Source organism: Xenopus laevis, chromosome 1S, assembly GCF_017654675.1.
Source record: "Xenopus laevis strain J_2021 chromosome 1S, Xenopus_laevis_v10.1, whole genome shotgun sequence".
Classification (NCBI taxonomy): domain Eukaryota; kingdom Metazoa; phylum Chordata; class Amphibia; order Anura; family Pipidae; genus Xenopus; species Xenopus laevis.
This window is the reverse complement of record NC_054372.1, coordinates 199,663,304-199,729,178: the sequence shown is the minus strand read 5'-3', so window position 1 is coordinate 199,729,178 and position 65,875 is coordinate 199,663,304. Positions and strand designations below refer to the sequence as shown.

General features: G+C 43.6%; 1 protein-coding gene across 1 annotated transcript; it reads right to left on the bottom strand.

Annotated features, from left to right (window-relative positions):
* Positions 1-26,353: 26,353 nt before the first annotated feature.
* Positions 26,354-55,089, bottom strand: vwa5a.S (von Willebrand factor A domain containing 5A S homeolog; the record flags this gene model as incomplete). Its single annotated transcript, NM_001086493.1, is given in 19 exon segments — positions 26,354-27,547; positions 28,043-28,169; positions 29,749-29,901; positions 34,255-34,271; positions 35,072-35,122; positions 36,740-36,948; positions 37,527-37,630; positions 40,141-40,299; positions 41,543-41,657; positions 41,909-41,988; positions 42,115-42,259; positions 42,394-42,482; positions 42,735-42,904; positions 43,528-43,642; positions 44,562-44,731; positions 45,889-46,111; positions 51,159-51,361; positions 52,039-52,097; positions 55,000-55,089. Coding segments are annotated over 18 exon segments (2,259 nt in total), but the record flags the coding sequence as incomplete, so codon positions are not given.
* Between the last annotated feature and the right edge of the window lie 10,786 nt (positions 55,090-65,875).

Here is a 65,875-nt window from a genome sequence, read left to right as displayed (position 1 = left end):
TAGACATAACATCAGGGATATCAGCAACAATTTGAGCTGAGGGAGGTGTGTATTTATTCAACATCCTCAGATCAATTGTTAATCTCCATGACCCATCTTGTTTTTTCACAGGCCATAAAGGATTATTGCATTTTGAATTTCCTTTCCTTATGACACCTGCTGCTTCCAGATCAGAAATGACCTTGGCAATTGAATCAAATGATTCAGGAGGGAGTCTGTACTGCCTCTGTGGTGGAGGGTCTGGGCCTTTAATATCAACCAGAACCCCTTTCAAATTGCCACAATCATTTTTGCCCTGGGCCCACAATTTTGGAAATCTTTTCACCAATTCTTTAAGTTTAGGATTTTCCCCAGTGTTGGGCCACATGAATTCCTCTGGGGAAACATTCACTGGACAAATTGCTTTCACATGTTCTAATCAGTAGGATCTATTACAACAGGATTTTTACCTTTTGCATCTTTCCAGATGGCTTTATTTCCTAGATCCACAATCCAACCACGTTTTTCCATAATGTCTGTTCCAAGTATGCTGTCCACTCCCTTACAATACCAGATGTCAATCTTAGTTTTAAGCCATCCTGGTATTGTTAATGGAATGTCAGACACCATGGTTGCTATGGACCTTCCCCCACCATTGAAACCTACAATGGTACAACAAGGTGAACCTGTCTGTAAAGGAATTTTCTTGCTAGTAACACTTAATTGTGCTCCTGTGTCAATCAAAAATTCAGTTTCAAATTCCCCTAATACAGCTTTAACAAAAGGCCTACCACAATCATCAAGATATACTGGTGCTAGGTATTCAAGGGGACGAGATTTAGGCGTTTCTAGTCATTGGTTATTTGGCATTTTGTGATGTTCAGTAGATGTTTTAACAGAATTATAACCTGCTTCAGTTACTAATTCCCTAATTTGTCTCAACAGAGGTGCATATGGTGACTCATGTGTTGGATTTTGTGCCTCTGCAGGAGGTGCTGTGGCCTGCCTCACAAATCCATTTTCCTTTCCTAAATCTTTGTGATTTATCTCATTCTCAGGAGTCCTACAGTTCCTTTTCAAATGTCCCCTTCTATGACATCTAAAACACTTCAGGTTCTGTAGGCCTGAGAATGGTCTGTTCTCCCCCTTCCCATTCTTATATGTGTTATTATAGGAGGATCTATTTGCTGGTTTTACAATTTCTGCTATTTTAGCTTTTGGAGTGCTTGCCTTTAAATGTCTCCTAAATTTGTCAATATATGCAGCAGCATCTTCAAGATTATCAAGGGCACATGCAAATACAATGGCACCTGTATCTAGATATTTAAACTTTTTAACAAAGGCATGTATCATCTGTTGAGGAACTTGATCATCTTCAATTCCCATAACCAGTCTATAAGCTGGTTCAAACATTACTAAAAATGCAAATGGGTCTTCATTTATAGAAGTTTTCAAATTATCAAGAACCTCATTAGTTGGTACACTCTCCCCTGTGGTGATTTGTATTAACTGTTTAAGTCTATCCCTACTTGTGCCGTGTACTTCTTGGCCATTTTGATCAATTTCTGGGGCATTAATAGGAATTACAAGTTTTCTAGCCATATGAGTAGGAATCCAAAATTTAAAAATTTTATTGATTTGTTCATCAGACAAATCATATCTGGATACATGTGCTTGAAACACATCATGGTTAAAAAATGCATCCTTAGCAACATTGTATGAAGGTAAATCCTTAACTATCTTCATCAACTGTTCATGTATTTTAATTTTAATTTTGGCTGCTCTTGTTAATAATTCTTTCTTCCTTTTCTGTTTGCCTCTTTCTTCCTCAGCCCCCCCTACTGCTTCATCCTCCTCCTCCTCTTCTTCTATTTCTGGGATATCTAAGGGTCCTTTAACTTTTTTCCCTGCACATATCTCCCTTGTATTTTTCCTGAGCTGGCATACCATCTCAGTCCTTACTTGTATCTGATCTTCTAACTCTTGTACATGTTGCATTAATATGTCACAGTTAGGGCAATCAGATACATTATCCTGAACTCCAGGACTTCCTCCCATATCTGTGATGGCAACATCTGATTCATTATTTATGACTTCTGTTTTTGTGGCCATGCAAACAACTTGTGTGGATTCTTTTTTACAAATCATGGTATTAAAAATATGTATCATTTTAAGAATATTTGTTAATTTTTTCTTATCTCGATTTATGCATAACAATTTCTTATCCAATAGTTGGTTTGCATGATCACATTGTTCATATAAACTATGCCATAAATCAGCATCTGCTCTAGTACAACCATTAAATTCAAACATTACATTACTGTTTTTTGCATGCTTAGTAATTAACTCCATACTCACCTGATATGAAGTTTCGTAGTCCCTTTGCTTTTAAAATGTGCACTCTTTTAAGGAAGGATACTACGCCTCTTGAATCTCTCCGTGGATCCAAGAAAAAATATGAAGATACAACGCGTCTTCCCGCTTTACACAGTGGCCACTGTTTTTCTTCTCCCCTTCCTTTCTTTGCCCAATGGACTGCTGACTCTAGGTTCTTTTACTTTGCAAAAAATCCTCTTCTCTTGAATAACTCTCTGTGGTTATTTAGATAACTCTCTGTGGTTATCGAACTCCCCCCTTTTTTAAGATTTAAACCTGAAAGTTTTAATCTTAAACCTCCTGCTGAACAGGAAAAAATATGGGGTTTGCTCCCAAGATTGGGGAAATAGCAAAAACTGGCTGGGTTGCCAAATCTGTTAGAAATTTTATCCGTCTAACAACAATTCAGTCCAATTTAGGCTTAGCAATGGAAGGATTTATTCAAGCAATGCAAGACAGAAAGTATGACTTGTATATAACAGTTCTTAAAAACTACAAACAAAAATGCTTTAAAAGACAATCTATTTCTTTCCCCAGTAGTGGTAATTTAATACCTTTCCTTTTCCTCTGGTGAATAGTTGTTTTCCCGGCGTTTATATGTGAGCTCTGGATGTTCAGGTTCTTGATGGTATCAGAAGTCAAGATGAGCTGAACTGCTGTTTGAGAGCAGTCCATTTATACAAATTTCCCTGAAGAATTCCTTTGATAAACTTTGAACCAATGAGAAAAGAGTTCTTTGTCTTTAAGGCAAAAGTCCTTTTGTGTAACCACCAGAAGATGGCACTGTCGTATTACTTATGTTACAAAGTCCACATTTCCCCATTTTGCAAGTCCTTTCAAGGATCCCGAAATCTTACTATTATAACAGGAAACCATTTAAAGAAAAACATATACACATCAAACTAACTAGTATAAATATTAAGAACCTAAAATCCATACAAAATACAAAACATACAATGAATATGTAATAAAAACCTAGAGATAGATGTATGTATAAATATATTTCCTTCTTAAAAAGGATTGGAATCTTGACCAGTTGTCTTTGAATTCACAGTTGTTCGACCCCTTTGACCCCAGGCATCAGATATATCTTTTAGTATAGGTTCTCATACCCTTAAATGTCAACTAAATATACCTTTGTTTTTACATCTGTTTCTCCAAGATACAATTTCTGTCATTCTCAGACACCCAGTCTACATCAGATCCTTAAATAACCTCAGGCCTGTTCCCAGTTTATAACTAATATACCCAATTTTCTTCATGTCCGTAGAACTGAACTCGTAGCTTCGGGTCTTTAGCTTTGGCTCCTTTAGCGGCTTCGGGTTTTTTCGTGGCTTCAGGACTTCAACTTGGGGTCTTTTCGTGGCTTCGGCTCCGTTTGCGTCTTCGGGACTTCTGCTCTTCAGAACTTGAGAGGTTCGGCTCTGTCAAGGGGGTTATTTTGAAAAATGGAGCACAGCCGGGCCCCCCTTTCGGCCCGGTACAACAGTACCCCCTCTGATAGTGGCCCTGCTTGGTGGTATCAGTAACATGGAGAAACGATTGTGAGACCAGATTTGTACGGCAGTTTATTACTGATCTGGCAGTTCATGCGCACAATGGCTTCTTGCTACCATCACTGATGTTTCTTCCTGGGTCCATGAGGTGCCATGTTGCTTTTGTGCAGACTGAGCGTTTTGGGGCTCCAGGCAAAGTTGTAGTGATGTTTGGTCTGGCCCAAAACCCACAGGTACAACTGACTTCCCCCCCAACTGACACAACTTATGCCCCACTTCCGCCTCTAGTGATGTTTTTTTTTATAGTTTTGCTCCTGCGCTCCCCATCCCTTTTGTGACATCAGAGAGGGGTAGGTTGGGCATGGATGTATAAATACTAGCACTCAATGGGTTAGGGTCAGATGTGGGTGCTGAAGGGTGGGTTACGGATTTAGTTTGTCGACCCGCACATCACTACCAAGTAATATTGCAGTGGGCAAAGATAATACTTGCCCCAGTTCTGACAGGGAAAAAACCATTCAAAAACCCTATGTCTGCCGCCCAGCCATGAGTAGCAGTGGCAAGTGCCAACATATACCACCGCAGCCTACAATGTATTGCACAAACAGTATGACAGACAGAATAGCAAAGAAGCCCAGCAATTGGACGGGCATATATTTCAGACATGAGCTCAGAGGGCCGTACCAATGACAACTCACAATCCAGGGGTCTTACCTTATTAATATCATACAAATTGGTGGGTAGTCTGTGTGCTTCTACCTTGGTGACATATGTTCCATCAGCGATGCATCAAGTCCTGGATTTGCCCAAATACAAATCTTTTGGCTGAATTGAACCAAAACCCTTGGAACTTGATTTCCCTTCCTGGTGAGTAAGAACCCAAAACAGACAAGATCAAGTCCAAGACAGAGAAGAGCCAGTGCTAGAGGACACAACACTAGGGATGCACCGAATCCAAGATTCTGCCTTTTTCAGCAGGATTTGGAATCGGCCGAATCCTTCTGCCCGGCTGAACCAAATCCCAATTTGCATATTCAAATTAGGGGTGGGGAGGGAAATTGCGTGACTGTGTCACAAAACAAGGAAGTAAAAAATCTTTCCCCCTTCCCCCCCCTAATTTGCATATTCGGTTCGGTAATCAGCCCAATCTTTTGTCAAGAATTCGGGGGTTTGGCCGAATCCAAAATAGTGGATTTGGTGCATCCCTACACAAAACAGTCAAGATAAAGGTAGACAAGACCGAGACAAAGTCACAAATTTGTCTTCACAGAAGAACAGATATGGAGTGTTATGCTCAGCATATGAATTACATCTGTGCCCACCCAGTGTCACCCACCACATTACCATAACAATCGTGTCAGGAGCCACCCATTTCCCAAATATGGTAGCGGCCATTGCAGGGTGATGTCAGTGGCACGTGACTAAATTGCTCCAAAATATGAAAATAAAAAGACATCATGAACCCGGGTTTAATTGAAGCATGATTGCTGCCTGTCCTTGACTCTGGGCCTGGAAATCGACCCCTTTGGTACCGCAAACTGGACTTTTATCTGGTAAATCTGCACAGCAGCTGTTGCCTTGGTTTTTACTTCAACCATCGACAGCCACTAGGCGTTGACAGTGAGAAGTTCCTTGTTGCTTTTCTCAGGTCTTATTTAATCCGATTTATTTTACAGACTCAGGACGACAAGGGAACATTGAACTGCAAAATAAATGTAAATCTATTACTTCAAATTGCCATTAGTTATATCCTTCGAGCTCAATCTCTTGTCTAAATAAACCAAACCCAAGGACCAGTCTCTGGATAAGCAGAATAATGATGGCTTGTGCCTGATGCCCATCCATGTGAGACTGCACCGTAGCCTTTAATTTCTAGTCTTCTGCTGTCAGTCTTTAGGCTGCTCCTCTGGAGCTGGAACTCAGTTTCATCTTTCTTTAAAGAGATAACAGACTTTAGTCAACTAGAGCAGCTGGATCTTCATGGAAAGACCAACCTGAAGGAACACAGTGGGACTAGAGCTTCTTGGCACTTCCAAGGCTTTGGAAAGGAGAAGCCGTTCCTCAGGCACCAGAGTGTAGCAGTTACCAACTACTCTCACATCTACAGTATGTCATCTTCATAAAGAGTGGCTGTGGCACAAAGCTGGCTGGTCTTCTCATGCCTCTATTTTTCCGACAAGGTCTGAAGGGGTTTATGTGTGATGGCAGCTGTTTTCCAGCATTGGTGAAATTGATTCTGCTGAAACTTATTTCTTCCTCCTCCTAATTTCTCCTGAGCTCTTCTCAAACCACTGCTGGCAATGAGACATCCCCTGTACTAAGCACAATCCTTTCCATACAAGGGGCAGACCTCTGCATCGCAGTCAGACAAGGTCTTCTCTTTGACACACTGTGAGTCTCTTTCTACACACTTGGTGCCTACCTCCCACACTCCCCACTACCATTCACCTTTCTTTTTACTTTTCTCTTTTATACCGTAATCGCCTGTGTAAAAGCTGCCAACGTGTTTCCAAGGTGACCGGCAAGAGCTTCTGGGTACATACGGTCCTCAGTCTCGAATGCCGGAATCTTACCTTCTTCCAGAAGATATAAGAAATGAAGATTAAGAGACGCAAGTCACAACAATGTGCTTGGTTCCAAAATGCCCAGCTGGCCACTGCTATTAATGCCAAAATTGTGGATTATGAGGAAAATCAGAATAGTTACCGGCATCTGTTCAGTAGCATTTTATTGTGAGTACAAACCGGAAGTATAAATGGGCAGAACCACTTGCATCGTACTCAGGTCACTCTATATCATGGAATATTCTCCTCCTCTCTCCATCTTGCCCTACAGTCTTCATTTTATCCTACTGTCTCCATCTTATCCTAATGACTCCATCTTGTCCTACTGTCTCCCTCTTGCCCTACTGTCTCCATCTTCCCCTGCTGTCTCCATCTTGTCCTACTGTCTCCATCTTGTCCTACTGTCTCACTCTTGCACTACTGTCTCCATCTTGTCCTACTGTCTCACTCTTGTCCTACTGTCTCCATCTTGTCCTACTGTCTCTATCTTTCCCTATTATGCTAATTTTATCCTGTTTTTTCCATCTGTCCTCCCATTGTCGTCTCTTCCCAGCAGGACCGCCATCAGAAATCGCAGGGCCCCATACGACAAAATTTTCTGGGCCCCCTGGACTGCGCCCACCGCAAGCCCCACCTACAGGTCCACCCTCCCCACTACACACTAAAAAAACAACAAAAACATTGGTGGCTAGGGTTCCCACATGTTAATAAAAAATAGAAAGATATTGGTGGTCAGGGCCCCCCATAAAAAAAAACATTTGTTGCCAGGGACCCAATATTAAAAAATATTGGTGGCTAGGACCCCACATGAGAAAAAAAATGGTGGCCAGGCCCCCCCAGGTTATAAGAAAATTGGTGGCCAGAGCCCCTTAACGTCCATGCCTTCCTGAAGTCAGCAGCTCTCAGAAAGATGGGGGCGCCCGGCTAATCAAGTAAGTATGGAGTGGCCGGGCCCCCTTACCCTCGGGCCCCCTACAACTGTCCCCCCTGATGGCGGCCCTACTTCCCAGTAACAACTCGTGCTTAATGTGGCCCTGCTATAAGCAGGGCCCAAAACAGTGGCCCCATTTTCACAAAAGATACTCCTGAAAAATAGATAATATGCCAAGAAATGGCAATATATCCCAACATGGTATAGGATTAGCATGACATTCTCTTTCTATATATATATACAGTATATTCCAGCACTGAAAGTCTTTCTATGTGAAACAGAGGCTTCTCATTCCCTCTCCATAAAATTTCCCCCTCTCGATATAATTAACCTGCTAATTACCTGACACATGATGTACCACGTGGTTAGAGACAGAAAGTGTCTGGGGCAGAAGTGACGTTCCAATAATAAGATGTAACTGGGGGCTGAGATCATGATAATGACACATGGGGGTGTAAGGAATACACAACAATATAACACACCATGTAATTACTGCCACTGACTGGATCATATGACCAATAACACAGCACAGAGAGCGTTACACCACTGTAGTTACACTAGCACCCAGTGCACCCATGCCCAGCACCTATTTGTTGTCTCCCTGGCACAGGGGCCGCGGGAAGCACTGTGGGCACAACAGACCCCGGTACTTTGGATCAGCCTTTGACCAGGTAATAAGTCCTGGGTTATATCACAGAATTTGGCTGGGATTCTATAGAATTGCTGCCTGTGGCTGAGGGTGGATGCTGGGAATTCTAGTCCATGCACTGCTGGCAGGTGCCTTGGGATATCCCCATTTGCTTTTATCTTGTGTCCCTTCTGTGTTTTTTTTCAATTCACTTTTCATTCTCATCGTCAGGACTGGAACTTCATGTGTATTTGTCTGTTCTGCCTCCTCTGTACCCTGTGCCCCCTGGTACCTGAGCGTCACACCGGCTGCCCACCCACCTCCCCAGTCACTGTACAGAGAAGCCTTATATGGTAGTGGGTGCCTGGGAATTCAGCCAGATGATTATTCCATTCCCTAGTGACACAGAATTCTTGCCAGTGGGCGGGAGACAGACGGAAATAATCTGCGTGTTGCATCCGGTGCTGAAGCATCTCCTGTAACACAGACACTTTCTATACATGTCAGAGTGTGTATATACAGTATATATATATATATATATCGGGTCTGGGGGTGGCAGTGCCAGGCTGTGGGGGTACATTTGGCTCTTCAGTCAATAAATACTAATCTGAATGCCAGAAATTCATCCCTTGCACATAATCACCCCCCCAAAAATGGAAACACAAAATCTTCAGCAAAGGCAGTCGGGTACCATGGAAGGAAAGCCATAGATTTTATCATCTACAGCAGAGAAGAGGTTAAAGGTGATGCTCCAATGATAGGATATTTGTTGATAAGCGATTCATTCTGTTCCTGGCATGAGATATAATGTACACCTATAATGCTAACAGTGAGTTAATGAGCGTTTAGTGATTATTTGTAATTTACCTACTGCTCCGGGTAATAATAATTCTCATTACTGAGACACAGACTGGCTGAGACGGCTCCATTCCCAGAAACCAAAGTAACTGTAACTTGTAACATACTCTGTATTCCCGAAAATAACCACTGCCCCCCCAACAATGTCTCACTGCCAAACCAAGGTCACCCATATGCATTTGCCCCTCCCATTGCTGCTATAACCACCCCTTCATTTTTGGAAAGGTTCCCACTAGGTGTTGGGACATTGTTGCTGGGAGTTATTCCCATTCAGACACAAGAGCATTTGTAAGGTTGGGCACTGATGTTGGGGATCAGGCTTACAGTCGGGGTTCCAATTCATCCCATAGGGGTTCAGTTGGGTTAAGGTCAGGGTTCTGTTCATGGGGACATTGTGCTGATATGAAGAATGCAGGCTACTGGCAGATGTTTTATTGTCTATAAATAATAACGGCACAGTGAATATACAGGGTGAGTTCCCCTTTAATCAGCGCGGGTGTCAGAGCCGTACCATTGAGACCCATCAGGCTCAGTAATTATAACGTCCCTCCAGTTAACTGATGTGACTGCCGCCTCCTCTCATTAACCCTCTCCTACACTGTTTGGGTGGCTGCTGAGGCTTCTGTTTGTTATTGGGTGAATTCTGCCTGAACCCACACAATTCTGTCTCTGCCAATCAGAGAGTCCAGGCAGCATCAGCACCAGCCCACTCAGCCATTAGCTTTCACTTTCTGCAATCCCACTGCCCAACAACAAATCCCAAATATTCCAACAAGGGCAAAATGATCTATTCGGATCATCATCTATCAGTCTTATGTCTAGCTATCAAACAATCTCTCTTTCTGTGTGTCTGTCTCAGTGTCTATCTACATAGCAATCATGTTATTAACAGACATTTATCTGGGGGAAGCTCCATTACCCAGGACAGGGGGCTGTTCAGGATAGAGATTGTCTGTACTACACAATTGTTTCCATTCACATACAGACAATTCTGTTAGTTGTCGCATTACAGATTGGCCTCCTTTGTTTGCAGCTTGTGTTTCTAGAACAAAGAGTCCTGTAAATATAATGATGGGAGATGTGGGTGGGGAGGTAATACTTTACATATAATGGGAGAGGAGGGAAAGAGAAGAGGGACACAGAGAAGGAATGGGGAGAGATGTAATGGTACAAAAGGGCACACAAGTTATAGAAAACACACAGATATATATGGCACCAGTTAACCAGAGAGAGATAGAATGAGGTCATGGAACAAAATAGAACCGAGTTATTAGACATATGGAACCCAGTAATGGGATAAAGATTAAACCTGGTAGTCGGAACAAATGCAACCAGGTAAAGATGAAACTAGGTCATATGAGACAACAAGCCAAATAATGAAATAAAGATGGAACCAAGACATGAGAGAAAGATGGAACCAATTCCTGGAAGAAAGATGGAACCAAGTCATGAGAGAAAGATAGAACCAAGTCATGAGAGAAAGATAGAACCAAGTCATTAGAGAAAGATAGAACCAAGTCATGAGGGAAAGATAGAACCAAGTCATGAGAGAAAGATGGAACCAAGTCATGAGAGAAAGATGGAACCAAGTCATGAGAGAAAGATAGAACCAAGTCATGAGGGAAAGATAGAACCAAGTCATTAGAGAAAGATAGAACCAAGTCATGAGAGAAAGATAGAACCAAGTCATGAGGGAAAGATAGAACCAAATCATGAGAAAAAGATGGAACCAAGTCATGAGAGAAAGATGGAACCAAGTCATGAGAAAAAGATGGAACCAAGTCATGAGAGAAAGATAGAACCAAGTCATGAGAGAAAGATAGAAACAAATCCTAAGAAAAAGATGGAGCCAGGTAATCGAAGAGAGATGGAACTAGGTCATGAGAAAAATATGAAAAAAAGTGATGGGAGAGAGGTGGAACCAGGTTATGGGAGAAAGCTAAAACCAGGTCATCAGAGAGAGAAGGAATGGGAGAAAGATTGAACTATGTCATGAGAAAAAAGGTTGGAACAAGGTCATGAGAGACAAGGAACTGAGTAATGGGAAAGATATGGAACTATCCCGTGAAAGAAAGATGACACCAGGTAATGGGAGATCAATGAAATGAGGTTATGGGAGAGATATGGAACAAGTTAATGGGAGAGAGATAAAACCTAGTCATTGGGGAAAAAGCTGAAACCAGGTAATCAGAAACAAATCGAACCAGGTAAAGGAAGAGAACCAGATCACAAGAGCAAAGGAACCAAGTAATAGGAGAGAGATAGAACCAGGTCATGGAAGAGAGCTGGAACCATGTAATAGGAGAGAGATCAAATCAAGTCATTCAAAAAAGATGGAAACAGGTACAAATATGGGACATGGTGAATCTATTTGGTCCTGCCAATAAAGCTTATTTGAATTGAGATGGAAACATGACATGGGAGAGAGAGAAATGGTACCAGTTAATGCAAGAGAGAGTGATCCAGATAATAGCGAATGAGTAAGCTGGAGAGAAGGAGCCAGGTACACAAAGAGGGAAGGAACTAGGTAATGGGAAGGAGGGTGAAAGACAATGGAAATGGAAGAGAAATAGAACTACATGAGTGGTTGTCAGTGGTTCTGGGTTTTATTTCCAGCCTACATGGAGGGGGTGGAGCACCTGGCATTGTGGTGTTAGAAGAACTGCCTCCAGCAGACAATAGGGCAACCTGAGGTAGTAGGACAATATGCAGATATAGTGCAAGATGGAACAGTAAGATCAAATGAAATCAGTAGGGCAAGATGGAGATAGTAGGACAATATGGTGAAGCAGGGCAAGATGCAAACAGTAGACCAAGACAGAGACAATAGGACAATAAGCAGAAGTAGTGCATGATGGGACAGTAGTATAAGATGGACATAGTAGGTCAAGATGGAGATACACCAAGATGGAGACAGTAGGGTAGGATGAAGACAGTAGGGTAGGATGAAGAAAGTAGGACAATATGGTGAAGTAGGGCAAGATGGGACATTTAGACATGATGGAGTCAGTAGGAGAAAGTGGAAACATGGCAGGATAAAGATATTAGGGCAAGATGGTCAGCAGGCTGTCACGGGGAACTAGAATTTGTAGCCCAACAACAGCTATAAATGGGTCTCCACAAACTCTGTTTTGTCCCAGTCGCAGCTAAAGGTGCCCCTAAAGGCCTGTGTATATGGTCGCAGTGCTACTATACAGTATATTTGCTTCAGTCTCAGTAGTTATCCTGAGCTCACCTCTCTGCCTCACTGATATACACTGAAATTTAGTGCAGACAGGATAGAGAGTGTCCTCACATAACCCCCGGGAAGCTGAAGAACATTATTAGTATTCTGAGAAAGAATCCGATGCTGGAAATTAGGTTCCGTTTCCTTGGGGCCTGTCATTTGTTTCCAATGAATTGTGAGGCAGAGGGAGGAAAGTGACCCAAATCACTGCCAGCCAATTACAGCACGCGGACACCTTCTATTTATGGGGCAGAATTTGGGGGTGTTCACTTTTTAGGTACCCTAGATATTGCTCATAGCCTGTATATAGAGATAACAATACTATAGTAGCATAGGTATTCCCTGTACTAAGCACAATTCAGCAGGAACAGTCCCTAAGTTTGCTCATAGTCTGTACAGAGAGATCCCATAAAACTATGGCAGCATAGGTATTCCCTGTACTAAGCACAATTCAGCAGGAACAGTCCCTAAGTTTGCTCATAGTCTGTACAGAGAGATCCCATAAAACTATGACAGCATAGTTATTTCCCTGTACTAAGCACAATTCAGCAGGAACAGTCCCTAAGTTTGCTCATAGTCTGTACAGAGAGATCTCATAAAACTATGGCAGCATAGGTAGCCCCTGTACTAAGCACAATTCAGCAGGAACAGCCCCTAAGTTTACTCATAGTCTGTACAGAGAGATCCCATAAAACTATGGCAGCATAGGTATTCCTCTGTACTAAGCACAATTCAGCAGGAACAGTCCCTAAGTTTGCTCATAGTCTGTACAGAGAGATCCCATAAAACTATGGCAGCATAGGTATTCCTCTGTACTAAGCACAATTCAGCAGGAACAGCCCCTAAGTTTGCTCATAGTCTGTACAGAGAGATCCCATAAAACCATGGCAGCATAGGTATTCCTCTGTACTAAGCACAATTCAGCAGGAACAGCCCCTAAGTTTGCTCATAGTCTGTACAGAGAGATCCCATAAAACTATGGCAGCATAGGTATTCCTCTGTACTAAGCACAATTCAGCAGGAACAGTCCCTAAGTTTGCTCATAGTCTGTACAGAGAGATCCCATAAAACTATGGCAGCATAGGTATTCCCTGTACTAAGCACAATTCAGCAGGAACAGTCCCTACATTTGCTCATAGTCTGTACAGAGAGATCCCATAAAACTATGGCAGCATAGGTATTCCCCTGTACTAAGCACAATTCAGCAGGAACAGTCCCTAAGTTTGCTCATAGTCTGTACAGAGAGATCCCATAAAACTATGGCAGCATAGGTATTCCCCTGTACTAAGCACAATTCAGCAGGAACAGTCCCCTAAGTTTGCTCATAGTCTGTACAGAGAGATCCCATAAAACTATGGCAGCATAGGTATTCCTCTGTACTAAGCACAATTCAGCAGGAACAGTCCCTAAGTTTGCTCATAGTCTGTACAGAGAGATCCTATAAAAATATGGCAGCATAGGTATTCCCTGTACTAAGCACAATTCAGCAGGAACAGTCCCTAAGTTTGCTCATAGTCTGTACAGAGAGATCCCATAAAACTATGGCAGCATAGGTATTCCCTGTACTAAGCACAATTCAGCAGGAACAGCCCCTTTCTTGATTAGCTGGGCCCCTCTGCTTTCTGAGAGCTGCTGACTTTGGGAAGGCAGGGCGGGAGCACAAGGGGAGGGATCTTCTGTCCATTACTTCCCTTATTGGTCACTGAATTTAAGTCCCGGTTGAGCTGCTCAGGGATTGGATAGCTGAGGTTTGAACTTCTCCTCCAGCTCATCCAATCACCATGCAGCTTTATCGGGACTTTAAATTCTGTGACCAATAAGCGAAGAAAATGCTGTCACTGGAAGTAGATGCAGCCACCTGTGCTCCCCTCCTCCCTTCTGTAGTTGGAACTCACTGACAGCAGGTGGGCCCCACTAATGAACTAAGTGTAACATGGCAGGGCCCCCCTAAAGGTAACCCTTTGTGGTTCCTCTTGTGTGGTGGGGCCCGAGGCACCAGTTTTTTTTTTCTTTTTTTTTTCAATCATTTTTATTTTTATTTGCAAATAAAAAGACAAAGAAAGGAATTGTACACAAACGTGGTTCTAGATTTGTAGTCACTGGGAGTATCCCAGCCTACAGAACTCTGAAGACACATAGTACTTCCACATTGTCATCCGAACCGTACAATAAACAACAATAAACAGTTTTGTTTCAAACCTTTTGAGTACTGTCATAGTGGTTGACATATCAGTAAGAGGGTAGAGGACACACCAAAGGAAACATCAAGGCGGGCAAGAGGCGGGCACTCTGTGGAGAGGAGCACATTGTATAAGAGGTTATGTCATCCCTTCCATTGTGGGTCAAGGGGAAAAAAAAAAAAAAAGGGGGGGGGCCGTTAAGTGGGCAAAACGTTCCGGTACGCCATCCACGGTGTCCAAACTTTGTAGAATTGTTTCTGGGAGGCCATACGTATGCTGGTCATTTTTTCCAGGAGGAGCATGTTATCTAATTTGGTTTTAACCAAGTGGAAGTCCAGAATCAAAGATTTCCATGAGGATGCTATAACCTGTTTGGAGGCTGAAAAAATGTCGGTGATTAATTTCCGTATATGTTTATTTCCTCCTGGGATCCTCTTATGAATCAGTGCCTCCGCCGGGTTTTTCCTGAGCGACAGACCAGTAACGTTAGTTATTAAAGTGTATATGCGGATCCAAAATCTGGCAGCTTTGGGGCATTCCCACCAGATATGCATAAAGGTACCTTGGTGACCACAGTTCCGGAAACACAATGGGGAGCTAGTTGGGTACCATTTCGCTAGTTTAGTAGGTACGAGGTACCATTGGTGCAGTATCTTTTGAGAGGTTTCCTGGATAGCAATGTTTATAGAACAATGGGTGGCATCCCTAATTATATCCAGCCATTGATCCTCCTCCATACAAATTCGTAAGTCTTTTTCCCAAGCAGCTATAAACCCCAGGTGTTTCAAGGGGGTAGGATGATTGAGAAGATCATATATAATAGAGATGGAGCGTTTCTGAGGAAAGTCCTGCAAGCATAGCCTTTCATATAAGGTAGGGGCCAGGAACTTTTTCTCCTTCCATAAGGCATGTATATAGTGCCTGATTTGGTGATAGCGCAAAAATTCGCTCTGTGGGATATCATATTTATCACGTAGTTGTTGCCACCCGAGGCACCAGTTTTTTTTTAAACTTCTGGGGGAGGGGCAAGTTTTTTTACATGGACTTTTAAGGGGGGCCCTGGCCACCAATTTTCTTATAATGTGGGGGTGGGGGGCTGGCCACCAATTTTTTTCCCCATGTGGGGTCCTAGCCACCAATATTTTTTAATGGGGGGTTCTGACCACAAATGTTTTTTTTTATGGGGGGGGCCCTGACCACAAATGTTTTTTTCAATGTGGGGGCCCTGGCCACCAATTGTTTGGGGTCCTAGCCACTAATTTTTTTTTAATGGGGGGCCCTGACCACAAATGTTTTTTTCAATGTTGGGGCCCTGACCACCAATATTTTTTTAATAACATGTGGGAAACATAGCAACCAATGTTTTTTTTTTTTTTAGTGTGTGGTGGACCTGTGGGTGGGGAAGGTGGACCTGTGGGTGGGGCTTGTGTTGGGTTGCAGCCCAGGGGGCCCAGGAAATTTTTTTGTATGGGGCCCTTCGATTTCTGAAGGCGGCCCTGGTTTATGACAATCGGAACTACAGACGCACCAATGACCGTGATTGCCCGCGGGAGGAATGTTCTGGGCAAGTGGAGACAATGGACCACTTTTTACTTCAGTGCCCCTTTAATATAGATGTCTACAAACAAGTCTCTGCTGCCTTGGCCATTCCTTGCCTCTCTGGTTGTAGTTACCAGGAGTGGGCCTATGGGGGTTATGTTTTGGGCACTCTTTTCTTAGTCAGCTCTGTTGTCCGCTTTTACACCTGGAGTGCACGGTGCAAGGTTTCTCTGAGGGGTGAAGTCCCCCCCTGTCCAGGGGGGCTCATTCTTTTCACCCCTGTAGATTTTTACCATTTTCTATTTTTCTGAAAGGGCTCATACAGTTTTAGGTGAGTAGCCCAATCTTTTGCCTTCCTGGAGTCAGAGTCTTGATTTGTTTTGATTAGGATTAGAGTAGGGATACACTGAATCCAGGATTCGGCCTTTTTCAGCAGGATTCGGATTTAGTTGAATCCTTGTGCCTGTCTGGACTGAATCTGAATCCTAATTTGCATATGCAAATTGTGGGCAGGGTGGGATTTTGCGTGACTTTTTGGTAAAGGAAGTAAACCAATTTTTTTTTCCCCACTTTTTCCTTTCCCGCCTATGCAAATTAGGATTTGAATTCGGAATCTTCCACGAAGGATTCGGCCGAATCCAAAATAGTGTATTCGGTGCATCACTAGATTAGAGTGGCAGGCTTTGCAAATCCGAGTGTGATGCTTTATATATATGTATACACACAGGTATAGGATCCCTTATCCGGAAACACAATATCCAGAACGCTCCGAATTACACAATGGCCGTCTCCCATAGACTCCAATTTATCCAAATTATTAAAAATGATTTCCTTTTTCTGTGTAATAATAAAACAGTCGCTTGTACTTGATCCCAACTAAGATATAATTAATCCTTATTGGAGGCAAAACCAGCCTATTGGCTTTATTTAATGTTTATATGATTTTCTAGTAGATTTAATGTATGAAGATCCAAATTACCAAAAGATCCATTATCCGGAAAACCCCAGGTCCCGAGCATTCTGGATAACAGGTCCTATACCTGTATGTATATATATATATGTGTATCTATGTATATAATGTTATATTGTAGATTTATATTGTATATGTTTGAATGTTTGCTTATTTGGTATCTTATTTCTTTAGCTTTGTTGTATGAGGATACAAGAATTCAATATAGAAAAAGTCCCGTGTACTAAGGCCAATGTAGGGGAATATTTACTGTATGTGTAGTTGTTACTTAAAGGTGGAAATGTCCCTTTAGTTGTTATGAAGCGGCAGAGCTACAGTAGAACGGGGCTCCCCTCTTGTTAAGGCTTCTGAGCAGAGAAAGATCAGCTGTGCTTGTGATCTGCGCCCCTCCCTCCCTCTTTAGTGTCAGCCTGTAGGACAGAACACTCAGCTCCCACACACGTTCCCCTGGGGGGCCTGGGAGTGGAGGGGCATCACGACTCTGAGGAGGAAGAGGAAGGCAGTGGACTTGTAGTTGCACATGTTGTACCCAAATGCAGCGCAGGAAACAGGTTGCCATGGAAACTGAAAAATGCTTATGCGGCTTGTCAAATGATGGTCAAGGAATGAGGTTTTTCCTAGTAAAAGGCTCCAGTGATTCATTCATTATCTGCCGCACGGGGGGGGGCCCAGTTCTCCACTGACAATGAATGTCCGGGGAGTTGCAAATGCAAAAACCTGACCCTCAGCCAGGGCCGGAGGGACACTGGGAGAAAACCCGGAGGACCCCAGCCCACTCCCCATCCCCTCCGGCCCACTCCCCATCCCCTCCGGCCCACACCCCATCCCCTCCGGCCCACTCCCCATCCCCTCCGGCCCTCACCCCATCCGGCCCTCTCCCCATCCCCTCCGGCCCACTCCCCATCCCCTCCGGCCCTCACCCCATCCCCTCCGGCCCTCACCCCATCCCCTCCGGCCCTCTCCCCATCCCCTCCGGCCCTCACCCCATCCCCTCCGGCCCTCACCCCATCCCCTCCGGCCCTCTCCCCATCCCCTCAGGCCCACTCTCCGGCCCACTCCCCATCCCCTCCGGCCCTCTCCCCATCCCCTCCGGCCCACTCCCCATCCCCTCCGGCCCTCTCCCCATCCCCTCAGGCCCACTCCCCATCCCCTCCGGCCCACTCCCCATCCCCTCCGGCCCTCACCCCATCCCCTCTGGCCCTCACCCCATCCCCTCCGGCCCACTCCCCATCCCCTCCGGCCCACTCTCCATCCCCTCCGGTCCACTCCCCATCCTGCCGGCGCTCCCTCAGGCACTGAAGATTAGTTTAATTACACTTGCTCAGGGCAGTTCGGGTGCAGACCCTGTTGGGGGGTGTAAGGGCAGGGGCCCATTGGTGGGTGAAGGGTGGGTCCCGACCCTGCTCTCAGCTAAATTAGAGGCCAATCATTTGCTCAGGGGTGGGGGACATATTCTGGAATACTCTAGGACCTACGGTGACGTTAAAGCACCCCCATTGGTTCATAGATTTAAGGAGCCAAACTTTATCATATAAATCAGCAAATGATGCAGTCGGGGCTGATATTTGGGCAAAGCAGAGAGAGAGGACCCAACACGAGTAGCGCCCCCTTAGGGCCCATGAGGTTTAAAATGAGACATTCCTGCCTTTTTAGTTTAGGAATCCCAATTATTAGATTGTGAGCTCCTTTGAGCACAACCGTCATCATTAAGGGCTGTGATTGGTTATTGCCTGCTCTGCATTAAACCATATACAGTCCAATTCCAACATTCCCAGGCCAATGAAACACCCTATAAAGTAAAAGCCCCGACCCCTCAACCGTCACATGATCTTCTAACCTTAGGGTGGCCATAGACTTAAAGATCCGCTCGTTTGGCGACATTGCCAAACGAGCGGATCTTTCCCCGATATCCCACTAAACGGCATGGCTATATCGGGGGTAATTCAAGTGTTCGGCCGTGCCGAACGCTCGAATTACGATGCGCCAAGCGGCTCCGACGGTCGGTCGGTTAAAAATCCAACCTTCCCGATCGATATCGTGGCCAGATATAGATCGGGAAGACCCGTCGGAAGCCGCAATACACAGGCAGATAAGCTGTCAAATTGGTCCAAACAACTGATATCGGCAGCTTTATCTGCCCGTGTATGGCCACCATTAGAGATCACAAATCTGTAGGCCTGTTTATATAAGACACCTAGTGACACCCAGTGGCCACACACAGACATGCAGGGGTAACATCACTATGGGAATAAAGCTTTGCCATTGATGTGCAGATTAACTGTAATATCAGATGAGGAATCGGACGTCCCCATCTCCCGACCTGCCACTGACCATCAGATGAAATAAAGTAGTAAAAGAACAGATGAGTCGATGTTCTGCCCCTGACAGTAATCGTACGATAGTTTATGTCTGACAAAAGCTGGTGACATTAGCAGATCAGCAATACACACAGAGACACGAATATTCTAACCTGTCCCATCGAATGAACAACCGATCGGCATGGCACGAAAAACGTTGGAACTCTCCACACACGGTCCGAAAATCGTGTGAATTGAGGAATTGTACAATCCTATCTGTACGTCTATGGGCAGCTTAAGAGAGAGTGAGTATAAGAGCGACAGAAAAATAGATTTTTGTACTTACCGTTAAATCCTTTTCTCTTGTCCTACATTGGGGGACACAGGCACCATGGGGATGAAGATCCTGTTGCTTGGAGAAAGGACACTAAAAGGTTAAAGTGGCTCCTCCTCCTCCTGCTCTGGGCTTCATCCCCGCCTACCTCCTCAATCCTCAGTTTTCTGACCGAAGAAGAGATGACGAGCCCTACCAATTGCCCATGTGAAGAGAAGGAGCTCCTCCCCAATGCAAGCTAAGCACGGTATGAACCACCTGCTGTTTGAAATTGTTGCTATTTGAACAACATAAATTATATAAGATATTACCTGATCAATATTAACATGAACTAATACAGGGAGGGAAGGCCTGTGTCCCCCAATGTAGGACAAGAGAAAAGGATTTAACGGTAAGTACAAAAATCTATTTTTCTCTTGCCTAGATTGGGGGACACAGGCACCATGGGGACGTCCCAAAGCTACCCATGAGGGCGGGACTTTTTACCCCTAGTGTTCAGGGAATAACCACCTGCAACACTTTCCTGCCGAAGCTCGCTTCGGCTGAGGCGATGTATGCACCTTGTAGAATTTGGAAAAGGTGTGTGTGGATGACCACACTGCAGCCCTACAGACCTGTTCTGCTGAAGCCTGGAGGCGAACCACCCAAGAAGTGCTGAGTGAAGAAGTAGAATGAGCTGAACCTGGAAGGGTGTGGTCTTACCTCGTACCTCACAGGCCTTCAAGATTGTTGACCTAATCCATCTTGCATTGGTGGCCTTAGATACCTTAAGGCTTTTCCGTGGTCCTTCTGGTAAGACAAAGAGGTTGTCTAGCTTCCTTCTACTCTTGGTAGCCCTGGTGTATGTTCTGAGAGAACGAACCACATCTACATATGTAACTGTTCCAAATATGTCTTTTGTTCAGGACAAAATGAAGAAACCACCAGGTCCTGGTTAAGATGGAACTCCTTAGGAAGAATCCTAGGTAGGTCTCAACACCGCCTTGTCCTTGTAAAAAATCAAAAATGGTGGACGACAAGATAGAGCTGCTAGTTCTGAAACTAGTCTAGCCAAAGTGATGGCTAATAGAAAACTACCTGAAAAGTCAGCAGAGTTAATGGAATCGAGCCAATGGCTCGAACGGTTGCTCCTGCAATACAGAAGGTACCATATTGCGATCCCAGGGAGGGATTGTATGACGGTATGGCGGTATCATCCTCAATGCTCCCTGTAGGAAGGTCTTGATGTTGGGCAGCATTGCAAGCTGCTGCTGCTGAAAAAGGATAGATAAGGCTGATACCTGAACATTCAGTGAGCTGAGTGCCAGCCCTTATTTCTAAACCCTCCTGAAGGAATAACAATAGGCTACTTTCGTCCCAGGACTGTGGGTCTTTGGCTTTAGATTTACACCAGGATATGAATGTCCTCCATACCCTGTGGTAGATGCGTGCGAAGACGGGCTTTCTGGCCCTTAGTAAGGTCGGTATGGCCTTTTTTGGAACTCCTGATCTGGCTAGGATTATGGCTTCAAGTGTCATGCCGTTAAATCCAGCCATGGTGAACTCAGGTGGAGGATCAGTCCCTGAGATAACAGATCCATTCTGTCTGGAAGGTGGAATGGTGCGTCCACTGATGAACTTATGAGCTCTTCGAACCAAGTGTGGTGTGGCCAGTAGGGTGCCACTACAACTGTTTCTACCCTTCTTGATTACACTTGGCAGAAGTGCCAGTGGTGGGAAGACATATGCTAGGTGAAACTGCCACGGAACCACCAGTGTGTCCATGCTAGGGCCAGAGGGTCATTGCTTCTTGTGAAGAACCTCGTAAGCTTGTTGTTGTACCTGGATGCCATTAAGTCTACTTCCGGAGTGCCCCACCTTGCCAGAATCAGTTGAAAAAACCTCTGGGTGTAGGCTCCACTCTCCCTGATCTAAGGTCTCTCGGCTGAGAAAATCTGCTATCCAGTTGCCCACTCCAGGGATATGAACTGCGGAGATAGCTGGTACCGTGTTTTACACCCACAGAAGAATTTGCTGTGCCTCTGCGAGGGCAGCTTGACTCCTTGTGCCTCCTTGGTGGTTGATGTAAGCCAACGCTGTCACATTGCCTGACTGTATTCTTACAGGTAGATCTTGAAGTCTGCCTGACCATTGGAGCAATGACAGGTAGATTGCTCTTAATTCCAGGATGTTGATGGGGAGTAGTTCTTTCTGTGACCAACGTCCCTGTACGGTTAGGTCTCCCAATACTTCTCCCCAACCTTGTAGACTGGCAACTGTTGTGATGACTGTCCACTGGTGATTGGGGAAGGGTTTTCCTGACGGAAGTGTTGTTGGTCAAAGCCACCAACTGATAGAGGTTCAAACTAGATCTGATAGGGGAATCCTGCAGTTTAGGTTCGCTCAGTTCCTCCTCTGGTGTTGGAGTAAGGCTCTGCATGGCTCTGGTGTGGAGCTGCGCATATGGAATCGCAGGATGACACTATAGTCCCTAGCACTCTCATGGCAACCTTAAAGGTACCTGATCCATTTTTTGCAGAGATGGCAGGAGCCCCTGCATGGAGGTGATCTTGGATTGGGGAAGGAAGGCTCTTCCCAATGAAGAATTTAGATCAAGCCCTAAATATTCAGTACTCTGGGAAGGTATGAATCGAGAATTTTGGAAGTTTATCTGCCAACCTAACAGCATTAGTGTCTGGAGATGAGTTGTGGCCAGTGCCATGGAACGGGCCTTTACCAGTTGGTCGTCCAGGTATGGTACGACACTCACTCCCTGCAGTCGCAGGTCCTCTAGAGCCGCAGCCATGACCTTTGTGAATAGCCTTTGCGCGGAGGATAGTCTGAAGGGGAGTGCCAGGGATTGCCAATGTTCTCCTGCCACTGAAAAGTGAAGGACCCAGTGGTGGTTGGGATGTATGGGGACATGCAGGTATGCCTCTTTGATGTCGATCACCGCCCTGAAATCCTCTGTGTCCAGGGACATTAGGACTGACTGGATGGATTCCATCTTGAAGTGGTGCTTCTTTACATGGTCGTTTAGTGCCTTTAGGTCTAGCACCAGGTGAAAAGATCCATCCTTTTTGGGTACTATAAACAGGTTTAAGTAGAAACCGAAGCCCCTTTTACCTTTGAGGGACCGCCATTACTACCGCGGAGGCAGTCAGGGCGTTTGGAACCCCATGGAAAGCTGAGTGCCTGGGTTCTGTGGTAGGGAGCCTTGAGATGGAAAATCACCTCGGAGGTAGCTGAGCGAATTCTATGAGATAGAAATGATCTGTAGGACCCAGGGTTCCAGTACTCTATGCCGTCACACCTCCCGAAAGTGACTTAAGCGTCCGCCAAAGGGTTTAGCTTTCAGGGGTGGGCACCCCCTCATGCGGAGGCTGTTTTGTCCCGTGCGGGCTTAGGTGCTGCTCTGCTTCCTGACCAAGACGTGCTCTGCCTTGACTGGAATCTGGGGCGGGTCGGAGCTTGTTGCTTTTCATGTTAGGACCTCTGGCTCTGTAGCTTGAGAATTTTCCTTCTCTGTTCAGCACCAAAAAGTTGTTTTTTTTGTTTTTTGTTTTTTTTTTTTCCCCGAGAATGGGAGACCAAGCAGAGACCACTTCAAGGTAAGATCTGTTGACCAGTTTTTTAGCCAAAGGAAACATCTGGCTGCAATGGATTATGCCGAAGCCCATGTGACGAGCTTAGCCGCGTCCAGGACTGCTACGCAAATTTATATATTTGTGTCCGCTATCGGAGCTAGAAAGAGGTTGGGCCACCTGTTCCACCCAAACTTCCATTGACCTGGATACCCATGGGGTGGCAATAATAGGTCGGAGAGTTCTGCCTGCTGCTGTAAAAATCGACTTGCAGAAACCCTCAAGACGTTTGTTGATAGGATCGTTAAAGGAATCCGCATCGACTACTGGAATGGTGGTGGTCTTTGACAATTTAGAGACGGGTGGGTCCACTGCTGGGGGTGAAGACCAAGGTCTGTAAAGTAAAAGGATAAGTTTGAGTAAAGCGATGGAAAATTGGACTCTATGGTCTGGCGTTTTCCATTGTGCTTTAACAATGTCGCCCAGCTGTTCATAGGCTGGAAAGACACAAGAAGACTTCTTTTGCCTCTTGAAAATGTTATTGGTTTGCTAAAGGTGGGGTGTGCCTGAATCAGGCTCTCGACCTCTCATTGTGATCTAGGGGTATCCTGATCCTATTCATCTGCGGATAGGATCTGTCCCTCTTCCCAATGCCTCTTCCTGTTCATCAGGCAAAACAGGTGGGGAAAGGGGAGGTCGCTTTGTGACCGACTGCTGAGTGACCGGTCTGTGAGGCTCTGTAGATAGGTGCTGTAGGACGGTATCTAGAGTCTCTGGAATTCTGGCTAGGTTTTGTAGACCCGCTAGAGATAGAGCGCACACCATTCAGAATCCAAGCTCGTTTGATTAGCCGTAGCTGTCGCAGAGCTGGCTGGTAGGGCTGTGTGGGATTGTAATTGTGCAGTGACTGCTGCAGTCTTACAGGCTTCACATATTGGCTCAGCCAAAACACTAGCAAATTTAGGTCTGCAAGTAGCCCATGCCAAATACTAAATTGCATTGGTGGTACATGCAGTTGCCTGCTTGGGAAGGGACTGGTCATCTGCCCTGCCCGTCATGGCTATACTATGTAGTGCAACCCAGTAAGTAAGATATTGGGGAATATTAGGAGAGTCCAGAGGAGTGAACCACTTCTCCCTTAGAGTGCAATCTGTGGAGACAGAGGGAAGTAGTGAAAAATCCCACAGTAGGTCCCATAGAGAGAGGGAAGTGTTAATCCCCTAGAGAAAGAGTAAGGGAAGTGTAACTACCTATTCACCAAGGTAGGAAGGAATGGTACCTTGTTCTTCTCTGTGAGAGACAGTGAGGCTGGAAACGCTCAGTACTGGAGAGAGAGATGCGGATCCAAAATGGCTGCCAGAGAGGTTTCCCGGGCTTTGGTATGGTACCTTAGTAAGATGGCGCCCGTGAGGCGCGTGTGCAGCGACTCGTGCACAATGAAATAGACGCATCGCCAGATGGTGGCGCGAAAGATCGCTGGGAATGGCACTGAGTTACCAATGCGGGGACTACTTTTAGTGCTGTTGTCCCATTATGATCTACATATATAAAAGCATTGTTAGAATTCTGTTCCATGGAAAATATGACTTAATATTGATTCATGAGAAAATGTATATTGTAACCTTAACATAAATATCAAATAAAAAGCATGAAACAGGAGGGTGATTTAGACAAACTGTGTGTTGACAGTGTCTTTATATCTACTGATGACCAGCTTAAGGTCTACTGGTAGATCCCATCTACCTTTTGGACATCCCTGGCCTAGGGAAATCTTTGTCAGAGAATAGCAGTGAAAGTGAAACTTAAATGCCTAGGAAAATCTGTGTGAGAGAATAGCAGTGAAAGTGAAACTAAATGCCTAGGAAAATCTGTGTGAGAGAATAGCAGTGAAAGTGAAAGTAAATGGCTTTCTGCAGAGCTGACAGGCAGCATGTAATGGGGGGAGGGAGGAGGGAATTGACTTACCTCCTTGTGCCAGCCAGGAATGCTCAATAAAAGATATACCCTCCGTCGTGGCTACTGGTGCAGCCTCCGGAGAGCGGGAACCAGTGCCCAGGGTAGTGTGGGGGGGGAGCTCCCCAGCCTGCAGCCTCCGTAGAGCGGGAAGGCTATAGAGCATCTTCAGATCAGAAGTCCTTGGCTGGAGGGGTTCTGGAAGAGAAACACTGACCCCTAGTAGTGGCATGATACTGAATAAATCTGTACCATTGCTCCCAGCCACGAAGTGTCCATCCTCCTTCTGAGGACACTAAAAGAAAACTGAGGATTGAGGAGGTAGGCGGGGATGAAGCCCAGAGCAGGAGGAGGAGGAGCCACTTTAACCTTTTAGTGTCCTTTCTCCAAGCAACAGGATCTTCATCCCCATGGTGCCTGTGTCCCCCAATCTAGGCAAGAGAAAGGTCAGACTGATTTAGACAGGGGAGGGGCATATTAAGGATAAAACTATTTATATTATAACATGAATTTACCTGTCGTTGTTGGGCATTATTACCCCCTGCACCCATGTGACTCCTGCAGCTTCTCTCATTGGGCATCAGCCACAACTGTCCCTCCCATTATACACAGGAGGAAAGCCAATTGCCAGAACTGGTTACACTTATTATAAACTGGGGCTGGATAAACCTGGGAGGCGGAGCTGCCCCCCAGTCCAGGCTATGCCCCCCATAATATGCCTCCGTTATATCTAATGGGCACATGGGGAGAGGAGACAATGGTTGCCCATTCAATCACCAACAAGGGCACCAGATATATTTGGACAGACTGACAGTGTTCAGATGAAATTGGCCATTGGTTGGGCAGCAAGTGCCGACTGTTACGCTGGATATAATGTACAAGCCAACTATCTGCACTGGGCCCTAAAGAGATCACTTTGCACAATGTACCTCTCTTGCTATTGGTCCACAGCTGATTGGATGGAATTCACCTGATCTTTATCTCAAGGGCCCAGTGTTTAGGTTGGACCAATCTGGCTCAGCACAAGGCAGTCTGATCCGGGTCTGGTAAAAAGGCCATATTGTTCAGTTAGTCACTTGGTGATGTTAAAACTAAAGCTGCCCATAGACTCAAAGGTCCCCAAACGAGCGGATCTTTCCCCGATATGCCACTAACGGCATGGCTATATCGAGGGTAATTCGAACGTTCAGCCGTATGGTCGAACAATTGAATTACGATGCGCCAAGGGGCTCCGACGGGTCGGTCGGGTAAAAATCAAACCTTCCCAATCAATATTGTGGCCAGATATCAATAGAGAAGACCCGTCAGAAGTCCCCAAACACAAGCTGTCAAATTGGTCTAAATTACCGATATCGGCAGCTTTATCTGCCCGTGTTTGGCCACCTTAACCCATGAGTTACTGGGCACTTATACCAACTGTACCCACTACACTCCAGACATTCAACACTCCCATACACAATGGCTTTTCATTTGTTTTATGCAGATTTGAAACAGAAGTGACTTATTGAGATGAGTATAGAACTGTAACTGTATCAGTGTAACCGTATAACTATATAACTGTATAACTATATAATGTAACTGTATCAGACTATCAGTGTGACTGTATAACTGTATAACTATATAACTATATAACTGTATAACTATATAAGTGTAACTATATAACTAAATAACTGTAATGCAAGAGAATGGGATTAGGGTGGGAACCAGGACTGTACACTGTGGATCACTCTGCTCTTTGGCAAACAGGGCATAATATTTTGTCATTATTATTTTCCTCATTATTATTTCCCTCAGTCATTAGCCAAAAATTGTTCTGGAATCACTGGGCGATCACATGCCACTAACTTGAATAGGAATCGCGTCATAATATGATTTCCCAGTAATTTCTACATCAAAATTCGCGCAGGTGGGAGTTTTTGGTGCGTCAGATTTTTTTGCACAATTCCCATACCAATGTTGCTAGTACTGTATTGATTGTGGGCAAAGTTCCCCTTTAAAGGAGTAGCCTGGGAGCCCTAGACACAGCAAGTCACATGAAGCAACGCAGAGAGACGAGAGGCTTGTGTGTGGGGCCACAGTGTGCAGAACTAGAAGCTGAAATGTGCAGTAAATGTGAGGCTTTGGGGCCAGGGCGATGGGCAAGAGACTCAAATAGGCACAAGATACAATGGTAGTCCAGCAAGGCAGGTGCTAAGTGCAGGGCTCTCTGGAGCTCCAGATTAACACACTCCAGGGTGGATTCATTGGAAATTGTGTCATGACCAGAACTTGCACCAACACATTTATAAATGAGCCCCTGTATCTTATTGCAGTTCTGCACATTTATTTGTTTCCACTTTCACCCCAAGCCTCACATGTGCTGCACATTCCAACTGCACCTCTCTGGATGCATCGCAGTGGTACAATCCTGGGGGAGGGGTAGGGCAGTGTGGAGTTGAACTGGCACGAAGCAGGGACAGTCCCAATATAAATCATCTTTGTTATATGATTAAAGCCAAACTGAAGCAGCAGTAACAACTGGAGTCGTCTTCCCAGTAATTAGGGGAAAATCTTCCTCCTCTTGTCTCTCCTCACAAGCCAAACTCCTCAGGATCCACCGCAGATTTCAGCAGATCATTCCCGGCCTTGATGGAATCTCTCAGGGAGGAGGAGCCTGAGGAACACAATGTGCAGGTTAGGAGACAGAATGGATTATGGGATGGAATCTCTCAGGAAGGAGGAGCTTGAGGAACACAATGTGCAGGTGAGACACTGTAACAGATAGAGGCCTAATGTAGAGTGTTCACTAAAACACTATATATAAAGTGCCTGCACCGAGCTCCAATACAACGGCTAATAACCTTAATGAAGTGCAAGGGAGCTCTGTAGCTGTAATGTACCTGGATCAAGTACAGGCCTCCATTTCTACGTTGCACCCACAACCTTCTTATATTCCCACAAAATTGTGGTAAGTGAAGAATATTTATATTCCCGCTCTGCACCACATAAACTCATAGAAGTTCAATGACACGGAAGCAAAACGCTCAGTTCTGTGGAATAAACCTGCACAGATTGTTTGCACTTTACACTTAGCAGCAAACAGCCCAATCAGAACAGACAGTTGGTGTTACTTTCCCTTTAATAAACAGAGAGATGCCCATTGCTTTACCTGCTCCGGACTTTATCCAGGACACGGCCTTGTGTTCCAGCAACTCCCACTCATCTCTCTGATCCAAACAGTGGGCATGGAGCCAGATCACAGCCAATAGCGTCGGCCACACAGCAGGGTCGGGGCTCTGGGGTAGAGAAAAGAACCTGATTTAATACAGGGGTGCCCGGCCTTGTGCATATCTTGCAGCTCCTACACTCCTGTAGTCACCTGATTTTACTACAATGATGTCATATATGACCATTAATAAATAGCCACACCCCCAGGACCTGTCTGGCAGCCTCTGTCCTAAATCACATTATCATTAATACTAAATATTACTGGATAATATTGTTCTACTTCCCTGCAGGGTAATCTGTAACTCAGGGGTGGAGCTACACATGGATCCCCCCAAAACTCTCCCCACACCCCAAAACTAAATTTACTGTCAGTTTAAAAGGGGATAATAAACCACCACATTAGTAATAAAGCATAAATGTACTTTCTCAGTGCTTGTGCAGTTAATATACATTTGTCATATATTTAAAGGATACATGTACTGTTAATATGAATGAATTTTGTTACAACAGCGCCACCTGCTGGTCATTTCCCCACCAGTCTGACCAGCAAGTAGTCAAGGAAGTTGTCAGGAGAAAGAAATGCTGTATTTTGTATACTAAACATAAACATGAACTTACTGCACCACAAGCCTAATCAAACAAATGATTTATGCTTTCAAAGTTCTTGTTATACATCTTTGCAAGACCAAGACTGTGCACATGCTCAGTGTGATCTGGGCTGCTTAGGGATCGCCATGAAATAACAAAACAGCACAAGTCAAATAATATCTGCCAGAAGCCGATACAGCAAGACTGATTAATAATCAGAATATACAGACTGCACTGGCTCCTGTGTTGTCATGTAATCTAATGTGGATTTTATAGTTTTTGTATTGTTTAATAAAACTTTCTCCAACTCTGCAGAACCAGTGGCTGCAGCAAAAAAATCCTCCAAATAGAATCCCAGTTTATCTGTTTAAATCTGGCTCCATGATCTTTGTCCCTGCAGCTGGAGTTGGAAACAGTAAAGGGGATGTAAAGGCAAAAATAAAATCCAATACAAATCTCTACACAGTCGCCGACTGCTCTACTGGGAAACAAACAAAGCTGCTTGAGTTCTGCATGGCTCCCCCTGCTGTTCATAAGTATGATTGTTTCCCTGCAGAGCAGTTAGGGACCGTCTGACAATTCCTATCCACAGCAGTAAATGAAGGGAGAATTTCACTGCATACAGTCAGGTTTCTTATAAAAACGATACATATTTTTTAATTAAAGTACAGGTATATTGGAGACAGGTTTCTTTTTCATTAAAGAAAGTAAAAATGGGATTTTATTGTTTTGCCTTTACATGCCCTTTAATATCTTGGAATAAAAACAAAATAAATAATGAATGTAAAGACAAAAGGGCTTAGAAGAGTCCCCTCATCAGTTTCATGTACAGTGTCAGCCTGACAATAGGGCTCTACCCTAGAGCTGCAAGACCCAAGTCAATAACATGTGAGTGGGATAAAGTCCTATGGTGAAAATAAGAAAGGGTTGATTGGTGCCCATTGGGGAGATCCTCTGGCCTGATTGTACCATCTCCATATCTGTCACTGAGGTCCCCATAGGGCACACTGTCAATATACAGAGGAGTTTCCCATGGCTACAAATGCACATATACTGCACCTGTTTGGGGTCATTGTTTCGCATCTCCTTCAGTGACAGCCCCAGGATAGAAGCCAATTCTGAGTTGAGAGTCCAGGAACCATCGGCTTTCTGCAAAGAAATGAGTCTGAAAAGGGCCGGAGCCTCGTTTGCTTGAACACTGAATTTAGGGCCTGGAAAACAAAATCTAATATATAAACTCATTGGGCCTCTATCATTCATTGGACACAGAGATCAACAAGGAGATCAACAACTACTTTCCATTCACAAAACATTAGTCCCCTCCTACAGTGACTCACAACTCTATGTGACCAATCAGATTTAGGCATTCCATAGGATACCACCAAATGCAATACAATATGCGCCTAGGGGGTTTCAAAGGCATCAAGCTTCAATCTGCCATGCATCCCCATTTGGCCAATGAAATCGTGCCATTTCACTATTTAGCAGCACACATGTTTTGTAATGCAAATATTATTTTAAAGATATAGCATCACATTTCCCAGGTAACTCAGATTTAATCTTGTGGCAGTGTTTAGAAGTATCACAAGTGTCTGGTATAGGGAAAGTCAGGCCAAAGCTCCTCCCTCCATGGGACAAAGCGCTGAGAATGGCTCTGTACAGATGCTGCTTAATCACAAAGGTGAGCTTTAAAGGAGAACTAAACGCTAAAAATGAATGTGGCTAAAATCTGCCATATTTTATACAGTGAACTTATTGCAGGAGGCTAAAGTTTGAGCTTGTCAATAGCAGCAATGATCCAGGACTTCAAACTTGTCACAGGGGGTCACCATCTTGGAAAGTGTCTGTGACACTCACATGCTCAGTGGGCTCTGATTGGCTGTTGAGAAGCTAAGCTTAGGGCTCGTCACTAATTATCCAGCAGAAAATGAGCTTCCCTGGCTGTAATATAAGCTGATGCTACAGGTTTGCTGATTATTCAATTCTGATGCTAATTGCACTGGTTTCTGTGCTGCCATGTAGTAATTATGTGTATTAATTACTAATCAGCCTTATATTGTGACATTTCTATTCTATGTGTACTGTATATTGTGAGTGGCTCCCTAAGCTCATTAAGTGACAGCAGCACAGAGCATGTGAATCAGTGAATCAGCAGAAAAGAAGATGGGGAGCTACTGGGGCATCTTTGGAGACACAGATCTTTACTGCTAAAGGGCTGTGGTTGCCTTGGGCTGGTACAGAAGCACAAAACATCATGTACAGCATTTCTACCTACTTCTTTAGTTAGGCTTTAGTTCTCCTTTAAGATAATCAATGCTTTCCATTACAAGCAGGTATCAGGAAAGGCAATACGTTGGGACATTTGGGGGCACACGGATACACAAAGTGGGTCTAGAAAGGCCTAGTACTTGCCCGTGCAACACTCTGAGGCCCAGGAATACACAGACTGGCTATCAGTATAGACTTACACCCTTTTATATGACACTGAGGAGGTGCTGGTGGAAATTCCTTCTTAAATTCCTTTGACTGAAAATGCAAACCACCACCTCGATGTGCCATTTTAGGCACTGCCATGCTCGCTGACTCTGAAACAGAAATTAGGATTTAGAAAAACATCAGCACGGAGTTAACCCTGTATGTGGGCTCACTAGTGAATATCAGCCATGCAGTATATGTGGCACATACAGATATATACAGTGCACTAATTGTACTAATAACCCGTTCCCCATATTGTTGCTCCCAAGGTGTTTTACCCACAATGCCTTGTGTTTAACATCTTCAGCAATGAAACTGTGGGTCATTTATAAACACTGGGCAAATTTGCTCCTGGCAGTAGCCCATGGCAATCAGATGTTTGATGTCACTGTTATACCTGTAGCTGGTGGAAAAAGGGGCTAATTGCTCTTCGGTTGCTATGGGTTACTGCCTTGGTGCAGATTTGCCCCTTGTTTATAAATGAGCCCTATGGGAAAACTAAACTCACCTGCCCAAGATGGTCGGAAAAAGAAGTTGCTCTTTTCCACTGCCTATGGCTTTGCCCAATTAGTAACTGATTTTGGTTAAAAATCTCCACCTAATGGAAACACTAACGAGTCAGCGATGTTGGCCAGGTATGGAGTGACTTCTGTGACTACTTGATAATGGGACTGGTGAGAGAGAACTGGACCAATACGTTTATCTGTAGATTTGTTTATCAATATTTTTGTGATGATGATCAGTGTTTGCAGATGAGACAAAACTATCAGCCCAATTAATTCCATCCAGGATGTGGCACTTGCAACAGGATCTTGACTAACTGGCAATCTGGGCAGCTAAGTGGCAAATGAGATTCAATGTTGATAAATGTAAAGTCCTGCACCTGGGATGTAACAATATCCACTTATACCCTTAATGGGACTGCACTAGGCAAATCCATAATGGAGACGGAGCTTGGAGTCCTTGTAGATAATAAACTTGTCTGTAGCAAGCAATGCCAGTCAGCAGCATCAAGTGCAAATAAGGTCTTGACTTGTATTAAATGGGGCAAATCATATAATAATCTCTCTAATGATTTATTTACCAGTAGATCTTTCCAGCTGACACAAGGTCACCCATTCCGATTAGAAGAAAAGAGGTTCCAGCTAAATATTGGGAAGGGGTTTGTTACAGTGAGAGCTGTGAAGATGTGGAATTGTCTCCCTGAATCAGTTGTACAGGCTGATACATTAGATAGGTACAAGGAAGGGTCGGATGCTTTATTCACCAGTAGCTCCTCCCAGCAGACAGGAGGGAGCCAATGAGATTAGAGGAGGGAAAGGGGTGTTACAGGGAGTGCTGGGAAGTGAATCAGTGGTACAGGCTGATACATTAGATAGGTACAAGGAAGGGTCGGATGATTTATTCACCAGTAGCTCCTCCCAGCAGACAGGAGGGAGCCAATGAGATTAGAGGAGGGAAAGGGGTGTTACAGGGAGAGCTGGGAAGTGAATCAGTGGTACATGCTGATACATTAGATAGGTACAAGGAAGGGTCGGATGCTTTATTCACCAGTAGCTCCTCCCAGCAGACAGGAGGGAGCCAATGAGATTAGAGGAGGGAAAGGGGTGTTACAGGGAGAGCTGGGAAGTGAATCAGTGGTACAGGCTGATACATTAGATAGGTACAAGGAAGGGTCGGATGCTTTATTCACCAGTAGCTCCTCCCAGCAGACAGGAGGGAGCCAATGAGATTAGAGGAGGGAAAGGGGTGTTACAGGGAGAGCTGGGAAGTGAATCAGGGGTACAGGCTGATACATTAGATAGGTACAAGGAAGGGTCGGATGCTTTATTCACCAGTAGCTCCTCCCAGCAGACAGGAGGGAGCCAATGAGATTAGAGGAGGGAAAGGGGTGTTACAGGGAGAGCTGGGAAGTGAATCAGGGGTACAGGCTGATACATTAGATAGGTACAAGGAAGGGTCGGATGCTTTATTCACCAGTAGCTCCTCCCAGCAGACAGGAGGGAGCCAATGAGATTAGAGGAGGGAAAGGGGTGTTACAGGGAGAGCTGGGAAGTGAATCAGGGGTACAGGCTGATACATTAGATAGGTATAAGAAGGGGTTGGATGGTGTTTAGCAAGTGAGGGAATACAGGGATATGGGAGAGAGCTCATAGTACAAGTTGATCCAGGGACTGGTCCCATTGCCATTTTGGAGTCAGGAAGGAATTTTTCCCCCTCTGAGGCAAATTGGAGAGGCTTCAGATTGTTTTTTTTTGCCTTCCTCTGGATCAACTGGCAGTTAGGCAGGTTAAAAAAAATTAAAAGGTTGAACTTGATGACATGTGTCTTTTTTCAACCTAACTTACTATGTTACTATGTTACTTTGTTACTTGCTCTATAACTGTCTGTCATCTTAACTACAATATAAAACCCGGTCTCAAGAGTGGCCGTTGGTTGGGTCCCATAAGTACTGGCCCCAGGGCCGATCCTGGCCCCTCCATCACCTGAGGCAGCAGCAGTTGCTGCCGCCCCCCTTCCCCTGTGCGCTTACCTTTTTGTGCTTTAGGGGGTCCAGGGAGGTCCACGAGGGCAGCAAAGAGGGCCAGTACGGTAGCGCAGAGAGCCTAACTTGGCTCTCTGCACTAGAAGAACTGAATTTCCGGTTTGAAAACCAGAAATTAGCCTCTTAAATACCAGGAGCAGCATTTTTGCCGCCCTGGTACCTAGTGGGGCGCTGCCGCCTGAGACGAGAGCCTCAACTCACCTCATTGGTGAAGCGCCCCTGAATGGCCCATGTTCTAGAACTGCAAGCCACTGAGTGTTTCCCCCCCAGCATTTAGCAGATTGGTTCAGTCCAGAACCAGGAAGTAGAGTAGGTGGGTAGGATGTAAAGTGGGTAAGTACTGCCGGCAGCTTTGTGTCATTTACTCAATATGGGGCTGATAAATAACTACAGGCCCTGACAAACACTAAACAGCACTATTTTAGTTCTTCATTCATTTGTGATAAAGGTTTATACTCATGTTCTGGTCCCATGTATAAAAACAAGGAGCAAATAGTAAATGTATGAAGTTACTTACTAGACAGGATTCTATTAGAATGCCCAGCACTCCCAAACATGAAGCCTGATAGAAAAAAAACAAACAAAATTTAGAAAAATATTGATACAAACCCAATCAATCCCCTCAATAATATATCAGTGGGTAATGTGATTCACCCTGATCTCCAGTAAAATGGTGTAAATATCAGCCGCACTGGGGCGATGCAATGTATTCAATAATGAATATCAGTAGTGCCATGCAGTACTTGTGGGATATACAAATATGTGTCGTGCAGTAAACTGTTTCCCAGATTTTTGCTCAAAGAAGCCGCCATAATGCTTTTAGCTGCCTCATGTTAATGAATTGGTAGTAAGAGTATTCTAATAATGGCAGAGATCCTATAACCATGATCCACCCAATCACAGACTGTGCTTCTTTTATAAAGAGCTGAGATTGGCTCAGCACAGAACCAGGACGTAGGTTAGGTAACCAGGATAGAAATTAGGTGAGTACTGCAGGCAGCTCTGTATCATTTCTGTAATAAGTTTCTTAAGAGGACTAGTTAGTCTAGACTAGTTAACACACTGGGGGTCATTTATCAACACTGGGCAAATTTGCCCATGCACAGTAACTTATGGCAACCAATTGCTGCATTCATTGTATTGCTTGCAGCTGGCTTTAAAAAGCTAATCACTGATTGGTTGCCATAGGTAACTGCCCATGGGCAAATTTGCCCAGTGTTGATAAATGAGCCCCACTGTGTTGTCTCTTTAAATTCAAGGCCTGACAGATGACAACATGATGATGTTTTTATTCCCCACATGGGCAATATAATAACAAGGAGCAAATACAGTGTAGTCTGGAATATATAGGTAAGTACATACCACTAGCTGGCATACTCCTCATGCAAGCCATAGGCGCCCCATACATTAATCCTGAGAAAGGGAAAAAAAAGGACATTTATAGACAGATCTAATCAATTCCATCATTTATTTCAATTGATCATGTGACTCATCCTGTAGTCCAGTACAGTGTCGGACTGGGCCAGCGGGACATCGGGAAAAAACCTGGTGGGCCCCGGGCTCTTGTGGGCCCAGATCCGCTTCTTAATGGCAATATTAGATTTTCAGTGGTTTGTTTGTATTACCGTCAAAAAAAAAATGTAGTGCGTGCGCACAAACCTAGCGCAGAATGCATGCACACAGACCCACGCGCATACTCACAAATGCGGTGCGTAGGGGGGGCAGTAGCCCCGGTGGGCCCCAAGCCCCCCCAGTCCGACCCTGGTCCAGTAGTTTGGATAAAATATGAGCAGTTGCAGAGCTGTGAAACGTATACAGACTCACTAGTGTAAATACCAGCAGATCCAAGGTTCTCTAATATACGGGATATGTATAGTGGAATCCTCTTGCCTCAAGAGAAAACTTTGGAAAAACGAAGCACTGCATATGTTTTACCATCAGCGAATCACTTTATCACTGGCAGTAAAGCATTTCAGAGGAGATTAGTTGCCCACACAAGAGAAGGTCAACTGAGGGGCAACTAGTCTCCCTGTGTGCTGTCACTCTAAGGGTGGTGACACACGCTAAGATTCGGGGGAGATTATTCTCCCAGCGACAAATCGCCTCTTCTTCAGGCTACTAATCTCTCCAAACTGCCTTCCTGCCAGCTACAATGTAAATCTCCGGCGGGATGGCACTCGGAATGCTTCATTTTCCGAAGTCGCCGAAAGTTGCCTCACAAGGGAACTTCGGGCGATGTCAGAAAGCACAGAACCAAGAAACAGAGCAGGTAGGCAGATATAGAAAGCAGGTAGATCATTTACCCGTTAAGGTTTACTAAGGGAGTAAGTTCAGAGGAGCTCATCTTAAAGGATAAGTAAAACTTTAAAATAAGTGAGTGTAAAACTGATGAGGGGGCTATTCTAAGCACTTTTGTCATTTACATTCATTATTTATATTGTTTTTATTCCAAGATATTAAGGGATACATGTACTGTTAATATGAATGAATTGTGTTACAACAGCGCCACCTGCTGGTCAGTTTCCCACCAGTCTGACCAGCAAGTAGTCAAGGAAGTTGTCAGGAGAAAGAAAGAGGCTGATGTTCTTCTGCTTAGGAAAGATGTGAGAAAGGTTTCTAATTTTATTCCTAAGCAGAAGAACATCAGCCTCTTTCTTTCTCCTGACAACTTCCTTGACTACTTGCTGGTCAGACTGGTGGGAAACTGACCAGCAGGTGGCGCTGTTGTAACACAATTCATTCATATTAACAGTACATGTATCCCTTAATATCTTGGAATAAAAACAAAATAAATAATGAATGTAAATGACAAAAGTGCTTAGAATAGCCCCCCTCATCTGTTTTACATTCACGTATTTTAAAGGTTAACTTTAACTTAAAGTAAAACTGTAATGCCGCCTTAAATACAAGACCTGATATTTTTATCTCTGTCTCACCATTTAGTCTATGAGCACAACCTGGGGGCACCTGCACAGCCTGTGTTATGAACAAGGAGCAAACAGCACACGGAACATACGTGTAAGTACTTACCAGGGGTTGGGATGTCTCTGCGAACAGGGGGCCCTTGCACGGGGGTTTTGGTTTCCTTATTGACGGCTACAAAGGCAGTGAGAGAGGAGATGACTCCAGACTGGATGCTGCTCTCTATAATTCTCTTCTTCACTTCCTCCGACTCTGAGTTTGTCCCACTCTCCAGCTCAGAGATTAGAGCCTTGGCCCCGAGTCTGTGGATGGTGGGTCTGGGTCGGAGGAGATGATACAGAGTAAGGGAATGTGTTGGGCAGGTTACATTTTTTCTAGAACCTGAAACATTCCCAGCTAGAAATGCCGACATAGGGGCTGTGTAGTTGTCAGTGCAATTAGTAGGGCAGCACCCACTTATATGTACAGTATAAACAATCCATATAGAGAAACGGTCAATACAACTTTCAATTACAGGTAAATGAACTGTGCGCCCAACTGAACTACAGGGAATAGTTATATTTAATACCTGCCTTTCCCTAAAATGTTTCCTCTCCATAAAATCTCTAAAATGCAGTTAATATTCTATACCGACAGTTCATTATAGAGAGCGACCGTCTGTTGGCTCAGGAACTGCTCTTGGTTTCATGTAAAACACAAGAATTTCTATCTGGAAATCAATGCTACCAGAATAGGACAAACACTGCGCATGTGGGTGAGGCCGATTGTGTCAATAAAATACAAGTTTGTTCCTAAAATAACTTTTTGTTGAAGTTTCAAGGCTCTGCCTCTTCTGGGAGAGGTTTCAATTGAACATTATCACAATAAAAACAGGTTTTATGACATTTCATGTTACCGTTCAGCTTTTTCAACCTTAAGAGGGAACTTCAGGGAGTTTCTGAGCATCTCATCTTTAAATTTGTACTCGAGGGAAACTTCTCCTTCTTCTCCCTCACTGATCTGTACAACAAAATAATCATGTTCATAATAATAGGATTCTTCTATATCAAGCTTGTTTTAAATTGGATCTTAAGCTACTGTGGGCGACTATTATCCCCCAAATGCCTTCCCACCGGCAAGAATGTGAATCGTCGGGGGGATGGCAGGTGCATCACTTGGAAAGTTATTTATTCAAGTCCAAATGCCACGAACTCGAAAAAATTCGAGTTTTCTATACTATAAATACGATTATTTTTGTGAAAAAAGTCAGAATCCGAAAATCCGGCATTTCAGATCTGCCGAGTTCATGTAGAAGTCAATGGGAGAAGTCCAGAAGATATCCTGATCTGCGCTAGGTTTCGTGCAATAATCCAAAGATTTTGTGGTTTTTCAGGCAAAAATCCAAAAAATCGGAGTTTTCCGGCAGAAAATATAAAAAATCCATATGATTTGCATTTTTGGATGATTTTCACCATTTTATGAGTTTTCTACTGCACTGGAATTTTGTATTGATAAATAAGGGGAAAAAACCCGTGTGGATTTGGTCGGAGTATGTTTCAGAAAATAATGAGATATTTTGGATTTTGATAATTAACCCTCTTAGTTTTCAGAAATCGCAGACGTTTCCTTGTCAGGCAACTGCGGGCGACTTTGGAAAACTGAACCAACGCTTATGCTATCCTACCGGCAAGTCACATTTTTGAAGCATTTCGGGGATATTAGTCGCCCACAGTAGCGAAGATTGATCACTTGGCGACAATTCTCCCCGTGTGCCACCAGCATTACATTAAAGGGCATGTCCCCCTTCGTCCGTGTCTATAGAGACAATGCTCTGTTTAAAATATATCCCCAATATAAATCCATTGACAAAAACAAAAGGGTTAAAAGAAATGAATATTTGTATTATAGGCTGACACCACCTTACTATAGTGCTGCTGCCCTGTATAAGGGGGTGTGCACCTGCCCCAAATGTTATTATATATATATTATGTAAATATATTAACACAGCACCTCATTATGACTGACATTTCTCACATGTACGCATCTTTCCTAACAAACAGTCACATTACTCCTCCGTATTGTCTCTGGATATTTCAGTGAAACAGAAAGTCTATGAGTCCAGAGTCACATACACGGATGCAAATTGGTACTTTGGGAGCTGACAAGGTGTATTGGTATAAAGGTGTGTGTGGGGGTCTGAGGGAATGGGGTGGATAAGATAAGCTGCAAAAACCTGCATAAGGGTGATTTTCTGCTAAATGAATACGTAAAGCTTACACCGTGCTGAGCACTGCACTGATTAATCCGTCTTTATGTTTTAATAAACACATTAACCTATAAAATTCCTGCACCGCTCATAATCTTGCCATGAGACACTGGGGCTCATTTATCAACACTGGGCAAATTTGCCCATGGGCAGTTACCTATAGCAACCAATCAGTGATTAGCTTTTTAAAGCCAGCTGCAAGTAGAACAATGAATGCAGCATTTTGATTGGTTGCCATGGGTTACTGCCCATGGGCAAATTTGCCCAGTGTTGATAAATGACCCCCACTAGCTCATGTAGAGGATCGCCGACCCTGCAAGTCTTGGACGTGACAGCACCTACCGTATGTTACTACGGAACACATTTTAGGACACCCTCCAGGACACCCTCCAGGGAAATCCCTGTCCTCTATGCGATCTCCTATGGCTTAGGAATGCCGCATCCGGTGTTTTTACTGTCATTCTTCCTCAAATGCTGCAGTCACACCTCCGTCCTCTACCCTCCCTTCTCAGCCATATGAACTCCTCAGCCCTCCGCCCTCACCCCTCCGCCCTCTACCCTCTTTCCTCAGCACTCAGCCTTCTGCTTTCACTCTTCAGCCCTCCGCACTTCACCCTCCGCTAAATTACATCACATAAAAAAAACGGAAGTTTAAAAAAAAAAACAAAAACACCACCCAGGACGCATGGCTGAGGAGGGAGGACCCAGGTCGGATGACTGAGGAGCAGGAGCTGACATCTGAGGATGGAGGAGCGAGGTGTGACGTCCGCTTTGAGGGAGGGGTGAGTTGAAAAGCAGGCGATGTTGCATTCCTCTAGGATAGGAGATCGCATGGAGGACAGGGATTTCCTCGGAGGATGTCCTAAAATGTGTTCCGTATGTTCCTGCATTAAATAACTTGGGCTTTAGTAACTCTATAGATAAACCCTCCTGGTGTGACATCAGCTCTTTGCTCCATGCTTATTGGCTGCCCTCTTCACTGAGGGATTAAAGCTCAACATCTTCTTTTGCTTTCAGAAGACCCACATTGACACAGTGTCTACTCTAGCAGATTAGAAGAGTAAGATCTTTCTGAAAGGCAGCGTGTTGGCAACCCAAGGGTTAAGTGACTATATAGGAAGTGCATAGACATTTAGGGTCACTGGCATTCTGCTGAACTGAAAGACTGGTAAATGTAGTGTAAAACTGCTAATATCGCTAATAACTGAAAATCAGAAAATCACTGCCAATTACAAAAGTGCTATTGGCATGTGTCTTTTCTTACCTTTCCCTTCAGTTGAGCGTAGACAATTGCTCTGTGGCCCTGGAAGATGTTACTGGGGGGTTTTGAGAGCAGAACAGACTCCACACCAGAAGGAAGAGTCCATTTCAGTGAGATCTGCTTCACTGTGGGCTGCAGGGAATTCTTCAGGGCCTTAAGAACCTAAGGGAAACAAAAGAGTTTATTAAAGGGGCCATTTGTTACCCAGACATCAAAAGCTGTATAATAAAAGTAATTTTCAAATTAAACATAAAAACTCAAATTATTTTTTTATTAAAGCGTCCATATCTGTTATTAAGGTATTTAACAATCTCAGCTGTCAATCATATCAAGTCTTTCACTTTCCGTCCTGCATTTCCCTACATGTCACTACTCTCATTCCTCATGGTCAATAATTATGGAGCCAGAGTACGGGCGTCAGGTCCCCCATTCTGGAGCATTTACAACATTTTGTGCTGATTCAAAACTTGCATTAATGTCCACAAAATGACTGCTCCCTGCGATTGTGAATCCCAAGACCGAATGCAAAAAAGATTTAATGAATATATATATTGTAAGTAAAGTTTATTTTGCTTAACAAACACAATAGAAAATCATTTTAGGAATTTCTTACGGAGACAAGAAAACTAGGGATGGAGCGATTCGGTTCAGGATTTGGCCTTTTTCAGCATGATTCGGATTCGGCTGAATCCTTACTGCCCAGATGAACCAAATCAAAATCCTAATTTGCACATGCAAATTAGGGGCAGGGAGGGAAATTGCGTGACTTTTTGTCACAAAACAAGGAAGTAAAAAATGGTTTCCCCTCCCCACCCGTAATTTGCATATGCAAATTAGGATTCGGATTCGATTCAGTATTCGGCCGAATCTTTCACTAGGGATTCTGCGGTTTGGCCGAATCCAAAATAGTGGATTCGGTGCATCCCTATTGAAAAGCCTTTGTGCTGAGACCAGACACTGTGTGCTTGTTTAATGTAAGGACCAAAATGGCAAAATAGACAAATAAGCAAACAATAGAACAACATTTATTCATATTATAATCCATAACATATGCCATTTATTAACAATAATAATTTGTTTATTATAGGGATTCACCTAATCTAGGATTCGGCCTTTTTCAGCATGATTCGGCCAAATCCTTGTGCATGGCGGAACCAAATCCTAATTTGCATATAGAAATCAGGGTCAGGAAGGGAAATTGGGTGACTTTCTGTGTTTCCCCACAGTTTCCTTACCCAGACCTAATTTGCATATGCAAATTAGGATTCGGCTTCAGTTCGGTATTCAGCCAAATCTTTCACGAAGGATTTGGGGATTCGGCCGAATCCAAAATAGTGGATTCGGCACATCCCTAGTCTATTATTAACATTATATTATATAACATATCTGAACAGCAGACTCTCACCTTGGGCTGCATTCTTTCCTTCCCAGTGATAAACTCACAGGTGCCTCCGGCCGCTCGGGAAATCCCTTTAATGAGAGAAGTGGAGGCGCCTTCCCCGATTCCAAAGGCAAAGCACCTGCACAGAACAACATGGAGGCACAATGGAGAGATGCACTATGGGTAACAGGAAGTGTAATAATTGGGGATCAGAAGCAACAGGGGTTTCCCTTGCTCATAGGTGGTAAAATCCTTCTATAGGCTGAACTACTACTACTAAAGGCTACTTAAATATTGACACCACTGTTCTCTGTTATAACTGTACAAGGGCAATACAAATAAATACCCCAGAACACAAGGAACAAGGGACGACTATCACATTATAATTACCGATGATTATGGGCATTTCTCTGAACTTCTTCTATCACTTGTTTTGTGTTTCCAACTTCTCCATCCGTAAAAACAAAGAGCTGCACAAGGAAAACAAAGGTTAAGTAAGCGGGGTCTGTAACAAGTACCTGTAGTTTATATGAAATGTTCCTCATATTTCGGTTGGTTTGCTGTCTGTCTGTCCTTAATAGGGGGATGCGGTTTACCTGTCGGGGGTGATCTGGTCTCACAGCTGTTTTGTAGATCTTCATTAAGGGCTGTAGGATTTCTGTCCCCCCCATGTTGGCCTCTATCTGGTTCACCTTCTTCACAGCTTCATCCATTGTCTCCTGGGTGTACTCGATCGTTTCTCTAGGAGGAGGGAAAAGAACAATCCAGCAAGTAAGTCTAGAACATCTACGGCCCAAGATGAACAGCACCAGCCTATTCATACTTCTCCAGATGGAACTGAATCCTCAGACTTTCATAGAATGTTTTATACTCACGGGAAGAAAAACTCAAAGCGAGACCCAAAACCGATGATATTGAAGTAGCAGCCGAGCGGCAAACTCTTCAGTAACAGAACCAGAGTCTCCTGCCAGAGAAAAAATAGCAAATTGTGTGTTGGGTTATTAATTAAAAATGGGAGACTTGTCACCGTGTTTAAATCTTCACTACTGCAAGCAACAAATCTCCCGAAAATTCTTTCCCACCTGCCATAATACAAATCATTGTGGGAAAACATATGCAACATTTTGTTTTCTGAAGTTGCCCAAATTTTCCTGCTAGACCCCGGCAGCAACACAGACTGATTTCCCCAGTACAAGTGAGTAAGTTCTGCACAAACCTTGGCACTCTCAATGCGCTGTGGGGCATTTGGCTCTGAATTCATTCCACACTCCATGCTCCCAGATCTATCCATAAGGAAAAGGAATTCTCCGCAGTTCGATTGCTCTTGGGTCGCTGGAAAACTTGGGTAAAAATTTAGCATGACGGCGGGATCTGCCATCAAGGTGTCTTGAATTGGGCAAAAAAGATGGAAAGCAGAATTACAAGATGGGACATCCTCTAACCATCATGATATGGTCAGAGTAGATAAGTAAACCTTTAAAATAAGTGAATATAAAACTGATGAGGGGGCTATTCTAAGCACTTTTGTCATTTACATTCATTATTTATTTATTTTAAATCCCAAGATATTAAGGGATACATGTACTGTTAATATGAATGAATTCTGTTACAACAGCGCCACCTGCTGGTCAGTTTCCCACCAGTCTGACCAGCAAGTAGTCAAGGAAGTTGTCAGGAGAAAGAAAGAGGCTGATGTTCTTCTGCTTAGGAATAAAATTAGAAACCTTTCTCACATCTTTCCTAAGCAGAAGAACATCAGCCTCTTTCTTTCTCCTGACAACTTCCTTGACTACTTGCTGGTCAGACTGGTGGCAAAATGACCAGCAGGTGGCGCTGGAGCACATTTATATATTTCTATCTTTTAAAAACAATGCAACCAGTTATAAACTTTCATTGCACTTTGTTGGCCACTTGAACCAAATAAATATATATTGAGGTAGAGATGGACATGTTGGCAGTTCACATTATTACTATATCATTTCAAAGTGCCGTTGTTCTGATTGGCTCACCAGTTTTGGCGTCAGGAAGTCCCGCCTCTGCGGTGACACTGGGTTTGTTCACATCCGTGTAATAAGCCAGAAGCTCGACGTCTCGCTCAAACTTGTGCCCTTGTCCCAGTGACACCTAATGTGGGATATGAATATGAGCCCGAGGCACAGTAAGAATTGAGAGACACAACAAAAAGCAAAGGATGCATTTTTAGGTATCTGATATTAATTTAAAATAAATTGATGTTTTCTTTAAAGGGATTCTGTCTTGATTTTTTTGGTGTAGTTTGTATTTATAAATGACACTGTTTACACTGCAAATAATTGACTCTACAATATAAAATGTCATTCCTGAAGCAGCAAGTGTATTTAGTTGTAATATTGGTGTGTAGGTGCATCTCAGGTCATTTTGCCTGGTCATGTGATTTCAGAAAGAGCCAGCACTTTAGGATGGAACTGCTTTCTGGCAGGCTGTTGTTTCTCCTACTCAATGTAACTGAATGTGTCTCAGTGGGACCTGGGTTTTACTATTGAGTGCTGTTCTTAGATCTACCAGGCAGCTGTTATCTTGTGTTAGGGAGCTGCTATCTGGTTACCTTCCCATTGTTCTGTTGTGTTTTGAAAAACCATGTTTTCCCATGACAGTATCCCTTTAATAAAAGATTGCAGATATGAAAATGCCATTCCTAAGGAATACCGAGAGTTGGAAAAACTGGGGGATAGTGTGATTAGATGCTCTGGTCAAAGTAAGCCAGGGGAAGATTTTAGGGGTGCAAAAAGGAGGTTTTAAAGAGGCAAAAAAGGCTTTAGATGAAAAATGATCATGTTATTTTCCATCTTCAAGCTTTGGCTTTATAGGATAAGTAAACCTTTAAAATAAGTGAATGTAAAACTGACGAGGGGGCTATTCTAAGCACTTTTGTCATTTACATTCATTATTTCATTATTCACTTGTTTTATTATAGTATTTCCATTGCAGGTCATTATAGAATAAGAGTAAAGGAATTATGAGTAAAGGAAGATAAGAGAGGCCGAGCCTGAAACTCATCACTAACCTTGGCTGCAGTCTTGTCTGAATCAGTATATTCAATTGGGGAGATGTCACAGTTAGACTGGATCTTGGAGATGCCGTATGCAGAGTAGAAGTGAGCAGTTAGATCCAAGGTGTAGGGGATCTGGCCAATGGGGACACGGGGTACTTGAGCAGTAATACTCTCCTCGTGATCTGCAGAGAAAGAAGAATGTAATTAAAATACAAATGTTGTACAATTCTATATTGTACTGCAGGTGTCAGTCACATGGTACATTGTATTTGGTAATAATAAAGCTTTTTTGCAAAGGCATTGGTACAACAGTGGGAAGGGTTGTGGGATGAGCATTCTGGGGGTATAATGTTACCTGGCTACGGCACATCATGTGGACCAGATATAAGATGAAAATGGCCCATGGTGGGCACCTTTTAAACTACATAACACATATTTGGGGAATGCTTTGGACAATATAAGAGTTTTTGGAGCACTGTGCAGCCTGTGTAATGCACATAAGATAAACCACTAAATAAAGTGGCTGGAGGAAAACATTGTGCTCAAACTGTAGAACAGGGGTCCCCAAACTTTTTTACTCGTGAGCCACATTTAAATGTTGGAGAGCAACACAAGCATGGAAAAGTCCATGGGGATGTCAAATAAGGGCTGTTTGGCTATTTGGTAGCCCCTATGTGGACTGGTAGCCTACAGGAGACTCTGCTTGGCAGTACGTCTGGAATTCAAAAATAAGCAACTACTTCGATGCCACTGGGAGCAACATGCAAGGGGTTGGGGAGCAACATGTTGATCACGAGCTACTATTTGGGGATAATGGTTAGAAATATTTTGTTTATACCACAGTCACGCAGTGCTGACAGCAGTAACAATGTATCTGCAATCTATTGATCTAACAGCTGATTAGATAAAGCATCACAAGACTACGCTGCTAATGTCTATACAGCTCCGTGTAGTCTCCATTATCCCACACAATGCATTGCTCTTCCTGCTGGGGCTGGATCTGGGGTTCACTACATTTACCTGCTGGTTTCAGTACATCGGGGAGCACAATTACCACCCCACAATACCTTGCTGTACCTGCTGGGGAGTATCCGGGGTTCAGGAAAATCAGGGGCACAATAACCACCTACCCAGTAAAGCATTGCTCCACCTGCTGGGGTTTTATTACATAGGGGAGCACAATTACCAACCTACAATAACTTGATCCACTGGCTGCTGTGCATCTTGGGTTTGGGAGAATACACACAAATACCCCACAATGCATTACTGTGCCTGCTGGGGTGTATCTGGGGTTCAGGACAGCCAGAAGCACAATTACCCCCACAATGCATTGCTGTACCTTTTGGGGTGTATCTGGGGTTCAGGACAGCTGGAAGCACAAATCGCACAGCACCGTCTGACTCCAATGGCAGCTCCTGCACGAAGCTCAGTTTCACCTCAGCCTCCTGACCAGGGGGAAGGTTCCCCACACTGCAGCTAAAGATGTCTCCAGAGCTCTTGTCCTCCTGCAATAAGAAGGCCTGTTGGCCCTTACTGATGGCCTCATCGTAGGTTTTGTTAGCCTGGGATAAAGGCACAGAGAAAGGGTTATTGTGTTGGTATATTGTTATATATGGAAGCCATCATGAATTTTCCCACCCGTCTGACCAGCAAGTAGTCAAAGAAGTTGTCAGGAGAAAGAAAGAAACTGATGTTCTTCTGCTTAGGAAAGATGTGAGAAAGTTTTCTAATTTTATTCCTAAGCAGTTATTTTTAAAGTTATTTTAAAAGAGTAATTGTTGCTGAAAACAATGTTTATAAAACTGTTTATAATTCTTGCACTGCTGGTTCTGATACCCGACAACACCATAGCAGAGACCAACCAATTAACAGCCCTGGAGGATAATCAACTTTGGCGGCATTTTTTCCAACAGAAATATTAATACTGGTTTTAATAGAAATTCAATGTACACATTACTAAGGTCAATGAGAATGAGAAATGGATATACATTGGGAAGCTGCTTAGAATGACATTTCCTTTCGATTGGGATGAGTTCTCATTTATTTACTTTTCTATGCTGTCCCTCTTTTACCTAAACTTCAGATGTTCATTGGTTGCCATGGTCAGAGACCCCTGGCAGCCAGAACTCAGATTCTTTGTAAGGTGTTTCTATTTACCATAAAATTACTTTCGTTACTCAGGTCTCCGGAGGTTTAGGTTACTGTATTTGTCATTGGTTTGTCACTTGTTTATTCTCAGAAAATGCTCCGGTGGGTGGATGTATATAGGTCAGACAGGACCACAATTAGAAATCGCAGGGCCCCATACGACAACATTTCCTGGACCCCCTGGGCTGTGCCCACCGCAAGCCCCGCCTACAGGTCCGCCCCCCACCACACAGTAAAAAAACAAAAAAAATATTGGTGGATAGGGTTCCCACATGTTAATAACAAATAAAAAGAAATTGGTGGTCAGGGCCCCCCATAAAAAAAAAACATTTGTGGCCAGGGCCCCCCATAAAAAAATATTGGTGGCTAGGACCCCACATGAGAAAAAAAAACTTGGTGCCCCCCCCCCCACATTATAAGAAAATTGGTGGCCAGGGCCCCTTAAACGTCCATGCCTTCCCGAAGTCAGCAGCTCTCAGAAAGATGGGGGGTCTGGCTAATCAAGTAAGTGTGGTGTGGCCGGGCCCCCCTTACCCTCGGGCCCCCTACAACTCTCCCCCCTGATGGCGGCCCTGAGGTCAGACACTAGTCAGATGAAAGAAAAACAAGCCACATTAGTGCCGGCACACATCCTGGCTGTGACAAATAAGAGAAGACTTAGGGGCACATTTACTAAGCTCAAGTGAAGGATTCGAATGAAAAAAAACTTAGAATTTCAAGGTTTTTTTGGCTACTTCGACCATCGAATTGGCTACTTCGACCTTCGACTCGAGCGATTCGAACTAAAAATCGCTCGACTATTCAATAGTCGAAGTACTGTCTCTTTAAAAAAAACTTCGACTACCTACTTAGCCAACTAAAACCTACCGAGCATCAATGTTATCCTACGGGGACCTTTCCCATAAGGTTTCTAAGCATTTTTTTATCGAAGGAAAAACGTTCGATCGATGGATTAAAATCCTTCGAATCGTTCGCCAGCGCAAGAAATTACATACTATCGTGGCTACTAATCTGTGTGTGCTTGTCGGAGATTTCAGTACTCGATCTGGATCTTTTCACCAACATGAAGGTAAACTTGACGCATTCTCTAGACAGATGTGAATCTATTATTTCATCTATTATTGGACTGCATTTGCAGTACAACACGAGGGGAGTATTATATTGTTGGTTCCGTTGTTGTTCCTATTTTTTTCTGATTAAATAAGTTTCAGTTCATAAAAATGCAGCTTATGTGCTTGTGCCGCTGCTACAGAAAAAATTCTCCCGTATCTTGTGTATCTTTCATACACGTCTGCAAGTGTAAGAATAGGCAGAGCTGACTTTATTGTTGATTTCATCTGATAACCAGTAATTTCATTACCAAATTTGTAGAAATAAATAGGGATGCACCGAATCCAGGATTCGGCCTTTTTCAGCAAGATTCGGCCTTTTTCAGCAAGATTCGTGCCTGGCACGTCTTTTACGCGACTATCTCCCCGAACTGCCTCAGCGTCTTTTCCCCATAGGCTACAGCTCAGAATCGCCTGCGCTAGTGCACACGCGGCGATGCGTTTTCAATAGTCGCTCAAAGTTGCCTCAGTGACTATTGAAAACACATCGCGCAGGCGACTTTTCATTCGAGCCTATGGGGAAAAAACGCTGAGGCAGTTCAGGGAGATAGTCGCGCAAAAGACGTGGCGATAAGTCGCCAGGCGACAAAATCTCCCCGAATCTCCTCGTCTGGCCTTACCCTTACTGCTGTGCTGCAAGTTGGAGTGATATCCCCCCCCCCAGCAGCCTAACAAAAGAACAATGGGAAGGTAACCAGATAGCAGCTCCCTAACACAAGATAACAGCTGCCTGGTAGATCTAAGAACAACACTCAATAGTAAAATCCAGGTCCCACTGAGACACATTCAGTTACATTGAGAAGGAAAAACAGCAGCCTGCCAGAAAGCATTTCTCTCCTAAAGTGCAGGCACAAGTCACATGACCAGGGGCAGCTGGGAAATTGACAATATGTCTAGCCCCATGTCAGATTTCAAAATTGAATATAAAAAAATCTGTTTGCTCTTTTGAGAAATGGATTTCAGTGCAGAATCTTGCTAGAGTAGCACTATTAACTGATGAGTTTTGGGAAAAAAAACATGTTTTCCGATGACAGGATCCCTTTAATGTTATGTTTTTATCCATATGCAATGTTTTCTTTCAAACGTATAATGTGTTTTTGCTTATATATTTTCTTTAGCCACATATAACATGATGACATATAGATATACACATATATACTTGCTCATATTTACGCATTCAAATATTTTTGTGAGGTTTCCTGTTGCCAACTAAATCTCAGCCAAGTTACTTCCTCAAAACAGAATTTACTTTCAGACCCTTTAGCCTCCTGTTTTTCTTATCTGATCTCAGCTTTTACGTCTGTGACTGGTGCTGCCATGATGTTTAACTGTAACTCACAAGACCTCTGTGTCACATTCACTGCTTTCCCAAAGCAAAACCATTCTATGTTCTGTAGTTAAACTCAATAAACCTCATTCTATTTGAAATAGCCTTATCTTTCAGTTTTGCTTTATATATAACGAGGTCATAGCAATAAAATTAGCAACACGGGCGACTAATCTCCCCGTGGGCCCCTACCCTTAGAGGAGAGGGGAAGCCAATTCCCAGCAAACACATTTCTTTTGTCGCCTAATTTCTCTGTGCAAAGCTCAAAGAAGATTAATTGGGGGCTCCATTTTCAAGGCCAAATAAGGCCCCAATAAGTGTTTGAAGGTAGAGTCCTGCACGGGTACATTTTTTGGAACCTGTACCCGACCCGTACCCTGCAATCCACAACCCGGACCTGCAACCCACATTCTTACCTGCTTGTACCCGCTACCTGACCCGCAAGTACCTTATCCGCAACCTGGACCCGCGACCCGCTAACCATCAAGAATCAGTAAGTGCTGTCATTGTAAACCGGAAGTGACATCATCAGAAGTAGATGTGATCAGAAAAAAGGAGTAAAAACCGCTATTGAGAAGACCCGCAGCCCGACCCGCGAGCTGCAAAATCCGCAGAACCGCCGACCAGCGTCTATACCCGTACCCAGAACTTCTACCTGCAACCCGCAGGGTACCCGCTGCAGGACTGTATTTGAAGGCATTTATTGGTTTCTGTTTCCCATTACCCAGAATAAATAATGGGATCTCAAGGCTCAGCCTTCTTGGAGCCAACTTGATAATGGGGGTGGTCAGAAGATCTGGGTCTGGAGCAGTGATCTCCAACCAGTGGCTCAGGAGTAACATCATCAATCCCATGGATGTTGCTCCCAGTTGACTCAGAGGAGATGCTTATTATTGAATTCCAGGCTTGAAGGCAAGTTTTGGTTGTATAAAAACCATGTCTTCTGAGAGTCTCCTGTAGCTGCCAGTCCACATAGTGGCTACCAATAGTGATTCATAGGCCATGATAGGCAGCCCAGGAACTTTTTGCATGCTTGTGTTGCTCTCCCAACTTTATTTACATTTGAATGTGGCTTGCGGTAAAAAAAGGTTTTGGACCCCTGGTCTAGACAGTGGCAATGATAGGTCTCAGTGTAGCTCCTACTAGAAGTGACAGATGATAGACTGGGGGTAGTTATCACAGTCCACTAAGGACATCACAATGGTTACTACTGTATATATCAGTGACTAGTGTAAGGGACTAGTCTCAGCAGAACAATGAGGGCCTTGTTATCTGCAACTGGAAACTGGTACAGTGAGTACTACCTCTGTCTGTAACTGAGCCCTGCCTGTGCCCATGTCAGCACAGAAGAATATAAATGGAGTGCTGTCAGGTAAATATACCTATATATATATCCTAAACACACCTAAGAGCCTGCTACAACCAGTATAGTTCCTAAATAGTGTAATACTATATTGACCAAACTGCCCTACATTCAGGTCTGGATTGGGATTCAAAACAGGCCCTGGATATTTAAGCACATCGGAGTCCAAACAAACCTCCCACCAGCCCAATATATGGTGACTGTCGATGGCATCTTACAGCAGCCCCAGCCCCAGACTGTAGGATGGTTCTCTCAACCCAAATATGAAAACTCACCCTAAAGTCATTTCTCAGCTGAATGAGTCAAACTCACCCTAAAGTCATTTCTCAGCTGAACGAGTTAAACTCACCCTAAAGCCATTTCTCAACTGAATGAGTAAAACTCACCTTAAAGTCATTTCTCAACTGAATGAGTCAAACTCACCCTAAATCCATTCCTCAAATGCGTGAGTCAAACTCACCCTAAAGCCATTTCTCAGCTGAACGAGTCAAACACACCCTAAAGTCATTTCTCAGCTGAATGAGTCAAACTCACCCTAAATCCATTCCTCAAATGCGTGAGTCAAACTCACCCTAAAGCCATTTCTCAGCTGAACGAGTCAAACACACCCTAAAGCCATTTCTCAGCTGAATGAGTCAAGCAATAGATATGTATGTACTTACCTGCTCCCTTTCCTGTAGATCTGCCACTATCTTCTTCCCTTCTACGGTGGCCTCAAAGCTGTAGACGGCAGAGTCCTGATCCAGAGGGAACACAAAGACGGCTTCTATGGGCTTCTCTTCTGTGTTCTTGTACTTGAGTGTGGCACATACATCAGCCACGAAGCCTTTCACCTGCACCTCCACTGAGATACCACGGAGAGGCACTGGGGAGAATGGAGGAACAGGAGCTTCAAATTAGCCTTTCACTCATACTGGATATATAGTGAATAAATGACCCCCTATTGTAAAATATAAGTCACGAGTAGTTCCATGACCATATAAAAATATGAGGCTGAGTGCTTTTATACATGCCATGGAACTCCCATGTTACTTCTAATATACTCAGGGGTGCAACTACAGATAAAATAGGGGGCCCAGGAGGTATAAAAAAAATTATTTTGTTGTTGGGACCAGTAAAATCTAGTTACCCACTAAATATATTCATATTTCCCAACAAGGGGTACCTTATTTATTATAATACACAAGTTATAGTGAGTCATATCCTTAAATTCCAAGGATATAATTTACAGTATATTTTGTGTATAATATATATATATATATAGTGTAGTGTTTTAGGTGTTGTTTTATTATGTGTGAGTTGTGCTTCACTCATTCAGTTGTACCACAAACAAATAGAATGATGGAACAAGCAGTTTATACGAGTTATTTCTCATATCCAGGTGCGATTTGCCTTCTCTGACTCATGTTCAGCACAGGGATGTCAAAAGCTGAACCTGTTGGTTTCTGGGAGAAGTTCAGCATCAGTTTATGGAAGTAAGTTGGCTGGTTAAGGAACCAGTGACTGGTCTGTGCCCACTGAAACTGGGGTGCAGGGTCTCACCTGGCTGCCTGGAACACACAATAATGAGGCCACAGAAACGAGCCATGTTGTCAGCCGTCCTGGGGAGTCAGAAGAATAAATTCAGTATCAGCAGAAGTTTATATCCACTAAATATTGTCAGTAAATAGCAGATACATTTCTCACTTTATAGCATAGATCAGTAATCCCCATACCCCACTATACAGACTTATTTCAGTACAAAAGCACATTGGGCAAATTTGCCGTGGGCAGTTACCTACAGCAACCAATCAGTGATTAGATTTTTAAAGCCAGCTGCAAGAAGAACAATGAATGCGGTAATCTGATTGGTTGCCATGGGTTACTGCCCATGGGCAAGTTTGCCCAGTGTTGATAAATGACCCCCACTGTGATTATAGATGCACACGGACACAACATGGAGGTCCCCTTGAATGCAAGTTGCTGGGGGTACCCTGTGATTAATCCCAATGAATTAAAGGGGTTGTTCACCGTTGAGATAACTTTTAGTATAACATAGAGAGGGATTTTCTGAGATAATTTGCAATTTGTTTTCATTTTTTATTATTTGTGGTTTTTGAGTTATTTAGCTTTTTATTCAGCAGCTCTTCAATTTGCATTTTAAGCAATCTGGTAACTAGGGCCCAAATTCCCCTAGCAACCATGCATTGATTTGAATAAGAGACTGGAATATGAATAGGAGAGGCCTGGATAGAAAGATGAGGAATAAAAAGTAGCAATAACAATACATGTGACGCCCATTTGAAAGCTGGAAAGAATTTGAAGAAAAAGACAAATAACTATAAAACTATAAAAAATAAATAATGAAAACCAATTGAAAAGTTACTTAGAATTGGTCGTTCTATAACATAATAAAGTTTCCTTAAAGGTGAACCACTCCTTTAAGCAATGAAGCAATTACATATAGACCCAACCTGGCACAGCTCCTGTGTGATTGGGATTCTCTAATCACCTACTGATACACGGCTCTTACACAGGTGCACATTCCTCCCTATTTATCATCATAATACCCCCTGTCTCTACTCAGCCAATGAGAATTTACTTCTCTAATCCCCATGCTGGGAAAGAATAGGATGTTGGTGTAAGTCACGAGAAGACTCGTTAGCCAAGCAAAACCTGATTGACTAGTGCAGTGCACTCTCTTATCTGTTATAATGTGTATGTAAGATAAACCGTGAATATAAATCACAGCAATTGTATATGTCATGTCAACATAAGATCTTCATGCTCACTATCATCCCACTGCTACTCCCTATATTATATTACCCTTTAACAGAGCTCTGTGTGGCTATTCGGTGATATTAGTGAACCCCACAGCCGTTACATTTATCTCTAAACAAAATAATTTATCTGCCCCTGATTCACAGTCACAAGATAATAATCCGGTTTCCTACTAGTAACAGATAAAATCTGAGGTTTCAACTCATGAGCATGAGCAAAAACATCCCTAAAAAATAGCATTACTCACGGTTTAAATGGAGAATTTGTTTAAAAAAAGTTACGTATGTTGTTCAGCAATATTTATTGATCATCATATTCACTTAAACCCCAAAACCAGTGAGAAATAACAAACACACGTGAGTGTGAGCAGTGGGGACACATTTGTCCTAAACAATATTTGCTGCTACATTTTACCAAGAAAAAAGTCTATACTTAAAGTGAGACTGTGAGAGAGAGAGGGAGAGAGAGAGAGAGAGAGAGAGAGAGAGAGAGAGAGAGAGATAGGGTGAGACTGTACTTACAATAAGACTATGAGAGGGATGAGACTGTACTTACAGTGAGACTGAGAGAGAGAGAGAGAGAGAGAGAGGGAGAGAGAGGGAGAGAGAGAGAGAGAGAGAGAGAGAGGTGAGACTGTACTTACAGTGAGACTATGAGAGGGGTGAGACTGTACTTACAGTGAGACTATGAGAGGGGTGAGACTGTACTTACAGTGAGACTATGAGAGGGGTGAGACTGTACTTTCAGTGAGACTATGAGAGGGGTGAGACTGTACTTACAGTGAGACTATGAGAGGGGTGAGACTGTACTTACAGTGAGACTATGAGAGGGGTGAGACTATGAGAAAGAGAGAGTGAGAGAGAGGTGAGACTGTACTTACAGTGAGAATATGAGAGAGAGTGAGAGTGAGGTGATGATATTGAATCATCCTTCCGAGTCCTACCCGAAGGCATGGGCTCCGTTGCCCAAGTGTCCCAGGCTACCGCCCGCGGACAGCTTGAACGGATGGGTCCCCCTTCGCCGAAGCTAGGGAGGGCCCACCATCCCCGCCCCGGGGTTTGGGGTCGTTTGGAGTCCCCTTCGCCGAAGCTAGGGGGAGTCCCGTCTACCCTGGGTTCTGCCGAAGCTTCCCCCAGGGCGTGTCATGGCCTGGGGTCCAGCCAAAGGACTATGACCCCATCCAGGGTGCTCAAACCAAACACAAAACAGGTGCTGGAGTGTGCGGTGCAAGGCCATTGATAAGGCTCCAGCTGGCAGCCGGAAAAATAAAAAACTTCCGGCCCGCCTAATGGCCGGGGCAAATGAAGTGAAGCATGATTAGGCATCGGTGCATGTGCATTGCCCCAGACTCATGGGAGCACAGCAACCCAGCTTTCACTTGTCAGCCTAGTCCAGAGGACCAAGTGTTTCTCCGTTCTTCACATAGGATCATAAGAACAGATACTCCTCCTTGATCTTGCCAGCCAGAGGAACACGTGTTTCCAAAGGTACTACACCTGATCTTAGCCAAAAGACCGACAGAGAGGTGAGACTGTACTTACGGTGAGACTATGAGAGAGATAGAGAGAGGTGAGACTGTACTTACAGTGAGACTATGAGAGAGAGAGAGAGAGAGAGAGAGAGAGAGAGAGAGAGAGAGAGAGAGAGAGAGGTGAGACTGTACTTACGGTGAGACTATGAGAGAGATAGAGAGAGAGAGAGAGAGAGAGAGAGAGAGAGAGAGAGAGGTGAGACTATACTTACAGTGAGACTATGAGAGAGAGGGATCAGGATGAGACACACACCCAGAGATATACGAATATCGGTATCTTGGTGCGTCTGTTAGTTTCCCACTTCAGCTCACATGGGACTTCCCGATAGTCTGATCACAGGGAGTGTCTGTAAACATCAGGCAGTGAGGATGCCCCACCCATTTCTGGGAGTGGCTGAGCATAGTAACAGCCGTCGGGCTTGTTGTGCAAGTAAAACCATTGTAATTGTTGCCCTGTGACATTTCTGGGCATTATTCCCAGACTCTACCTCATACCCAGTACATGAGACTCCCAGCAGAGGTGCCTACTGGCTATTCACTCCCTGCACTCCCAGCAGCCTTCACCGGAAACTGTGCCATTAAAGTAACAGCACCCTGATACTCAACATGTGGCCCAGGCACCCAGTCAGCTAAAGCACAAGTCAGATCAGCTTGTTAATGTCTGTACATAGAGCAGGGCTGGCCATCTGATTGTAGGCCTCAGACTGACAGTTGTATATTTAATACTGTAATCTTGATATGGTCTATTTACTATGGTATAATGGTCAGCAGCAGAGCAGTGCAGATGTTACAGTCAGTAGTTCAGGTGTTACAACCAGCAGTGCAGGTGTTACAGTCAGTAGTGCAGGTTTTACAGTCAGTAGTTCAGATGTTACAGTCAGTAGTTCCGGTGTTACAACCAGCAGTGCAGGTGTTACAGTCAGTAGTTCAGATGTTACACTCAGTAGTTCAGGTGTTACAACCAGCAGAGCAGGTGTTACAGTCAGTAGTTCAGGTTTTACAGTCAGTAGTTCAGATGTTACACTCAGTAGTTCCGGTGTTACAACCAGCAGAGCAGGTGTTACAGTCAGTAGTTCAGGTGTTACAGTCAGTAGTTCAGGTGTTACAACCAGCAGTGCAGGTGTTACAGTCAGTAGTTCAGGTTTTACAGTCAGTAGTTCAGATGTTACACTCAGTAGTTCCGGTGTTACAACCAGCAGTGCAGGTGTTACAGTCAGTAGTGCAGGTGTTACACTCAGTAGTTCAGGTGTTACAACCAGCAGTGCAGGTGTTACAGTCAGTAGTTCAGGTGTTACAGTCAGTAGTTCAGGTGTTACAACCAGCAGTGCAGGTGTTACAGTCAGTAGTTCAGGTTTTACAGTCAGTAGTTCAGGTGTTACAACCAGCAGTGCAGGTGTTACACTCAGTAGTTCAGGTGTTACAACCAGCAGTGCAGGTGTTACAGTCAGTAGTTCAGGTTTTACACTCAGTAGTTCAGGTGTTACAATCAGCAGTGCAGGTGTTACAGTCAGTAGTTCAGGTGTTGCAATCAGCAGTACAGGTGTTACAGTCAGAAGTTCAGGTGTTACAACCAGCAGTGCAGGTGTTACAGTCAGAAGTTCTGGTGGTCAGAAGTTTTGGTGGTATCCTCCCACACTTTCAATTGTAACAGAGTTCATCTCAACAGACTAATGCCAAGATCAACATAAACTTCACTCTGGAGAACCACATCAAGTCCAATATTGTTTTATTTTTTCATGCACAACATGTTTTGGATATACACAGTGTTGGATACCAGGAAAAGTCCCAGTGGGCCCAGGCGTCAGTGGCCCCTCATACTCAGGCCCAGACTGGACGTTTGTGAATACGGGTCAGATGGCTGTTGGGCCGCTGCCTGCGCAGTGTAAATGGGCCGCGGGGAAGTGCGCACCAACAAAATCAAAGAGATTATTTCCTCCCGCATGATCCTCTGTGCGCACAGTAGCAGGCGCCAAGCAGGCCGTCTATGTTTTCTTTTCTTTTTTTCGTGTCGCGACTGCTGAGGGGGGTGGGGTTTTGAGCAAGTATGAGGAGGAGAGGTGGGACTGAAAGAAGGAGCGTTCTATGCTTCACCCGTGTGCTCTCAGCTATGGGACAGATATCAGCCAATTGCAGGCAGGGAAAAGGCGACCAGTGTCCGTCTGTGTTGTCCAGTATTCAGGATGGATTGTAGATTCATCCTCTCCCCTCCCCCCAGACTATCAGTTCAGAGAGAATGATGGGCAAGTAAAGAGGATACAAATCATTCTCATTACACTGCCTCATGTTTTTTTTAACCCTTTCCTTCTTAGCAAAAATTGCATTTGTGCCATTTCTGGGGGTATTTATTCACAGAATTCTCACTGTGTTCATCCTGCTTTTAATCAGTGGGCATGGTCAGATGGTCACAGCACAATTCAGCAGGAACAGTCCCCTAAGTTTGCTCATTGTCTGTACAGAGAGATCCCATAAAACTATGGCAGCATAGGTATTCCCTGTACTAAGCACAATTCAGCAGGAACAGTCCCCTAAGTTTGCTCATAGTCTGTACAGAGAGATCCCATAAAACTATGGCAGCATAGGTATTCCCTGTACTAAGCACAATTCAGCAGGAACAGCCCCTAAGTTTGCTCATAGTCTGTACAGAGAGATCCCATAAAACTATGGCAGCATAGGTATTCCCTGTACTAAGCACAATTCAGCAGGAACAGTCCCTAAGTTTGTTCATAGTCTGTACAGAGAGATCCCATAAAACTATGGCAGCATAGGTATTCCCTGTACTAAACACAATTCAGCAGGAACAGTCCCTAAGTTTGCTCATAGTCTGTACAGAGAGATCCCATAAAACTATGGCAGCATAGGTATTCCCCTGTACTAAGCACAATTCAGCAGGAACAGCCCCTAAGTTTGCTCATAGTCTGTACAGAGAGATCCCATAAAACTATGGCAGCATAGGTATTCCCTGTACTAAGCACAATTCAGCAGGAACAGTCCCTAAGTTTGTTCATAGTCTGTACAGAGAGATCCCATAAAACTATGGCAGCATAGGTATTCCCTGTACTAAGCACAATTCAGCAGGAACAGTCCCTAAGTTTGCTCATAGTCTGTACAGAGAGATCCCATAAAACTATGGCAGCATAGGTATTCCCTGTACTAAGCACAATTCAGCAGGAACAGTCCCTAAGTTTGCTCATAGTCTGTACAGAGAGATCCCATAAAACTATGGCAGCATAGGTATTCCCTGTACTAAACACAATTCAGCAGGAACAGTCCCTAAGTTTGCTCATAGTCTGTACAGAGAGATCCCATAAAACTATGGCAGCATAGGTATTCCCTGTACTAAGCACAATTCAGCAGGAACAGTCCCTAAGTTTGTTCATAGTCTGTACAGAGAGATCCCATAAAACTATGGCAGCATAGGTATTCCCTGTACTAAGCACAATTCAGCAGGAACAGTCCCTACGTTTGTTCATAGTCTGTACAGAGAGATCCCATAAAACTATGGCAGCATAGGTATTCCCTGTACTAAGCACAATTCAGCAGGAACAGTCCTCTAAGTTTGGTCATAGTCTGTACAGAGAGATCCCATAAAACTATGGCAGCATAGGTATTCCCTGTACTAAGCACAATTCAACAGGAACAGTCCCTAAGTTTGCTCATAGTCTGTACAGAGAGATCCCATAAAACTATGGCAGCATAGGTATTCCCTGTACTAAGCACAATTCAGCAGGAACAGTCCCTAAGTTTGCTCATAGACTGTACAGAGAGATCCCATAAAACTATGGCAGCATAGGTATTCCCTGTACTAAGCACAATTCAGCAGGAACAGCCCCTAAGTTTGCTCATAGTCTGTACAGAGAGATCCCATAAAACTATGGCAGCATAGGTATTCCCTGTACTGTTTACCATATAATACAAAAATACTGTGAAAATGAATTCCTGTGTTATGTTTGCAGTTGAACTCTATAGATATAAATAAGTGAAATGAGTAATTATCATGGGACTAAAGGAAAGGTAGTCACTTTTCGTCACCCAGCCTTGGAACCCTGTGCCAAATGTAAAAACTCCTTTTAGGGGGCCCTGCCAAAATGGTTCCAATTGGGCCCCACAGTTGGTAAGACCAGCCCTACACACAGGCCTCGCTGCACAGTCTGCTGTCCCGATATTTTCTTAATTTTTATCGGAGGCCCTGACCACCTTTTTTTTCCTAATTTTATTGGGGGCCCTGACCACCAATGTTTTATTTATAGCTCGTGTGGGTGGGGGAGCTTAGTAGCCAATGTCACACATGTATACAGGTATGGGACCTGTTATCCAGAATGCTCCAGACTTGGGTTTTCAGGATAATGGATCTTTCCAAAATGTTGATCTTCATACTTTAAGTCTACTAGAAAATCATATAAACATTACATAATCCCAATGATTTGATTTTGCTCAAGTACAAGCTACTTACAGAGAAAATTAAATCAATTTTAAACATTTGGATTGTTTGAATATAATGGGAGATGGGGCCTTTCCGTAATTTGGAGCTTTCTGGAAAATGGATTTCCGGATAACCCCATACCTGAAGTGGGCTGCTTTGATTTTTTTTGCCAGGGCTGCTTTTTAATCCCAGTCGGGCCCCGCTCATGCTGCTAAACATTTGGCTTATTTCATGGCCATTCAATATTTCTATGAGAACAAAGAAGCTAAATAGATGGAATAATAGAGTATAGTATGTAAAGAAAAGAGACTAGGAGAATAGAGGTTGAGTGAGGAGAGAAAGAATAATAGTTCTGCGAGTGGGCCCTTGTCTAAGATAATTGGTGGGCCCCTGGTCAAAAGTTTTTGGGTGGGCCCCTGGTGTCCCAGTCCGACACTGGATATATGTCCTTCATCAGGTGCTTGTCTCAGTATGAACTAACCCAAAATATTTATCAACCCTTTTACACCAACAAGTGTGTCAGCTCCAACATCTGGCCAGACGGATAAGAATACAAGTTACAAATTATCTCAAGAGAGTATTGCCATCTAGTGGCCTGTGCCGATAATGCACCATCAAATACAGATACATAGGGGCAAATTCACTAAGATGCGAAGTTCGCCACACTTCGCCAGGCGTAGTTTCGCCAGGGCTCCGCAAATTCACTAAAATCCGAAGTTGCACACAGGGGTAGCGTAAGGTTGCGGAGTTGCGCTAGCGTTGATTCGCTAAGTAAAGCGAAGTTATGCTAGCGAAGGCTAATTTGCATACGGTGCGAAATTCAAATTTCAATGGAGGAACACGTATCTGCACTACAAATGCCTAGAAAACCTTCAAATCAGCAAATAAAAATTTTATTTTGCCCTACACATGTGCCCACTGTCTAGGTAAGTTGCCATGAGTCAGGAAATGTAGGGGGGAGGAAGGGGAGCCCCAAAAAAATTTCGATCTTTTTCAGCCTATCAGCCATCATGTAGAAAACACGCCAGCGTTTTTTGGGACTTAAAAAAAAAATTGACTTTTTTTTAAACAATCCCTATCTACTCTATTGCGCTTCGCCAGGTCTGAGGTGGCGAAGGAAGTCTAGCGTAAAAGGTAGCGTTCAGTACCCTGCGCAAGTTAGTGAATTTGCGTAGTTTCGTCGCTAGCGAAACTTCGCCTGGCGTAAGGTTGCGAAGTAACACTAGCGAAACTACGCCAGCGTTCGTTAGTGAATTTGCGCAGTAGCGAAAATGCCAAACGCTAGCGAATTAACGCTAGCGTTCGGTGCTTCACGCCTTAGTCAATTTGCCCCAGTCAAAGACAGTGTTCTCATAAAAAATTACAACACATAGTAAACAAGCAGTATAAAACGTTTCAAAGTAAGTATCTTTCTCCTACCCTTGTAATGTTCAGTCCAGTTTCATGTATATTAGCCATAGAGAGCATTCAATCAATTAAAGGGTTCATTCTATATTGGAAAAAAATTATGTTACAAAAATCATTTATAACTGAGGGCATCATTCAACCCCAATGGTTCCAGTGTATTCGGGTTATCGATTCACTTGGCTTCTCAGTGTAGGAGGATTCACTTTCTATCACTCCTCTAGTACCTGCCATCTTTGCTGTGCCTGTGTTCAAAACAATGTTTACCTACAGGGGGTTGTGTTTTGATTTCCATTGGGTCGTAGTTAGTAATAGAGAGTTTGTGCTTACCAATCCTTATCCTCACTTTTCTTTTTGTTTGGCCAAAGTGGGCATTTTAGTCCATATACAACATACTCTGAATACTCTAGGTACTCTATTGTTTAATTGGTAACCTACCAATCAGTTACATAGGCTCCCTTTATGATAGAATTACAATTCCTGCAATTTAGGCAGGGAAATGTTCCCATCTCTGGTGTAGCCAAGAACTGTGTTCTATTCTGGGGACGTGTTATATCAGACCTCACCAGCCTGTCAGTAAGATTAAAGGATAAGTAAACCTTTAGAATAAGTGAATGTAAAACTGATGAGGGGGCTATTCTAAGCACTTTTGTCATTTACATTCATTATTTATTTTGTTTTTATTCCAGGATATTAAGGGATACATGTACTGTTAATATGAATGAGTTTTGTTACAACAGCGCCACCTGCTGGTCAGTTTCCCACCAGTCTGACAAGCAAGTAGTCAAGGAAGTTGTCAGGAGAAAGAAAGAGGCTGATGTTCTTCAGCTTAGGAAAGATGTGAGAAAGGTTTCTAATTTTATTCCTAAGCAGAAGAACATCAGCCTCTTTCTTTCTCCTGACAACTTCCTTGACTACTTGCTGGTCAGACTGGTGGGAAACTGACCAGCAGGTGGCGCTGTTGTAACAAAATTCATTCATATTAACAGTACATGTATCCCTTAATATCTTGGAATAAAAATAAATAACGAATATACATTGCAAAAAGTGCCCCCTCATCAGTTTTACATTCAATTATTTTAAAGGTTTACTTATCCTTTAATTCCCCACTTATAGGAAAAGATTGTTTGTTCTTTACACAATCTACTGAGGGCCGGATCCCTTTGTAACATGGGCCAGTATTGACACATCACTTTCTGTATTTCATTGCTATTTGGGCCAAAAGTTGAATCCAAAGGTTCATTTTTTTGTATTTTCATTCACTTTTCTGTTTACTTGTAGTAATGCTGCTCTGTCAATTTTAAGTACTTCATCATGTACGTCAATGAGAGTACCTCTTTCATAACCTCTATCCACAAACTTTTCAATAAGGTCATTAGTACTCATTAAGTACTTCTGATTATCTGAGGCAATTCTTCCGATTATCAGGGTTATTGATTCTTTGGGTATACCCTTTAAATATGGGGGGGTTGTGGATGCACACCTGAGGCCAATTTCAAAAAGTATAAAGCCCTGTCTAAGTAATTCAAGTAAATATGCCAGTGCATGTAATTTTGAAACAGGGTTTTTTTGTTACAAAGTTATGATCATAATATTGATAAGCCACCATTATTGCACCCTCATACCCACCCCTTTATATTTTTGGTGGTCCCCCTCACTTGTTGTGCCTTGGTTTGTGCAATCGCTCTCTCTTAAAAGCCATAAATGCTGGCGGCATGGGAAGATCTAGCCGTGAAAAAACCAACGTCCCATTAGACACTTCTCTATGTACACACACACTTATTGTGTCTTTCATTTAGTTCTTTTACACTCTTTCATTCTATGCTTTCTTACATACATACTCCCAAATACACATACACTTTCCCTTACCACTACCATACATACCTTCACATTTCACTTACACATGTATACACACTATTGTGCAACTGCACATATCACTCTACTTTGTCTTTAATTACAACACCTGACTTCTACTTTTCTAAAATGGGCATTGGTTAAGGCAGTCTCTCCCTCTTAAAAGCCGCTCAGCAGTTGGCGGGGGAGGATTTAGCACAGAGTTTGAAACCAAAGCACAGGAGATGTTTACATAAAGAATTGTTACTACACAGAGAGGTAATGTTCCTTTTTTACTATGACCAAAGATAAATAAGTTAGGGACCACCATGTGGGGTTTTACCTTGACGTGGTATGGTGGCTTATCAATATTATGATCATAACTTTGTGACAAAAAAAACCCTGTTTCAAAATTACATGCACTTGTATATTTACTTGAATTACTTAGACAGGGCTTTATACTTTTTGAAATTGGCCTCAGGTGTGCATCCACAACCCCCCCATATTTATACCCTTTAAAGGACAAGGAAAGTGTAAAATAGAATAAGGCTAGAAATGCTGTATTTTGTATACTAAACATAAGCATGAACTTACTGCACCACAAGCCTAATCAAACAAATGATTTATGCTTTCAAAGTTGGCCACTGGGGGTCACCATCTTGTAACTTTGTTATACATCTTGGCCTGACCCTGACCCTGCACATGCTCAGTGTGGTCTGGGCTGCTTAGGGATCGTCATAAACAAAGCTGCTTGAGTTCTGCATGGCTGGGAAGTAAGGCGGGGGCTCCCCCTGCTGTTCATAAGTATGATTGTTTCCCTGCAGAGCAGTTAGGGACCGTCTGACAATTCCTATCCACAGCAGTAAATGAAGGGACAATTTCACTGCATACAGTCAGGTTTCTTATAAAAACTGTACACATTTTTTAATTAAAGTATATTGGAGAAAGGGTTATTTTTCATTAAAGAATGTAAAAATGGGATTTTATTGTTTTGCCTTTCCTTGTCCTTTAATGTACCTGGAGTGTGATAGTTGTTCCTATGTAACATTATTACATTTGGTGGGATTATGATACTATGAATTGTCTCAGACGGGTCGCAGGACCGCATCAACTAGCCAATGCGGTCCTGGATAGTACAAAAAAATCAAACTTGACCGATTTTTGGCCTAATATCGATCGGTTGGACCCTTTGGGAGCCCCCACACATGGGCAGATAAGCTGCCGAATCGGTCTAAAAGACCAATATCGCCAGTTTTAATCTGGCTGTGTATGGCCACCTTTACTTAGAAACGTTTTATTCTGCTTGCATACTATGTATTGTAATATTTATGAGAACACTGTCTTTGACTTATATACTATGTATCTGTATTCGATGGTGCATTATCAGCGCAGGCCACAAGATGGCAATACTGATAAATATTGTGGGTTAGTTCACACTGAGACAAGCACCTGATGAAGGACATGTCTATCCAAAACATGTGGTGCATGAAAAAATAAAATAATATTGGACTTGATGTGGTTCTACAGTGAAGTTTATGCTGATCCAGATGTTACAGTCAGCAGTTCAGGTGTTATAATCAGCAGTGCACAATTAATGCTCTACTCCAGCTGGAGTCTTCTCTATGTATAGAATCTTTTATCTGGAAGTTTCCAGTATCCAGAGGGCATCAAATTACGGCTTGGTCACCCCCCATAAAATTGAACAAATGTATTTGATGTTGTTGTACTTAGGAACTAGGCTGCATGAATCCATATTAATATGTGTCAGACAATTCTATTGGGTTTATTTATTATTTAAATAATGTTTATGAGCCTTCAGGTATGGGGATCCAAATTACAGGAAACCCCTGACCCAGAAATCCCGTGGTCCCAAACATTCCAGATAACAGATCCCAAAGCTTTATTGTGTGGACTGGAATGAACATGTAGGTTACTCTGATTACAAGTATGTATTTTTGTCACACTGTTTCTTTTTTCTGTTCTGCACCGACTCCCTTTTCCCCATGGGACAGGTCTCTGTGCATGAGAGATACCCCTGCCTTTAGGGAAATAATGTTCCAAACCCAATCCCTCATCAATATAAATGGAAACATAGAGTGAGATCTTAAAAATAACATTGTAGTGTGGACTATTATTGTCCTAATGCAGTAGATCCCAAACTGGGGGGCCTGAAACAGTATGAGTTACTAGGGACATAATGTGGCACAACATGATGCTAAAGAAATAGGTGGGTGCTCACTGAAGTAAAGTTGCCACCTATTTTCACCCCTGATACCTGACTGTGGGGGGCATGATGTCCCTTGAGGCGGGGTTATGACATATAGGGGCGGGGAAATGAGTGGATTGGATGGGAAAGGGTGGATGGGCTGAAAGTGGTTGGGAAAATGGGCGGAGCAGAGGCAGATGTGGGGTTAAAAGATAAGTCTGGCAGCAGAAGGGGTAAGGGAGGATTTATAGGAAGTGCCAGCAGGCCTGGACTGGCAATATGTGGGTTCTGGCAAATGCCAGAGGGGCTGCTATAAGGTGCCATAGAAAGTCAGTATTTAGTGGGCTGGTGGGGGCTGTTTGGGCCTCTGTGTGGACTGATTGGGCCTCTTTGTAGCTGAAATGCCAGGGCCTATTTTAATTCTCAGTCCAGCCCTGAGTGCCAGTATATGTGTAATAGTAACGTCGGCCCAAGCTGCTGATTTAGTGGCCGGGCAAGTCAAATACCAGCAGGAGGCAACTGTTACTGTAGGGGCGACATGAAAACCTCCATATTCAATACCTTTATAAGAGAACAGGACAGTCTAATGGACAAATAAAACTGTATTCATGGCACAAATGTGCTTTGACTCCTCCAGACTGGGGTATTTATCAGGGGACACACAAGGAAACAGCACAGGCCTGTATGTGACCCTGATGAAGACCCTCGTCTGGATGGAGGTGAGAGTTAGTCTGAAGGTCACATGGTGCTGAGATCTGTAAAATACATTTGTGTCCTACATACCCCTAAGGTTTAGTTGGGGAGATTTGCTGCCCTGGATATAGTTGTGACTATGGCTGAATGGCTCCTGTGTGTGTGTGTGACAATATTATATATATGGGGGGGAGGGGTGTAGCTGAATGAAGAAGTGTGAGGAGAAGAAGAGGAGAAGGGGGGACACAATACACTGAGAGCTGAGTGTGAGGGGAAAGAGACAAATGTGGGTGTATTTATAGTAATAAGTCACTTGTATCTTTCACTACAGTCACTACACACTTTTATCTACCGACATGTACCTCAGACATTCACTCCTAATAATAATCCTCACACACATTTATTTACTGTTTACTCTCCCTCACACATGTCATGAGTCTGTCACACACACACACACATTTATTTACTGTATACTCTCTCTCACACGTAACACAGAGTAACACACAGAGTAACACACACTTGTGACACGTGC